The sequence below is a fragment of the Sylvia atricapilla genome, chromosome Z, assembly GCF_009819655.1.
Source record: "Sylvia atricapilla isolate bSylAtr1 chromosome Z, bSylAtr1.pri, whole genome shotgun sequence".
Lineage (NCBI taxonomy): Eukaryota > Metazoa > Chordata > Aves > Passeriformes > Sylviidae > Sylvia > Sylvia atricapilla.
This window is the reverse complement of record NC_089174.1, coordinates 68,061,196-68,129,511: the sequence shown is the minus strand read 5'-3', so window position 1 is coordinate 68,129,511 and position 68,316 is coordinate 68,061,196. Positions and strand designations below refer to the sequence as shown.

At 52.7% G+C, this 68,316-nt stretch overlaps 4 protein-coding genes across 8 annotated transcripts in view; 2 read left to right on the top strand and 2 right to left on the bottom strand.

Annotated features, from left to right (window-relative positions):
- Positions 1–2,205, bottom strand: part of TESK1 (testis associated actin remodelling kinase 1) — an 11,960-nt gene extending 9,755 nt beyond the window's left edge. The window contains exon 1 of the mRNA XM_066339921.1: positions 1,796–2,205. Coding sequence (XP_066196018.1) covers positions 1,796–2,014 — 219 coding nt within the window. The 5' untranslated portion in view covers positions 2,015–2,205. The remainder of the gene's footprint in view (positions 1–1,795) is intronic.
- A 15,135-nt stretch (positions 2,206–17,340) lies between these two features.
- On the top strand, positions 17,341–23,558 carry LOC136373860 (uncharacterized). The gene is made up of 9 exons (XM_066338874.1): positions 17,341–17,371; positions 18,603–18,851; positions 20,312–20,602; positions 20,835–20,932; positions 21,177–21,369; positions 21,978–22,071; positions 22,460–22,503; positions 22,914–22,985; positions 23,536–23,558. The coding sequence occupies exons 1-9, from the start codon at positions 17,341–17,343 to the stop codon at positions 23,556–23,558; spliced, it is 1,095 nt and encodes a 364-aa protein (XP_066194971.1).
- Positions 23,559–25,718: 2,160 nt separating this feature from the next.
- On the top strand, positions 25,719–34,902 carry LOC136374326 (receptor-type tyrosine-protein phosphatase U-like). Of its 4 annotated transcripts, none has more exons than XM_066339633.1 (11): positions 25,719–25,910; positions 27,340–27,582; positions 28,291–28,581; positions 28,928–29,025; positions 30,277–30,469; positions 30,604–30,715; positions 30,798–31,032; positions 31,254–31,293; positions 31,565–31,670; positions 31,753–31,820; positions 34,233–34,902. In XM_066339633.1, exons 1-10 carry the CDS (start codon positions 25,736–25,738, stop codon positions 31,814–31,816), a joined length of 1,557 nt encoding a protein of 518 aa, XP_066195730.1. In that variant the 5' UTR covers positions 25,719–25,735; the 3' UTR covers positions 31,817–31,820; positions 34,233–34,902. The 4 variants fall into 4 exon arrangements, with proteins under 4 accessions (XP_066195730.1, XP_066195731.1, XP_066195729.1 ...); XM_066339634.1 differs by lacking the exon at positions 34,233–34,902 and adding an exon at positions 32,609–32,744 and having other exon boundaries at positions 31,774–31,820; XM_066339632.1 differs by lacking the exon at positions 34,233–34,902 and adding an exon at positions 32,609–32,744.
- On the bottom strand, positions 33,202–66,655 carry LOC136374325 (receptor-type tyrosine-protein phosphatase kappa-like). 2 transcript variants are annotated; one of them, XM_066339629.1, is made up of 30 exons: positions 66,482–66,655; positions 58,566–58,748; positions 57,767–57,997; positions 57,086–57,328; positions 56,017–56,244; positions 55,030–55,272; positions 54,031–54,321; positions 53,588–53,685; positions 52,144–52,336; positions 51,898–52,009; positions 51,581–51,815; positions 51,320–51,359; positions 50,704–50,809; positions 50,468–50,535; positions 50,032–50,174; positions 49,809–49,896; positions 49,153–49,223; positions 48,710–48,746; positions 47,899–47,996; positions 47,611–47,727; positions 46,356–46,513; positions 46,142–46,277; positions 44,717–44,866; positions 44,446–44,545; positions 43,867–43,946; positions 43,331–43,465; positions 42,771–42,896; positions 35,409–35,566; positions 34,999–35,134; positions 33,202–34,100 (listed from the first exon to the last, which is right to left on the bottom strand). In XM_066339629.1, exons 1-30 carry the CDS (start codon positions 66,588–66,590, stop codon positions 34,026–34,028), a joined length of 4,188 nt encoding a protein of 1,395 aa, XP_066195726.1. In that variant the 5' UTR covers positions 66,591–66,655; the 3' UTR covers positions 33,202–34,025. The 2 variants fall into 2 exon arrangements, with proteins under 2 accessions (XP_066195726.1, XP_066195727.1); XM_066339630.1 differs by lacking the exon at positions 58,566–58,748.
- Positions 66,656–68,316: the final 1,661 nt, after the last annotated feature.

Below are 68,316 nucleotides of genomic sequence, written 5' to 3'. Positions count from 1 at the left end.
GCAGGGGTAGAGATCTCCAGGTCTCCTCCCTGTCCTCCTCACCCACCAAGGCTGGAATGACGCAGGACACAGCAGCCACACAGAGGAGGCAGATTCAAGTGCCCACAGCCTTGGAAAGCTACAGAAGGAACAAGGGAGGTGGGAGGAAAATGGGTTCTGGGCTGCCCTGCCTAGCTCTGTCCTCCTCGCAAGCTCTGGCAGCCAAACCCCAGTTCAGATCCCAGGCTTAACACCATCCTGCTGAGCTCTTGGATTCAACCCACTGCACGAGCACAAAGCCCCATCTGGCCCCCTCCCATCCTTGCTTCCTTGCCACCATACACACATGTCAACTACTGATCCTGATCCCCTTCCCACCCCCTCAACCTTTGTCAGTCCCCCAAATCCTACAGGCCAGCGGCCCCACAAGAACTGAAACAATTTACGGGAGAAGGAGCATTTTGTGGCTCCTGCAGAGACGGGGAAAACAAACAGTGAGGCAAGAAAAGACTGTGCCTTCGCTGAGACATGGGAGCATCCATTATTAAAGAGCCATACCCACGCCTGACATTATTAAATGCCTCCTTGTGCTCCAAGGTGCTGCTGTGCACTCCAAGCCAGAGATCAATAGCAGGAACCCAGCCAGCAGGGAGGTCATGGCTCCACTGGCAGCTCCACGAGGGAGCATGGAGGAGAGGGACCTCTCTGCACACTCTCCATGGCCCCTCACAGGACACCTCTTTTGTAGCTGAAGAGGAGACATGTCTTGGGGTCTCCCTGCGGAGCGGGGAATAGTGTGAGGGCTGGAGAGGGACCCTAGGGTACTGCCAGGATGTGAATGCCCGGTTGTGCTGCCTGTGACCCCAGTGACTGTGGTGGCAGGCAGTGGGGGTTGTGCCCAGCCCTGAGCTGTGCTTTGAGGGATATGAAATGACTAGATCACCACTTAAGGGCAGTCCTAGCCCAGTGGCTTATGGCACCTTAAGTGATGCCGAGGCTCAAAACAACACATGCACAAACCTCCCCTCTGCTGGGAGAGGTGGTGGTGACATCGAAGCACAGCCCTTGGTCCCCAGCAGCAGCGCATTGGGCTGGTAGGATAACGCCACCGTGCACCTCCGCCTCACTGCTAGAGACCCCGAGCTCCCCACCGGCACTCACACACCCCTGTTCGGGGAGTGGGCCACACATAGGCATTCCCACCCTGACAGTCCCAGAGAGAATGGAGGACAAAGGCAGCTCCGGGGGCCCAGCCAGGAGTCAGCCCCGTGCTGTTCTACGGCATCACACCCCTGCCCCACAGCCAAACACCTTCGTGGGCCTCCCGTGGGGAACCCTGCACATCACCTGCTCAGCAGGCCCGGCAACGCCGGACATCACCTTGGAGTGGCTAGGAACGCTACCCAGATTCCCTACCACAGGCACACCTTGGGCGGGCTCGGTTGCCCGGCCTTTTGACAGGCGTCCCCGGGGCTGGGCTGCCCGACACCCGACCCCTCGCGCAATCCACGGCGCAGCGCTGGGAGCGCTCAGCCTCCCCGGCTGTAAACAGAGCCGGCGCTCCCCTCCCCCTGCTCGGGGGGATGGAGGCACAACACCCCGGCCGGGACGGAGCGAGCGGTGGCGTCCCCAAGTCCCCTCCGCACGGCACCGCCTCGAACACCCCCCAGCCTCGCCCGGCTGCCGCGGCTGGAGGGGGGATCGCAGTCCTCAGCCGAGGGCGCGGCCGGGGCTGCGTTGTTGCCGCGGTCTCGGGGGACGCCCGATCCCGGCGGGATGCCCCGCGGACCGCCATCCCCGCTCCCGCCCCGCACACCTTGAAGACCTCGGAGAAGAAGCCGGCCCCGATCTTCTCGCAATAGAAGTCGTCGATGCGCGCCAGGGTGGAGACGGCGCTGCGCAGCGCCCGGTACGAGGAGGGCCGCGGCCGCCCGCAGCCCGGCCACGGCCCCGCCGCCTCCCCCTCGCCCTCCCCGGGCCGCCGCGGCAGCTTCTCCCACTCCATGTCGGTCCCGCCGAGCACCCCCAGCGCCATTCACATTCCCGCCGGAGCAGCCGCGCGGCCGGGGCGCCGCCGCTCTCCCGGCCCCCGGGGCGATGCTAGCGGCGGCGGCGGCGGCGGCGGCGCGGGGCGGGCGGCGCTCCGGGGCGCTCCACGCTCATGGCCCGGCGCCGGCGCCCCCCCGACCCCTGCCGCGGCCCGGCGCTGCGCCTCCGCCGCCCCGAGCGCTGGCACCGGCGGGGCGGGGCCGCGGCCGGGGCGGGGACAGCCCTTAACTCCTTGGGACCCGCCGCCGTCGCTGCCGAGCCCGGCAGGAGACCCCCCCCCCCCCCGCAGCCCTGCCCCGCCCGGCGGGCAGCGTCGGGCCCCGCGCGTCCCGATGTCTGCATCCACCGGCACCGGCCTCCGGTGGGCACCGAGAGGGCGTCTCCCTGCGTGCCGGTGTAGGGCCTGAGATCCCGGGACACAGCTTGGGCACACCGCACGGACACAGGGCTTTGACTGTCCCCAACCCCTGGATGCGCCTTATAGGCGTGGGAGTCTTCCTCCCCTGGGTCCTACCTAGATTCACACTAGGTGGGACCCAGGGGACTTCCTTCCTCCCCTGGGTCCTGCCTGGATTCCCCGTTTAGCTACGGGACTCTCTTTGTCTTCGTACCACCCAGTCCCTAATGGGTGGACAAAAGGCGTGGAGATCCGATCTCCCCCTACGTCCAGCCCCACCCTACACAGTGTCGTGAGACCAGTTCCCCCATACAAGTGGCTGTTGGCAGTTTGAGCCCCGTTGGTATAGGCTTGGATCTCTGCACAGGGGCTCTGATTCTCCCCGTGCACCCAGGCTGGATAGTATCCTGGGGGCAGTGGGATCTGTCCTCCGGAGGAGTAGGGAAGTGCAGCCTCTCAGTGACAGCGTGCCCAGTACCTGTTGCACCCTTTCGCCTTCCTTGTCTTCCTGAGCTCTTCCACTTCTCCCTAGTTTCCTTCTGCTTCCTGCTTACCCACCTCAGGCTTTTTGCCCTCTCAGAGGCTGATCTGTCCTGTCCTTCCTGCCCAGGGACTTTCTGCAGCTGGATCTGCCCTTACTCAGTCCCACACATTTTGCTGACACTCTCTTTGGCATCCACCTGCCTGTGCTGGCCCAGCCCTGCCCCAGCCACCTCTCTGCACGCTGCCACAATCCTGACTCTGTAGCTTCCCTCAAACAGCTTTGCTCCAGCTATTTCCCTGTGTGGTAGGACTGGCTGCACATGCTCTGCACCACTTTAGCTGCTTTTTCTGCTGGGAAAAGTGCCCACGTAGAGTATCTCCTGGTGTGGCATTTTTTTGGCCAGTGCTCGACTCCAGGTGCCACCAAGCACAGCATAAACACCTTGGGCTGTGAGCTGGGTTTTTCTCCTTGTCTCAGGAGGGAGAATAACTCTGTGGGCTAGAGCAGGGAACTGAGCCTCCCACTTATTTATAATGGGAACAGTGCTCTGCCCTCCCCTTAGGAATTCATGGCATTCCTGCTCTTCCAGGCCTACAGAGGGAGTGGGTTTGTGCAGGGCAAGTTTCCTATACGTAGGGAGGCAGAGCCTGGTGACAGGGCTTTGCCAGTCCCTGTCTCATGGGGTCTGAGACATCATTTTCCTCAACAGTACTCCTCCAGCCTGTCAGGTTGCTGGATGTCATGGGCCAGGGAAGCTTTTGCAGCCATGGGCTAGAGTGCTGTGCAACAGGCCACATTCTTAGGTTTTCTCAGCCTCACATGTCTGTCCTGCTGAAAACAGCCTAAAAAATGAAAGGAGCAGCTCCATGGATGAGAGGAGAGAACAGCATCTGCCTGTAGGGACAGGAGGCTGCAATCTGTGCCCTCCCACCCTGGTGTCCAGCTGCAGCTGCTCAGTGGGTGGCAATGGGAACCTGCCTGTGCTCAGCCCTGGCACCTGAAATGTGAGCTTGCTGATGCACCCACAGCCCAATGACCAGCTCCTCAGTCATGTGGGACACTGCTCAGAGAAGCTCAGCTGGGGCAACAGGGAGAGCCTCTCCCTTCCACCTGAGTGCAGCAGATTCCTGATGGTCAAGGCACCACAACAGAGATGGGGAGGCCTGGTGAGGCATCTTGAAGACAGAAACTCAGGACCACTGCCTGTTCAGAGCTCCTGCTGCTCACAAGTGACTGGGTTTACATCCAATTAAGTTGTAATAGATAAATTAAAGCCCTAGAGATGACTCTGACTGTGGAAATTGCTGCTGCAGGATTTGCAGTCCCTTCTCTCATCAGCACTAGTAACTCTACTGTGCTATTTCCATCACACTTTGCTCCTGCCTGCCACAGCAGGGCTGAGCTGAGACGTGGCTAAAAGTCTCCAGTGCCCCAAATCCCTCCCATGGTGCAAGCAAGTACACTGAGCAGCTGGGTGCAAAGTCAGGCTGGGCTGAGCCTGCAGCAAACCCTGAATTAAGCTCCTCAATCCCTGGTGAGGAAAAGCAGGAAGGAGGTCTCCCTGGCTGTACTCTGCTCACGTGGATCTGCAGGAGAGAGAGGAGGGGGGCTTTGTCCTCTTTGCCCTTCTCTTTCTGGGCTCGACATCCTCTCTCTCCCACAGGGAAAAAGGCTCAGGTATTAGTAAACATCTTCACCCTGCGTGCTGTGAATGGTGCATCACCCAGGCAGAGCTGGGGTGGGAGCTTTTAAACAGCCTAGGGAGGCTGCAATTTTAAAGTGCAGGGTTATCCTGTAAGGATGAGGGCACACTGCAGGTGTATGGTGGCCAGGCTCTGTGCAGAACAGTGTGGGATGCAGGGGCCCTCCACACAGAAAACCTGGTCCTTGCTGCACTCCCACCTCTATTCCACAACAACATCTGTGGCATTGGGGTTCTTGCAGGACAGCTGTGATTGGGAAGAGCCAACAGTAATCCACCCTGACGACCAAAGCTTTGCCCTGCTCAGAGCCCCAGAGCCAGAACTTTGTGTGCCCATGTGCAAGAGCCACCTATACCTGAGACTCCTTCTCTGAAAATGCTCTGGAAAATCAAGGGTGCCTGCTGCTGCCAGGGCTGCTGCTGCCAGAGCAGGCACAAGGCTAAAGTGCACAAAGGCTTTTCAGCCTGGAAGGGCTATGGAGACACAGGGGTGAGCAGGACAAAGATCACTGGCTGACTCAAATTACTCCCTTTGGTGCTTGTCTCCAGAATGTGGGTGCAGCCTCTTGGTCCCAAATATCCTCTTTCCTTCTGTGCCAGAAGATCTCTGCTCTTTTCCCACACTACCACACATCACCCTGCAGATCTCCACACCTCACCCCCATGTCCTGTATGTTCTCCAGCTGCCTGCTTATGAGATGACTGTTCCCTGAAAAACATCTCATGCTTCTGCCCTGTAGGAAATAGGAGATGAGGCACCCAGCAGGTGCCATTATGTGGTGACAGGAGGCTTGGTCAGTTTGAGGAGCCCAGGGTACATGGGAAAAGGTCTCAGCCCCAGCCTAGCAATGTCCAGCAGCACCCAGTCCAGGTGGTGCAGCTGGGATACATTTTCCAGTGCATTGTGTGCTGCTGAGCCCTCATCCAGCTGCCAGCAGGGACTGGCAAGGTCCCTGCTGTGCAGGCACATTGCTGTGCCCCCATTACCTCCCTGTCACTCCAGCTGCAAAGCCATTGAGGGGTTGTGTGCAGCATGAGGGCTGCAAATATTTGTTGTGTCATTAATATTCTTAGAGCATAGTCAGCACAGCACCTGGCAGCATTTGCTCACTGTCTCCTGTTATCTCTTGTTGATGCTTCTCATGCCTGGGTGCCAGTGCTGTGACATCCATGGAGATAGAATCCACATCCATCCCTATCTCATAGTGCTGGACAGTGATTTCAGATCCCTGTTCTGCTTCTTCTTAAGCAAACGCCAGTACTTATGCTCAGGGGGCACTGATGCCTGAACCCAGCTGAGTGCATGCCTGTTGGAAGCCCCATGGGTGCAGTGAAATTGAAAACATTGAGAACATTGATAAAAGAAAGCCAGCCATCACCTCTGAAAAGGAGGGAGAGGCAGCTCTGGCTGTGCCTGCACCACGTGTAACCCGGGGTGACGTGACACACAGCCACGTGAGCACAACTGCACAGAATCATAGACTGGTTTGTGTTGGAAAAGACCTTAAAGATCATCTTGTTCCATTCCCTTTGCCATGGGCAGGAACACCTTGCACTAAACCAGATTGCTCAATGCCCCGTCCAATCTAGCCTTCAACACCACCAGGGTTGGAACATCCACAGCTCTGGGCAATCTGCTCCAGTGCCTCATCACCCTCACACAGAATTTGTTTTCCTAATATCTAATCTAAACTTACTCTTTCTGAGTTGAAGCCACTGCCTCTTGTCCTATCCCTTCCCAGTTCCTGATGAAGTCCCTCTCTAGTTTCCCTGTAGGCCCCCTTTAAGATACTGGAAGGTTGCTATGATGTGTCCACACAAAATTCCCTTGTACGCTGAACATCCCTAGCTTTCTCAGCCTGTCTTCATAGGGGAGATGCTCTAGTCCCCTTATCAACTCCAAAGCCTCTTTCTTAACTTGCTCCAACAGTTCCAAGTCCACATTCTTGCAGTGATTAAGGACCTTCACAGATCACCAGGAGCTGGTCACTTCATGCCAGGTAGGGACAATTCTACTATCTCCAACATTACCCACCCTGCTCCTGAACCAGCCTGAACACCTTATCTCACAATACCTGGCTCTGCTCCCATCCTACAACACTGCCCAACAGATTGCAAGGCATTTCCTTGTCCCCTGGACCTGGGAAATGTGGCTCTCAGCAGCTCCATGCTCATCCCAGGAGGCTGTGTCAGCCTTTCTCCATCTCTTACATCTTGCCAAGAAATTACTAATACTCCCCACAGACTTTGCAGCACACCTGTAGGGCTTGTGGTTCTGCCAGATGTGAGCGAGAAGCACAGATGCCAAGAACCTGGTCTGGCTGCAGTGCTGGGATGAGTGGGGCCATACTAGAGTGGACTGGCCTCAGACTAGGTGGTGCCTGTGACCCACAGCATCAGTTGCAGGAGAGCAAGTGTCCTGGTTTCATCTGGGATAGAGTTAATTTTCTCTCTAGTAGCTGTTTCAGTGCTGTGATTTGGATTCAGTATGAGAATAACGTTGATAACACACTGTTTCAGTGGTTGCTCAGCAGTGCTTACCCTAACTCAGGAACTGCTTAGTTTCCATGCTCTGCCAGTGAGAGGTGCACAAGAGAATAGGAGAGTGCATGGCCAGGAGAGCTGATCCAAACTGGCCAAAAGGGATATTCCATGCCATAGAGCACCATGCCCAGGAGCTGCTGATAACTGCTGGGTACCAAGAAGTGGGTGGTGAGCAAGTGTGTTGTGCCTCATTTAATTCACTCTGGGTTTATCCTTCTCTTTTGAATTACAATTTTAATTTTTAATTTTTATTATTAACAACAACAAGAACTACAAGAACAACAACACTGTTTAAATTATTAAACTGCTCTTATCTCTACCCACAAATTTTATTTTTTCCCCCTGAATTTCCTCCCCACCGTGGCAGAGGGAGAATGAGTGAGAGTGTGTGGTACTGAGTTGCCGGCTGCAGTTAAACTGCGACATCCAGGGCAGCCAGAGCCTTCACCCGTGGTTCATCACTGCCCTTTGATCTGTATGGCTTGATGTTGCTGCAGGGAGGAACTCAGAAGCAGCACAGCAATGTTTAGGGCAAATCTGGTAAGGGCATGCATAGCTCAGCACAGTGCCTGCCAGAGACCCTACAGAGCACACCCACATGCCCAGTTCACCCCAGAGATCCTGAAACTAACAAACCACCACCTTCCTCCTTCCCCTGGCTTCCTTACCCATCTCCAAACTGACAAAAACAAAGCAAAACAAAACAAACAAACAAAAACCAACAACAACAACAACAACAACAACAACAAACCCACCTGGGAGAAAGCAATGCTGGAGAACCATTCCCCTTTGAGCAGTGAGCTTCTCTTTGGGAAGGATGCACTCCACCCCAGCCCTATTAGTGTGGGTGAGAGGGATGCTCCCAGTCCCTTCTGCTCTCCTGATGCCGGACAGAGATGGTGGAGCCCTGCTTATTCTCCCAGATGCTTGACCAAAAGGTGGGTGCTGCAAGGAGCCCTCCACCCTTGAGCCAGTTGTCACTCAGCCTACACCTGAGTGAGTAACTCCTCAGCCTGCCCATGGTCCTGTAATCATCCACACCAGTTTTTTTGTTTTGGTTTTTTTGGGGGGTTTATTTTTTTTTTGTTGTTGTTTTGGTTTGGTTTTTTGTTTTGGTTTTTTGTTTTGTTTTTTTGTTATGCTTGTTTGTTTGGGTTTTTGTTTTTTGGGGGTTTTTAGTGCAGTTTTGTTTCCTGACACAGCTATGGCTTGGGCTAAATAGGACAAGTTAAAGGGATGTCACTGCTCACATTATTCATAAGAGAAAACATGGACACAGCCACCTCCAGGTAGAGAGTTTACCTGTGTGCCTGTCCTCCTGTGTCTGTTGCCTTCCCGGTTGGTTTCCCCTCTCTGTGCCAGGGCACATTGGAGCAGTGACCATGCTGTACTCTAGATGCCTGTGGGAGCCCTTCACTGGAGGCCACCACTGCCACAGTGTAGGCAGTGATTCTGTGTCCAGGTGCTGAAGGAGCTGGAAAGCAAAGGATCAGTTCCCTATGCACTAGAAAACTGGGAGCTCCCTGTGACTGTAGGCACTTCCCAGCCCTTTCCCATGTCCTTGTGCCCTTTCCAGGCAGGGCAGGCTGAGGCAGCTCAGGCTGGAGCCCGTCATCCCAAGAGTGGGGAGGGAAGACAGCTGTGCTGTGTTTGTAGTGGAAGCTGCCATTTGCAGCCAATTCAATCACAGCTCTTTATTGCTTCCCCCAGCTTTGAAAATCTCATTATGTTTAGTGAGCTCCGTGAGCAGCCCTGCTAACCTTCCTTATGTCCTGTCTTCTTCCGTGAGTCCAGGTACCCTGGCTGCTGAAGAAGTGCATCAGCGCACTCCATGGGGCCCAGGATCAAAAACCTGAACCCCAGCATACATAGATGGATCTGGCATGGACGAGGTGTACTGGGATTTTCCATGAAGGCAAATAAAAGCAAAGGAGGGGTGTGTTTCTCTGAGTGGGGACATCTCAACACCTTGACAGCAAGAACACAGGGCTATCCATAGATAGCAGCCTTGTACTCCACCGTGGGTCAAAAACTGGGAAAGAGGGTGGGTCCTGCTTGGCTCTCTTAGTGTCAAATGTGAGGCTGATGGTCCCAGATCAACAGCACTACAAGCAGAGGATACTTGAGCCAGGACAAATGGCAGCAGGTGGGATTTATGCTGGCTCCAGCACAGGGCAGAGCTGAGACAAATGGCACAGGTCTTTGATCCTATGTGTCCTGCATGCTGGAGCCTGGTTTCATTAATATCTTTGATTACTGTGACCTCATTTCTGTCCACCTGTGTCATGAGTGGCTGGTCACCCCACCCTGCAGAGCCCTTGTTCTACAGTGGTTGATTGCACCAGCCCTGGACTGACTGATCTCAGTAATTACAAGAGACACCTGGTGCTGCAGGGTGTGGGTGAGCCAAGTGTGTCACTACCAGCCCAGTGCCTGAGATGTAAGTCACACTACGATGCATAGTAGACCCTTCCTTATGGGTCATTCAGCAGCATCTCCATGGATGCCCTGTAGCCTGGACTCTCACAAAAAGGGATCATAAAAGGCATTATGCATGCTTCTGCTGGGTGAAAGGGGCATAGTGCTCTCCATAGGAGGCTGTGGCATGAGACAGGACCTTCCTTTTTCCTCAGGTCTGCTGTGCTACTGCTCTAGGTCTGCTCAATATCTTGACCTTGGACTGATCTTGGGCTAGAACACACGTGGCTTTATGCACGTATTTATGCAACAAAGGGCAGCTGCTCTCTAAGCTCTGGGCTCTGTGCCATCCACACCACTCACACTGACTTACCAGGACACTGTGCCCTCTTCTCTCCTCTTCTCCCCACTTGCCCAGACTCTGTGGAGGGTTGTTCCGTGACAAGCTTTGGGTAGGGGCTGAGTGCTGGGGAAGACAGCACACTCCCAGGCCTTCTGCAGGGCCACCCACTGAGGAAAGGGGTGAGCAGAGGCCCAGCCAAGACCTTCGCATTCCAGTATCCTATGTGTGAAGGAAGGTGCCTTGGGGAGATATAGGATTCTGCTGATGGCACCTGCAAAGTCAGGACATGGACAGGTATCTTGGGATAGGTCAGGTAGGAACTGTGCCAGTCTGTGTCCCACTGGAAGCAGTGATGTCTCCTCCAGTGCACCATTGGTGCAGCACCAGGTAGGATGAGGGGGTCTGAAGACCACAGAATACCACATTCTGTTGTCTTCCAGCACCACTAGCTGGGCCACCTTTTCCCCTCCACCAGGCCAGTGACTTAATTTCACTGGAGAAACCACTGTTTGACTTTTTCTTCCCTTTTCATATAGTTCCTTTTCTAGTCAGTATGTTTTGAGCACTTCTCTCTTCCCAGATACCTGATTGGCATATGTGGTTTCTCAGTATCTGCTTTTCTTTACAGGCTGTACAGGCTGAGAACTGTAAAGCGGAAGTCCAAGCCCTTTGTTTAATGGGATAGAAAGAGAGTGGGACTCCGACAAAGACTCCATCAGTTCTCTATGGATGACTGGGGTGGGTGTAACATTCGAATGGGAGCAATGCAGGGAGGCTTGAGCAGTGAAGCAGGTGCAGGGTGAAAGGTTTGACAAGGAGATAGAGAGCTCGGGCAGTTGGAGAGACCACTGGCACAATATGCCACCTGTGATGGAGAGCAGATGGCGGGAAGGGGGTATAAAGCACAAGGGCAAAAAGAGCAGATTAGGAGCACTGATCTTGGTGCAGGTGAGAACTGCCTTCCCCTTTAAGCAGTTCAGGGGTAATCTAGTCTGACCTGAGATATTGCTCCAGATTTTAAAATCCCCACCTCCTCGTCTTCCCAGGGATCAACCACGTTCCGTCTCCAAGAACCAGGGTGGGATGTGTTGAAGGTGGTTCTGGGGATGGAAACAGGAATGTCTGTGCCAGATGTGGAACTGCTTGGATGCCAGAGCTGGAAACCTCATGTCTGAGCAGATCTTCCTCAAACCAAAATGCAGCATCCCACCCTCCCTGCCCAGGCTTACTCCACCCTGCTCCCAGCTGTGAACTGCTTATGTCCAATTTTATATGCTAAAAATACCTTTCTGGGCAGTCAGCAAATGTGCAGCCAAACGGGAGACACTGGCAGTCTGAGTATGATGGGGATTTGGGGTGTATTTAGGGTTGGTGTGGGTTGCAGCACCAGGCCAGGAGGGCCTGAATGGCCTGGGCAGGGGGTAGTGGGCTGGCAGATTTCCAGTGGGAGCTGCATGACGGTGGCAGTGCCAGGGCAGAATCTTGCCTAGCTTGGGTGTGTGCTTCTGGGGAGAAGGCATGTGCAAGTGAACTCAGAAAGGTGGGGAGATGCTCCCTGTGGAGAGCAGTCAGCAGGCCCTGCCCCCTCCCCTGGGAAGAGGCGATGTAGCAGTCATAGCAAAGGGATTATCCAGCCCTCAGGGCCTACCCCTGCTCTGCCCAGCACCCAGGAATGCTGTCCTGGGAACTCTGCAACATGCCCTGTCACAACTCTGCTCTCAGCACACCTATATTGGATCAGACCTGGCAGCTCCTCAAGCCACCATAAGGGCATAGATGGTAGCTTTGTGCTAGCCTTTGTAGCCTTGGGTGACCAGTTTCACAAAGAGAGTCCCTGCCCCTGCCACTGTCACCAACTGGGTGATAGCAAAGCTGCCCCAGTGCCATCCCTCTCTTGGGTCTACAAAGCTCCCTGCAGACCTCCCAGATATTTTACTGGGTCCAAGGCAGACCATGATAATTGATCATGAGCAGGCTGTCACCTGTCATGATCAGGGCTGATCCCTCTGCACTCCAGAACTACTTGGACTCCCCTTACCCCCTTTCTGCCCATAAGTCTGGGGTTCTACCCCCAGCTCTGTAGATGAGCTGTAGGGGTTTAAGATGTTCTATTCTCATTTTGGGAGGGGGGCTGGAAGGTTCCTAATTTCAGGGTGGCATGGAGCATGGACCACTGTCTCTTTGACGGGACTGCAAGATCCCTGTGCGGAAGGAGGCTTGAGCCTTGTGGAGTTGGGAAAGTCGTTGGAAGTGTGAGGAAGAGCCCACAGCAGGGTTCAAAACTGGGTTCTGTAGGAATTTTCCAGTTCTCCCTGCCAGAATATGCTCTAGGTTCTGGCACCACAGGCTGCAGCCCTGACTGAGGCAGACTCTACATCCTGGAGAGGGACCAGCACCATGTGGGGACACAGACCCCCAGGTCGCACAGGGTCATGGGCTTGTGCTGTGCAGGTAACAGACCCCTTCCTGGCTTTCCCAGGGATGGATCTGACTGGGCTACCCTCCTCAGGTCTGAGCCTGATCCAGCAGCTTTGGGTTGACATCCCAGCCTGGCTGTAGCCCACCCTGACCATCATCTGACACCAGCATCTATAGGTACAAGCCACACTGGACTCCCTTGGGGAAGGTGTGAGGTAGGGAGGTGGATAAGACCCTAATACACTAATGTTGTTTGTGAGTTCTGACACTGTAATAGACTATACTATAGGGGAACATGGTGGCTATGTTAGCATTGCTTTCCATGAAGCCTGATTATCAAAAGCCACAGCTACTTCTCCTTTTTCTTGTGGTTTTGTGGATGGTTTTGAGCCCCCAGTATTCTTCTCTATCAGAAGTAAATCTAATTGTAAATTTCAGGTGATGTGGGTTTTTCTCTCTTCAGTCCGAAAATCTGAGTCCTGGTTGGTCTTTGACAACCAAATGGACCTTCAGGAAACAGCCCATCAATCACATTTGCAATGATACTGAATTCAGTGCATATGGCTGAGTGTGCTGTCTTTCAGTATTCGGCATTTTTCTAGTGGATGCTATTTACCAAGAAAACAACAAATCTCAAAACAATGATAAATTTCTAAGGAGGGAGAAGCCAGACACATATTTCTTTTCCCCTCAGGACAGGCAAAAAGAAATAATCTCCTTAGGGGCAATAGGAAGCCTGTTGTACTACATGTGAATTTTTGAAGCTTGGCTGTTAAATTCTATTGGTTTTGCTTCTCTCACATACCAGAGAGAGTTAGTGAGAATGTCTGTGTCTAATTCTGAGATTTTATCAGGACATGACCCAGTGTCTGCTGGCTGTGGCCACTCTCCTGGGCACTTGCCCCTTGGTTGACTGCACAGGAACAAGAAAAATGTGGTTCCCAAAGGACAGGGATCTACCAAGGAAACAAGGACATGACTTACTGCTGCTGTTCCTCTTGCTGAAAGCTTTCTAGAGGACTTCACCGATTAACCTCACAACAGCTGCATGTGACACAGCTGGACTTGATGCAATGATGATCCCAAATGGACCTTAGGAAACATCTAGTTTACACAAAGTCCTAAGTTTTGCTGGTTTACTGGGATAATACAGATATATACAGCAAGCACTGCCCTGAGGATGGTGGTTCCTGGAAAAGAATCTGCCAGGGAACTCTGGGCCAATGAGTTCCAGCTGAAAAAACACCCTGGGTGACAGCACCCATTCCCAGAACACCAATAGTGTTACACCATAAGGCAATTGTGCTTGTCTGTCTAGGCAAACACAGAGGGAGAGACTCTGTAAAGCACAGACTTGAAAGTGGAATCGCCCAGGAGAGCTGCAACAGCCCAGGGAGTCAGGACTCATGGAAGCTTGAAGTTGTGCAAGAGTTTGTGAGCTGAAAAGAGCTTGGTGGTGACATCTGCAGGGACAGGAGACTGGGGGAGTGTGAGCATCCTCCAAACGCAGAGCACTTAGGGAATTCTCTCCCATACCCAAAGACCCTACCTGAGCTCAACAGAAACAGGAACAAGACTCCTCCATCCATCTCCAGGAAGATCCTCTTATCCTCATACTATCCCCATTGTTTCTGTCAAGTGCTTCCCATCCTAAAAGGCACTGATGAAGAGCAGCTCTGAGCAGGAAAGGCTTGGAGAAGAAAGAGAACACTTCCAGGTTCAGAAGCTTGTCTGATCTGGAAACTCTACTGGTGGGATTCAACAGCAAGAATGTTGCAGCTGGATCAGTTCAAGGTAATAAGAAGAGAGATTTTTGGAAGTATTTAAAAGATATGTAGAAGTGGTACTTAGAGACATATTTTAGTGGTGGGCTTATTGTGCTGGCTTAGTGGTTAGATTTGATGATCATAGAAGTGTTTCCCAACATAAATTATTCCACAATTTGAAAGAGAAAGTGATGCTTGATGAGAGCAGCCTAAGGTAGCCTTGGGCACATTAATCAGAGCTGTGTGTTCTTCAACATCCTCCCCTGAATCTGGAAGGAGAGAGACAAACACGAGAATGTTTTGGAGGTGCTTGTGGGAGCAGGGCTATGGGAGCCTGAGGTGGCCAGGGAAAAGGCTGGACTAAGACACCTGGGAGACAGCATGGAGCCTGTTTGTGGGAAGATGTGTGAGAATCAACACTGAGGCTGGTGGGATGCTCTTTTTCCAAAGAGGAAGCTTCTTGCACCACACGTGATTTCCCTGTGTGTCTGTCTCATTTCCGTGTGAGCACCTCTCCTGTGTGGGGTTGAACAGACACCTTTCCTGAGCAGCTCACACTGAGTCCTGCTCAGAGACTTCATGCCAGGATGGCCCTGCCAGGACTGGCTCTTACATTCTGTCTGGCCCTTGCTCTTCAACTACTTGCACAGGGACAGATGTGCTGTGGTCCTATAACTCCGTGGGTACATAAGGAAGGAGGTAAGAGTGGACTGTGCCTCTCTCTTACAAAAATGGTTTTGCTGCTCCTCTACCTGCATATTTGCTACATGGCCTACTGTACTCAGCCCATAGCTGAGGTTATGGGAGGGCTGAAGCTGGTGTCTGCATATGCCTGAGACACTCAGGCATCCTTCAGGTTGTGGTAGGACAAAGCTCTGTTTGGGATGGAGGGCAGGAAGCCTTGGTGTTCTGGGAAATTTCCATGAACATGGGACTTGCAGTGTTCTTCTAGGAAGAGGGTAGTGTTGCTGGGAGCAGGAGGTGGCCAGGTCTTGTTAGGCAGAAGACAGATGAATCCAGAGCAATTAGAGCAGTGATGGCCTTTCTGGGAAGTTCAAGCAGCACTCCTGTCACAGGTGATGATGGTGTTCATCAAAGATGTGGGGAGCTGTGAGTTCTGTTATCTGAGATGCCTGCTCCCATAGTCCCTGGGATTGAGGGAACTGTAGTTTGGTGGGATTGTTCACATCAAGAGGCTTCTTCTGTGCTTTCTCCATACCAGGAGGGGTAGGGACAGCTCCTGGGTCTCTGCTAGGCTCTTCCTACAAAGAATGTGGGCTTTCCTGTGGTGATTATGTGCTGTGCCCTGGGCTTGCTGGTACCTATTGAGGTCTCCGTGGGGCACAGCATGGCTAGGCCACCTGAGCTGTGAATGTTGTCTCTTTAGGGAAATGGGAGCAGAAGTGGCTAGTCAAATCATCAGATGGATCATGAGTCATACTGCCCATCACTGGTGGCCCAAGGGATGCTGCTCCTCCAGCAGTGGGCAACTCTCAGCTATCTAGGGCAGGATGGAACCTCTGGTCTGTACTCATGTCTGGGACAGACCCAAGAGGATCCTGGCTGTCACCCTTGGGCAGGATGTATGTTACTTTAGGGTGTTTAATGGCAGGAGGGGGAATGTGTGTGAGGGGGATGCCTGATGAGGCTTGGACCAAGCCAAGGGTTTCATGTCCGTCAGGTAGTTTTCTGTCAGTGAAGTGTGTGCTCTGAGGACGCTGGGAGAGACCCCACTGAGGGGGGAAATATTTCATGTCTGCACCATGTGGTCTAAAAGGATGGTGACCACTGTCGTTTGGGGTGGAGATCTGGGAAGAGGGTTGCGATGATGGCATGGAAACCCGCTGCCAGAAATGGGAAGTGGTGAGTGCAGGCTATCAGGAAGTAGGCAGTTGCAGCTCAAGATAAGTGCTTCATCCTCCTTCAGCGAAGGCCACCCCCATGCCCACTGTCTCCTCATGGACTTGTTTTGCACTGAGTGAGAACATCTAGGTGACATGTCTGCCAGGGCAGGACAAGGCACTCATTTTGGGTGAAGTGCAGAGGCTAAGCTGAGCACACTGAACAGGATGTGAGCTTTGTGGCCACTGATGTGAACTTAAGTGGTTTGAGGGACAGACTCTGGTTGAAAGCTTCTTTCACCAAGTGTGGAAAAGGCTGATTAACACACAGTCAAAGTATTTGATTTATTTACAGTTCTGCACAGAAAGGTGTGCCAGGTGGCAAATCCACACAGCTAGCACACCGAGGCAGACAAAAACAGATATACTGACACAGACACAATCTTTGGCTATTAGTGTATCTTACTGAAGTCAATGCTTGCCTGTGTTACTATGACTCATCCTTTCCCTCTTCACTGTAAAAGCACAGTGTTCCAGGAAATTGTGCTACATGGTAGGAGAGTGGTGGTCTTTTAAGAGAAGGAGGCAAATGAACTGAGAACGTGGGGTTTTTACTACAATTAAGAGCAAGGATTCATCACTAGGGTGATGAATAACATAACATAACTTGTCAAAAATTGGGTGTTTTCTAACTCACAGGTAAACATCCTGGATGAGAAGGGTGTTATTTTTTTGTTTTTCCCTTTTCAAGGACTTAGACGATTCATTTTCTCTCTGCCTCATTCCTGTAGCTGTTGCTTCCATAGCAGAATTGCTTTGTTATTTCTCTTGTTATCTGCAACTTTACTCCTGCTATTCACCATTGCTGCTGGCAGTCACTTCATGGGACCAAGCTGCAGAGTCTGGGATGGCAGCAGTGACTCTCTGGGTGTGGTGCACTCCCGCAGCCCCTGTATTTGTGGGAGAGAGCAGCATTGCCCAGACTGCTGGGTCCCTCTGGCTGGGGTGTCTCTGCAGCAGAGGGTGGGCAGGAGGGCCTGTGGATAACCCTCCTGCACTGCCCCTGAGGGTGTGAGGGGGATAAAGCATCTGGGGGATGGGGCTCATCCTGGGAGGTGCCATCTCTGCCACCCCTCTGAAGAGAAAGGGACTGGCAGCCCTCCGGATGGAATGTCCTCATCCTCAAGGATGAGGACCTCCTGGAGCCCAGGGACCCTCAGGCTCTGCCTCCTGGCCTTTGCACACAGGAAAATGTAAAGCTCCCTCTGGCTGGGACCCCAAAGTGCAGTTTAACCCAAAGAAGGACAAGTATGCTTTGAACGAAGTGGTGCAGCTCAGCTGTGCTGGGGAGTTTGTGCCATCCAGCCCAGAGATCCAATGCATTTCCAGAGGGGCCCAGATGCTGTGGAGTGAGACTGCCACCTGCAAAGGTAAGCACAGCCCTGCACCACCCTGACCCAGGGTCCTGAGCTGGTGGCAGACCCTCTGTCACCTGGTAACACACATGACAGAGCAGGAGTGGGAGACCTGAATGCTTTGGCTTTCCCCCATGTCCTGGCAGTGACAATGCTCTTTTTGTCTCAGCACCTTGCTGTAGGCACCTGCTGGGGTCTGTGTTCCAGGGGAGAAGAATCCTTCCCAGCCAGCGTCCTCTTGCCTCAGCATGGAGTAGGAATAGCTGCAGGGGTTCTGCTTTTTTGCCTGGAAAGCTTCTCTAGGGTTTGGCCTGTCTCTGGTGAGGGAGGCTGTTACTGCAGCATGGCTCACCTGCACACAAGGGAGACAAGAAAATGGGGGCTCAAACACCTCATGCAGGGGGTGGAATCCAAGGGAGGCTTGTGAGTCCTGGAGATGGGGTGATGAGGAGCCCTGTGTGCTTGGAGAGTGCCTGGGCACATGACACTCATATGTGTCAGGGTGAATAGTCAGAGTCATGAGAGATCTGTCCCAAGTCTCCTCTCATAACCTCCCAAAAGTACTCCTCACCCAATTTTACCTCTGACAGAAAGCAAATGCCAAAGGCCTGTTTGGTGGGACCCCAGACTCCAGCTGGCACCAGCCCGTGACACTTACACAGAGAAGGAAGAAGTGACTCTGACCTGCAGCAATGGTTTCCAGCCATCCTTCACCCATATCAAATGTGCAAACAGGGTTCAGCAATTGAATTATTCTGTATCTCTAAAGGGAGACACGTGGCTGGGGAGAAACGACAGTGGTGTGTGGATTCAAGTTCAGGGGAACATAGTGTGCATTGGTAAGTAGGGTGTCAGGAAGTGCTTCCTACTGAGCTCTGTGGTCAATTTCTGCCCTGTTCATCCATCCCCAAGCTTCCATCATCACTGGGATGCAATTCTGATGCCATGTTGGGGCCACTTGGATCCTAGGCATTCGATACCTGAGACCATTCCCCTGCTGAATTCTGGCACATCCTTGTCCACCATCTGCCTGGACAGGCACCAGCCCCAGCTGACACTCACTCACAAGGAAAGCCCCGTCCCACCCAGCCTTGCCAAGGCGTCCCATCGTAGCAGATGGATGTGTCACCTTCCTGCTCCTTTTGGGGGCTAGAGGGGCTGCTCGAGATTGCTGAAGCTCCACCATATACCCTGCTTCTCCTTGAAACCTCTTAGCCCAACTAAGACCTACTTTCACCTCTGCCAGAAACATGCCAAAAACCCCACTGGGGCTTCAGACTCCAGCTGGAACCAGACCAGGAGAGTTACAAGAAGAATGAAGAAGTGATGCTGAGCTGTCCCAGGGGTTTCCAGCCACCCTTCAGCCATGTCAAATGTACAGGAAAAACTCTGTCTGTTATCAATGGAAAGCCTGTATACAGAGAGGCTTGGAATGGAAAGGACAGCAGAGGCCATTGGATCAACATTCAGCCCAAGTTCAGGGTACAGTGCCGTGGTAAGGAGGCATCAGGAGCATTCCTGACTGCCCTACTCTGCCGTTCCTGGGCAGGGAAGGCAGCCTGTGGGGACACAGGAAGCTTCTGGCTCTGTGCTGCCTGGGGAAATGGCAGGTGATGTTGAAGGCAGCTCCTGTGTCTGCCCTGTGCCTGCTCTGGGGTTGCAAGGGTGCCCTGGTGGGGAGATGGCTGATGCCAGCTTTAGTCCCTGAGGGCCCTGGCAGGAGGCAGTTGTGGCACAAAGGTCCCTGCCTTGATACAAAAGTGGCCATTTTGGCAGTAACTAGCACTGCCCCGGCACAGGAAGTCAGGGACCATGCGGGGCTTCAGGATGCGTTCGCGGGGGGCTGGGTGGTGTGTGGGAGACACAGGTTTCCTCAAGGGCTTCTGGAAAGGGCATGTGCCGAATAGTCAGGGCTATAGTGTTGCACGGCTTACAAGTGCTTGTGGCACAGGTGGCAAGGGTAAAGGCGTGGCCCCCTCCTAGTGTGCTGGTCTCCCCTCCCTGTTGCATGCTGCCACTGCAGAGCCAGCTTTGAGGCCCAGACTTTATTATGCTTTCTCATGAGGAATCAGGGTGTTTTCATCCTGCCTGAGGGACAAACAGGGCACCAGAGTCTCTGGGCAGGGCTTTGTGTGCCCTAATGGGTTCCTCTCAGTCCCTGACTCCAGCTCCTCCTGGCTCTTCCCAGGAGATCTGAGGGAAGAAGGTTGCAGTCCTTTTTGTCCTCATCCTTGCCAAGAATTGATGGGGAAGGGCTGGTCTTTGGAGTGCCCTGGAGCTCACCTCTTGCCCTGATGGGCCAGGGAGGGGCATGCCCTGCTCCACCCCCTGGCATGCCCTGCAGAGCCACACTAACCAGCTAACAGCTTCCCATCTTGTTGGTGCAGAGAAATGCCAGAAGCCCCAGTGGGACTCCAGACTTATCTTTGACCAAGAACAGGGGACCTTCAACCCTAATCAAATGGTGAAGATAAGGTGCCCTGAGGGGTACCACCCTCCACTCATGGAGATCAAATGTGTGACTTTGAAGCCAAGGGAAGGTTCAGTGATTCCTCACAGTGGCTGGATAGTGAGGAATGGCACAGACGTCTGGCGCCTTATGACAGAGAATTTGACCTGTGTGGGTAAGTGATCAAGCCAGACACCCTCCTAGTGCTCTCAGTCTGTCTTCCCTAGGCATGGAGGGCAATTCTGCATGTGTGGCACAGTGTCAGTGATCTGTGCTTGGGGTGGTCAGGGCATGGCAGAGAAATCCAGAGAAAATTCTGGATGCATCCCAGGTTTACGACTGTGCTGTTGGCAATGTGGCATGTGTAGGCTGGGAGAAGGCAGAATGTCCTTGTCCACTCTGTGCTGGGAACAGGCAAGTGAGGGAATGGTGGGGTTGATGGAGTTTGGTGTCAAGGCTTGGAGGGGAAGGGAGGGAGTGATCTTTTTGGAATGTTCCCTTCACAGATGTCCTCCAGGTTGTTCCTGAGACCCTGAAGATTTCCAGCACCAGCATCAAACTGAACTGGACCTGCAGGCTCCCTGACATGTGCCAGCATATTCGGGCCAGGTGCCGGCGGGAGCACCATTCCTCTTCAAACTGTAAGGCTGAGGAGGTGAAGGGAGAGGAGATACTACAAGGCCAGGAGGGAACTTTCACCTGCTCCCCTCTGCAGCCCTTCACTGTCTACAGTGTCACCATCTCCCTGCTGCCTAGCACAATCCTGTACACACGGCTCCTCACAACAAAGGAAATGGGTATGTTTACAAGAAACGTCAGGATGACCTGAAGCTCAGCCAGAGCATCTGCTCTCTGCTGTGAGGTTCCTGGGATCAGATCTGCTTGCAGCCTGTGGGGATCTGAGGAAGGGCACTACAGCAGGGTATTCCCCTTCCTCATCACACCGTTGCTGCTGCAGATGCAAAAGCAGCCTTTGTGAGGGACAAATAATTGCTATCCATGCATGATCCTGTTCTCCTGTGCTTCCAGTGCCAGACAAACCAGAGAAGCTGTGGCTGGATCCCAGCAGGGGATCCATCAGGTGGAAGGCACTGCCCTCCTGCAAAGGGAAAATCATTGGATACCAGGTACCAGGAGTCCATGGAATGCCCATGATCCCCCTCACTTTTTCTGGAGCTCTGCGCAGGCACCCTGAGGAGAGGTGTGAGCCCTTCTTGGCCAGGGCCCACAGGCTGTACACTGGTGGTGTTCCTGGTAGGGCCAGATCCCCTCTTGTGCCAGCCAGCAGTAGCAGCCCCTCTCCACAGAGTTGCCCAGTGCAGATGCAGGATGTTGGTGCTACTGTCTAGCAGCTCCCTGTCCTTCCTCCAGCTGAACATCACCACCATGAGAGCAGAGGACAGCAGCTTCCTCGAATTCAGTCAGGTGTTGGTGAACCAGTCTGTCTCTGAGTATGTGCCACCTCATCAGATGTCTGGCAGAAAATACTTCGTGACAGTGCAGGGCCTGACAGCAGCTGGGGCTGGGGCTGCATCAGAGGTGCAATTCGAAATCTACGCCAGGGGTAATGGTTGTTCTTCCCTGTGTCTGTTTGGGAAGGCCTCTAAGGGGGTGAGTACTGATTCCAGAGGAGCTTCCAGAGCTGTGTGTGCAACCATCCTGTCCCAGCTCAGACAGGGGTGGGGAGTGTGGGCACCTGGCTCAGCACTGGGCATGGAGCTGGGTGAGTCCTTCCTTGAGGGCTTTCATTGGCAGGTCTGCAGAGGAGTTGCACCGCTTCAGCCACTGTTTGTGCCTTTGACCTGCCCCCTCTACTCTTCCACTGCAGAAGGTGACACCCATTCCTGCATTTGGGTGCACAGGTGGCTCAAGGTCAGAGAGCACAGGACTGCTGAGGCTGGGTCTGTGTCCTCCTGCTGTGTGCAGGATGGTTGAGCAGACTGCCAGACCCTCCAGCTGGGGCCATGGGACAAGGCCCTGTGCTCCAGAGCCTTCCTCTGCCCTGCCCAAGGAGATGTGCAGGCAGTGGAAGACTGTCTCTGCCGTAGTCAGGGCAGCAGGGTCTGGACACGCATTTCTACACACGTGCAGACACCCAGCAGCAAGGCTGGGGCCACTGCTGGTGCACAGCCCAGGCTGTGACACCCACTCCTCTCTGTGTGTTAGTTTCAGGGCAGCCTTGGCCTTGGTCAGCAGTCATTGTAGTGGTGGTGGTGGTGGTGGTGGTCCCCTTGGCTGCTGGGATCCTCTGGTTCGTGCTCTCCAGGTGAGTGGCAGGAGATTTTGAGTCTTGGCTCTGTCTCAAGCCATACTATGCTGTGGGTGGATGAGGACAGAGAGGGTTGCCCAGCTGCTCCCACCCTTCTCTGGGTGCAGAAGATGCAGCTGCCTGGTTGTAACACAAATGGGCTCTAGGGCTCGTGGCTGGGGCTCTAAGTGACTTCCTCAGGGCTGGGACAGGGGCCATGTGTGCAGAGAGACCCTCTCCCCTTGTTGCTGTTGCCACCACTGCTGTCCCCTGGGTTGCAGGTGGGCAGTGCCTGCCAGGGCAAAGGGAGGGTGTGCAGAACCCTTCATGCCACTGCTGCTGGGTTCAGCAGGGTCTGGCCCAGGTCAGCCTCTCCCTGATTCAGGACTGCCCTTTGCCTTCCCAGAAAAAAGAGGGCCTTGCCCAGCAAAGCTGAGGATCACTACACAGGTAAGATTCCCAGCACAGAGGGGACTGTAGGGCTGGAGCTGGGAGGGGAGCAGGTGTGTTTCAGGAGGGCCTGGTGGCATTCTGAGGCATTCCAGGCAGCCCAGCTGGCTTTGGCTGACCTGTTGGACCAACATGTCCCACATCTATTCCCAGCTGAGACCCTGCTCAGTAGCCTCTTCCAGCAGCTCCTGGCTGCTCAGGGTCTCCCTGAGGTGCCAGTGAGGGTTGGGAACTGCTCCTCCTTCTCACTCTTTCTGGTGTAGGCAGCAGCTCTTCCCAGCCCTACTGTCCTGATGGTGTGCACTCCAGGATGATCTGCAGCCCCCAGTGATGTTGCCTGCCTGAGGCTGCCCTGCTCCTCCCACAGCCCTCAGGTCCCTCAGGCTGTTTCTGTCCTCTTGTCCCCCCAGAGCTCCAGCCCTACGAGAATGTACATGAGGATAATTACTGTGTGATCGAGGCTTTTCTTGAGAAAGATGCAGGTAGGAAATGGGTTGTCCTGCCTGTGACCCTACATGGCACAGAGAGAGGGGACTGTCAGCTATGATCGTGTGTCTGAGCTCCTCATGCTGCCAAGGACATGTAGCAGCCTCTGCCCTGGGTTCTCTTGCTCCCCCCAGGCAAATGTGGCCAGGTTGGAGAGCCATTTCCCAAGCCCCTGCCTGTTCTGGAATCGTCAGGAGAGTCAGAGCAGGGAGGAAGAAGAGCAGCTGGAGTGAACATCTGAGGCTCAATGGTGATGGCACTTCCCTTCTTGAGGCTTGGTCGTCCACCACCAGAAGCAGAACAATGAATCATCTCATGGGTTATTGCTTCTCCCCAGGTTTTCTTCTTCAAGCTCCAGAATCCTGTCACAGCACAGGAACAGCTCAAGGCATGGAATGACCTGCTTGTGCCAGCAAGGATATGTCCTGGTAGTTCTCCAGTGCTCTGGCATAGCCACCTCACAGTGTCTTGGTGCCTGCAAATGTCTGCTGAGAATGGAGGAGCTCACAACTCCTCTTTCCACCCTGTGTCCTTGTGTTACTCTAGACCCTGTCTTCTGCTTGAGTTAGGCCTAGCTGTGCTGCCCTAGCCACTCTACTGCTGTGTCTGGAACAACCAATAAATGGTTCTGGTTTCAAGGGCTGCCTGGCCCACAAAAGCATCGCACCTTGTCATGGGTCTTCTTTGTTTTGTGTGGGAAAGCCTTGACCCCATAAATCTTCATGGAGGAGCTTGGAGTAGGCTTTTCCAGCCCGTCAGTTCCAAGGAAACACACCTGGGATGCTGCGTGCTCCCAGTGCAATGTTTTGGGTGGTTTTCCTCCCCACCCTATAGCTAACACTACCTCCACTATGCATAGCTGGACCTCTGTGTTGGTCTGTGTCCTCCTTTATGGGTGTTGGTGCTTGTCTCCCATTTCGTGAGGTGAATTGGCACAGGCCCTCTTGGGACATCTGTGTCCTGCAGCCTTTGGGATTCTGCTGGCTCTTGGCTGGGGCTGCTGTCCCATCAGTTCAAAGAGTCACTGTCTCCCACTGTGTGGATTGCCAGTGCCCAGTGCAGCCTTGGATGCTGAGGCGCAGTCCAAAGGCTCTCCTTGGTGGGGGGTGCACTGCTGGCAAATGGGGCGATCAACCTCTTTTCAACACACAGCTCTGTGTGTTGCCTGTAATGTTTCCATCTCCTTCTGCCCTTGGGTGCACAGGCTCTCCTGAGTTCCCTGGACTCAAGTGTGACAGGCTGGTTCTGGTTGTGCTTTTTACAGCCCTGAACACAGAACTGTCATGTTTTTTTACTTCAGTGTTACCTCTCTCCCCTGTCATACCTGCCAATACCCAGTGCAGCCTGGGGGCTGAGGGGCAGCCTGAATACTCTCCTTGTTGAGGAGTACACTGCCAGAACAGAGAGCAACCTCTCTCTTCTCCAGCTTTTTTAGCCTGGCATGACTTGCATGTGCTGGTAAAGACATGTTCTGGCACTCTTCATATGAGCTGTCTGTCCATCACTTCAGTACCTGCAACTGGCCAGTGGGACCAAAATATCTCTTTCCTGTGAACTGTTGCTGGTGTGACATGTGTGCCTGATGGAGGAGCTCTTTGTGAGTATTGGGCAGAGAGGGGAAGAGCAGTTCAACACTGTGTGGCTGCTGCTGTTTGAGAAAGGGGAATGAGCAGACTCGGGATAGTGGAGAACAGTTGCCACCTCCTTGGCTACCCTGCTTCCTACTCCATCCCCCCATACCCAATCACACCCTAGGCTGTCAGCCTCATGACACCACCACTCCAGACAATCAGTAAAGGCTTGTGGCTTGGACGGGACTACGTGCAGCCCCCAGCTCCTGCCTAACCACCTCATTGCCCTTGTCGAGTGCTGCTCCCTGTGGGTGCTGAGCTAACTGCACCTTGTTGAGGGGAGCCATGAGCAGGGCACCCTTTGCCCTGGGCAGGAGTGTGTCCTGTGCATGTGCCACAGTGAAGCTGAGGGACAAGTATGGTCTCTGTCCCTCCGCAGTTCCCCATGTCTGATCACTCAGGCTCCTAGAATCCAAGACCTCCAAAGAGGATGGGAGGTTCTAGAGGAAGAGAAAAGCAGTGGCTGCTGACAAGCAAGGGGCATGATTTGGTACTGTGAGTGTGTTCTCAAGCACGCAGCTGGCACTGTAGGGCAGCGTGGTCTGCACACTTAGGGACAGAGGAGAGTGCTGGCACGCTGAGAGGGAGCAGGAGGAGAAGGCAGCTGAGGATAGAGCAACAGGGAAGATTGAGAGAGGGTGTGGCTGAGTGTTTATTTCAGAAGGGCCACAGACTGTTTCAGACATTGAAGTACTCCTTGGAGTTCGTGTCCCCACTCCTATCTGTGCTTCTGACCAGACCTTTCTCAAAGGCCCTCCATCTCCTGTGATCATTGAGGGGAAGTGACTCATAACCACTCAAAATCCCCATGCAATGTCAGGAAGCGCTTGTATATTACCTCAGAACCAGGAGTAAGACTTCATGTTACTCCTGTCAACAGTTCTTGAATGCCCTGGTAACTAGGAGGATTTGGGGAGAAAACTCTGGGATCTTGGTGACAAGGTTCCTTCTGTTGAGTCCCAGAGCCTGGATGCTCCTGGGGTGAAAAGATATCAAAAGGCAGAAGTGCTGACAGTGATGGGAGGTTCCCTGCCCAAAGCAGAAGCCTCCTGCATCTCACACGGAGATGTGTCTTGTTTCCTTCCTGTGGTTGCAAGACTTGCAGTCAGATATAGATGCCTGGGCTCAGAAACAGTGAGTGGGGCTCAGATTTCAGTCCTGCCTGGGGACTTCAAGCTAGGATGGCCCTGCACTCACTGGCTTTGAGGTTTCTCCTGGCTCTTGCAACTCTACTGTCAGCACACGGCCAGGAAGATCTTTTCAACATCCAAATAGTGCCTCAGGGAACAGGTAAGAAATGGTTCTTCCTCCTGGAATATTCTGCTGTCTTTTCTCCTGTACATTTGCTGCCTGCACCCTTGGGTTGGAGCCCAGAGCTGCACCCAGCCCTGTGTCTGCCCCAGGGACAGGAGCTACAATGCAGTGTACACTGAGGTTCTGTGGGAGAGACAGGAATAACTGGATGTGTGGTGATGGGTCATACCTTCCAGAAAACCAGTTTGCCAGTCATTCCCTGGAGACAGGAGGCGTGAATTTGGCATCAATTCACACACTGGGATTCAGGGGAAGGGTCTTCAGGGAGGTGTCACCTTCTGTACACATCCTATCCCCAGGTATGCCTGAGGGACACTGTGCCTGCTGAGAACGGTGTAAGAGGGAGCTGGCTGCTGCTTTGCCAGACAGCTGGATTAGGGCAGGATCAGTGGCTGGGTGCCTGAGCATGGAGTGGGTCATGGCCATGTGCCAGGGGACAAAGCTGCTGGTTGTGGTGCCCAGCTGGGCATCTCTGGTCTTCTGCCATCAGGGCTGTTTGAGAGCAAAGCCTGAGCACAAGTGGCTTGTCATCAACAATTCCCCTTCTGGCAAAGTTGGTCTGCACCTTGTAAGATCCTTTGTGTGCCCCTTTGGGAGAAGGGAGATGGTATTTCAAAACCCTTCAGGCCTCACAAAGCTTCTTGCAGAGGCCTGAACAGGCATGGGCTCCTTCCAGAAGCCAGTGTTCTTCACTGTAGGAATCCTTGTCACAAAGCCTCGCCCTGCAGCATTGGACAAACTACTGGGACCAGCTACTCAGCTACTGCCTACTGGGCCTGGAGGGTGGTGAATTTAGTGAGGAGGTGATGAGAAGAAGGAAGGGTTGTGTCAGGAGAAAGGGCAGGGGCACTGGTTAAGCAGGAGATGTGAATGGAGAAGGCACTGCTCAGGCCCATGTCCTGCTGCCCAGCGGTGTGGGGCAGGAGGAGAGCAGCCAAGGTACTGAGTGAGTGAGAACAGGGAGCCCAGAAGTGTTACAGGGGCTTTGCTGATCCCTGTGGGAGGGATGAGCCATGGCTGAAGGGACACCCATGCCAGCAGGACTGGTGGTGCGATGACCCAGCAAGTGCCACCTGAGTCGGTGTGGGAGACAGGCCTGAATGAGAGGTTGGAGGGTGTGCAGGGGTTATTGTCCCTGGAATCTCTCTGCTATGGGCTTTGGAGAAAGGAATACAGTGCCCATGGACACAAGTGAGAATGGGGCAGGTTCATGGAGGAGTGATCCTTCACAATTATCATGCATAAGGAAAGCTTCTTCCCAACAAGCCTGCCCATAGGTCACATCCCAGCAGATCTATCTCCTTTCACTGGCTGGAGGTGTTGCTGGGGATTTGTCTCACACCACTCACCATTATCTCATCTCATCACCACCAGCCCAAATAACACCCTCTTTCACCTCTGCCAGAAATGTGTAGAAGGCCCCTGTGGGACCCCAGACTCCAGCTGGCACCAAACCAGTTGAATTATAAGAAGAATGAAGAAGTGATGCTGAGCTGCCCTGAAGGTTTCCAGCCATCCTTCACCCATGTCAAATGTTCGAGTGAAGTCCAGTCCTTTACTCGTGGGAAACCTGTATACAGAGAAGTCTGGACTGGAAGAAACTCCAGAGGTGTCTGGGTCCGCATCCGGTCCAGTGTGGAGTGCAGTGGTAAGGAGTGGATCAAGAGCCCTCTTGGCTGCCTTGCTCTGCCCTTCCTGAGCAGGGAAAGCAGGGTGTGGGGCACAGGAGGTTTTGGGCTCTGTGCTGCCCAGGGAAATAGGAGGTGTCAAGTCCAGCCCACAGGTCACCACTGGGAGTGCTGGTGATAAGGGTCTCCCTGAGGGCTTCTGGCAAGAGCATGTGCACAAAGGAGAAAAGCATGGGAGAGGAATTCCTGATAGAGTTTGTGGCCAATGTGTGGCATCACTCTTTGAGCAGGATCAGAGTACTTTGCTGCCTGTGTCCTCTCAGATGGTGGATCTGTGAGTACCACAGCTTCCTCCATGTGAGCTGGGCCCCTCCAGGTTCTGTGGCATGGTGGGTACAGGCTTAGCACCCTCTTCTCACAGATTAGGGCATTCATGTTCCCTCCAAGGGAGAACAGAACTGTACCCGATGGACTTTAGAGATTCTGGAACAGACACTTCAGTTTTGAATTAATGGGGACAATTACTTGAGGGGTAGTAGTCCACTCATTCCCCCACATCCCTGTCCAACTCCTCCTCCTCCCCTTCAAGAGAGCTGCAGTGACCTCATTCAGTCTCACTTTCCCTCCCAGTGGGCTGGGTGATGAGCAAGGTTGGTTGACTGCAGCATCCTTGCCTGGTTGGGAGTGGAAGGGAATAGAGTGACCTTCTGGCAATCTTTCCTTCACAGAAGTCCTCCAGGTTGACCCTGGCAGCTTTGAGATTTCCAGCACCAGCATCAAACTGAACTGGACCTGCAGGTTCCCTGATGCCTGCCAGGGCATGAGGGCCATGTGCCGGCTGTCAGCGCCTTCCTCCCCTCCCTGTGAGGCTGAGGAGCTGAATGGAGAGCAGATGTTACATGGCCAGGAGGGAACATTCACCTGCTCCCCTTTGCAGCCCTTCACTCAGTACAGTGTCACCATCGACTTGCCCCCCAACACAACCCTTCTCTCATGGTTGTTCAGGACAGAGGAAGCAGGTATGGGCACAGAAATGTCAGAGACAAGGAACTGTCCAGAGCTGTGTCACAGGTCAGCTCAGCCTGATCATTTACTCCCTGCAGGGCTGTGCCTGGGATCAGGGCTGATCGGGCCCTCTGGAGCTCTGGGGAAGGGGCTGGGAGAGCCCTGAGCAGGGCATGTCCTGTTCTCATTGTCCCACTCCAGTCCACACTGTTGTGCTCCCCCCTGCTGCAGCACATGCTGCCTTTGCAGGGGACAATCCCTTTTTGCAGCCTGTCCCATGGCCAGGAGCTGCCTGCACCCTCTCCTGGCCTCAGCCCCTGCTCATGGCCCTGTGTGTGACCGCATGGTCTGTGCTTCCAGTGCCAGACAAACCGGAGGAGCTGTGGCTGGATCCCGACAGGGGCTCTCTCAGGTGGAACTCGCTGCCCTCTTGCAAGGGGAACATCATCGGATACCAGGTACTAAGGCACCGGGGCAGACCCTCACCTCCCGGCCTTGCAGGCACACTGGGAAGTGTGGGAAAGGGGCACGTGGGATGAGTCACAGTTCCCAGCCAGTAACACAAGTGTTTTCTGTTTCATTCTCAACACTCCTCATTCTACGGAGATGTCCAGAGAGGTGTGAGTGCTCCATGTTCTCTTGGCTTACTTGCTGGGTCTGCTCTGCTTTGGGTTTGGAGGTTGGTGTGCCACACATGGCGATGTGTCTTCTGGGGTGGCATCCCAGGATTTCCTGTGCCCCTTGCATGCTTGTTTCTGGTTCCTGCCACAGAAAAACTTGTTTGAATAAGCCTCTGAAAGTCCTTCCTGAAATTCCCTCCTTCAGAGAGCTGCACCATTTTGCCGAGTTTTCCTCGATGTGTGGCTTGAAGCATCTTCTCTGTCTCTGGATTTGGGACACATTCCACAGCAAAAGCTTCCTCTCCAGCAGTGGGAGGGCGTTTGTGCGTTGGTGACATTGTTCTTAGAATGCTCTAGGTCCTCTCTGTGGGCAGAGGTCTCCATGGTGTGACAAGGACCTTGCAAGTTGTTTCTTAGCTCTTTCCAGAGAAACTGTCAGACCAATTCTTGCCAGTGCTGTGAGCCTGTTCAGCTGGTTACCTGCTCCCAGACACCAGTGTTCAAGAAAAGAATCCTTTCATTCCACTTTCAGTTGTCTTCGCTTTTGCATAAGTGCAGAGTATATTTCTGTAAAGGCAGCAAGTGAGAATGGCCAGGGATCTCATGACAAATTCAGATGACACATGGTCAAATGGAGACCCTTCATCTGTATTACTTATGGAAACTTTAGTTGTTCTCCTTTTCTCTTAGAGAAAGCCTTCAGAGTACAACTTTACACAAGAGAAAAGGGAAGCTTAGATTCTTCCGGCAGAGGATGTCACCACAGTGCTTCTGGTGTTGCAATACACCTGGGGTGATCTGTTCTCCAGGCTCAGTACATGTATCTATCTACAGCCCTTCAAACGAACAACCTCCCTCTTCCCTTTGCTCACAGAGTCTGCTGCTCACTCATCCTGAGCGTTGGCTCCAACTCCTCGTCTCCTCTTCTCTGCTTTGAGGTCCCCCGCACGGGGCTGAGGCTCCTGCCCGTTCCTCTCCGGAGCCTTCCCCAGCACAGGGACAGGCACAGGGAAGGGCAGGCTGGCAGGGACGCTGCCAGCTGCGGGCACCTTCCCACAGCTGCATTCCAGCTGTGTCTCCTGTCCGCAGCTGGACATCACGGCCAGGAACGCAGGCGACAGCAGCGTGCTGGAGACGGAGCGGCTGCGGCTCAATGACTCCGTCACTGAGCACCGGCTGCCGGAGCACAGGCCTGGCAGCAGCTACGCCGTGATGCTCCGGGGACTGACGGCTGCCGGCGCCGGGGCCGCGCTGATCAGGGAGTTTCACACCGGCAGCTCCGGTAAAGCTTTGCTGTGTCGCTCTCCCAGGAGCCCGGGCGCAGACGAGCTGGGCTCGGCAGCCGGCGTTGCCCGAGGCTGCCCCTGCCCCTCGCACGGCCCTGCCGATGCTCATTCCCCGGCTGTTCCCCTCCAGACACGCCGCGCCCCGAGGGCATCAGCTGCCGCAGCGTCCGCGACGTCGCCCCGTCCCAAGGGACGGCCGTGCTTCCCCTGCGCCCCATCGCCCGTCCCTCTGAGGCGGCCGGGTGAGCGCAGCCCCCGCAGCTCTGCAGCCCCGGGCTGGCTGTCCCCTGTGCCCGCGTCCCTCTCTGACTTTCGGCCCCGCAGGGAGCACCAGCTGATCGTGGCCACCACGCACAACGCCTCGGTGATCGAGAGCATCTGCTCGGGGCAGCCACAGCTCTTCAACGCCAGCACGTACCTGGCCGCTGTGCTCAACCTCACGGCCCCCACGGACTTCGTGCTGGGCGACGGGAGCCGCGGGCAGGGCCAGCACAACGCTGCACTGCGCCCGGGCTGCGACTACACGGCCCTGCTGCTCCTCGCCCGCCCCACGCCGCAGGTACCCATCGCGGGGGCTCTGCTCTCTGCGGATGCTGCCGCCCGGGGCTGGGCCTGGCGGCCGGTGAGGGCACACTCCTCTCCCGTGCCTTAGCGGGATGGTGTCCCTGCGGTCCCGGGCCACAGCCGGCTCACTCGGTGGCCCTGGGTGGGGGCTTTGGCCTCCAGGTAGGGCAGTGCTGCAGGAGAGGGCTGAGCTCTCCCTCCTGTCTCCTCCAACAGGCAGAGAAGTTCACCTGTGTCTGCTACAGCTTCTCTGTTGGTAAGTGTCTCCTTGCTGGTGGTGCCCAAGCCTCTCCTCCTTGTTCCCTTTTGTCAGATTGGCAGCTTTCCCGGAAATGCGCTGGCCTAGCACAAGAGGTTTTTGTTCTCACGTGGAACAGAGCAAAATCTCCACACATGGGGTGGTCCTCCCTCCCAGAAGAAACCTCAGCCACGACATAGGCGTGCACAGTTGCACATACCCTTTGCCATTCGTGGGCCACTGCCAGCAGGAAGCCAGGCTGTGGCACTCACCATCAGCTCTGTGTTAGTTGCAGGGCAGACTGCAGGCCAGTGGCATGGGATTGTGATCGGGCTGGTTGTGCTGTTGGCAGTCCTCCTTGTGGCTGCAGTCATCTTGTGGTTTGTGCTCTCCAGGTGAGTAGGAAGGGCACAGGTTCAGCAGGTACAAAAGGGACAAGTTCAGCAGGTACATACACAATATTAATTTCTTACCCAGGATTCACCTTTGCTTTTCCAGGAAAAGGAAGTATTTGCCCAACAAAACTAAGGAGGATAATTAAAAAGGTAGGAAAATGCAGACAACCATCACAGATTATAGGGCTGTGGGGCAGCTGGGATGAGAGCAGTAATCTCCCAGAAGAACCTGAGTTTCAGGAGAAGCAGCAGTTTGTACACTGCACTAATACATCTCCTGATTTGCCTTAGCCAGGGATGGTCAGGATGGCTCTGCCCACTGAGCCCTACATGGCAGCAGAGTCTAGCTCCAGGCAGTGCTCCCTGCCTGGAACAGGAACTGGAGTGAGTAAAGATGGGCATCCCAAAGGCTCAGGTCTTTGAGGGACCAATGTTTGTGTGATCCCTCCCAGGGATCTGCAGGGAGGGGTCTCAGGAAGGTCAGGCTGAGGCGCTGCTGCTCTCACCTCAGCACTGCTAGGCACCTCCAGAGCCCTGTGGTTTGGCACAGCTGGGATGAAAGGGTTGGGCTGTGCCAGGCACTGCTGTGTGCTCCAGCCTGTCTCCGACCCTTTCTCTCCACAGGAAAAGGTGGCTAGGCTGGAGATCAGTCACTTCAGGACTAGCCAGGACCATGGAGACATCCAGAGCAACGAGAACGTGGAGAAAACAGGAAGGATGACCCCAGCCCAGTGCTGATGGCTGCCACGTCCCCTGGCTCTCCTGTGGCTGTGACCAGCATGGGTACCCCATCCAATTTATCCAATTTGTTAGGGCAAGAGGAAAACAGAAGGCCAAGGAGGGTTGAGCTTTTTCATTCCTCAGCCCCTTTATCTCCCAGGTTTTGCTTACTGCTTTTATAAGCCTTTGAATCTGGCTTTCTGTAGTCCTTTTTTCAGGCTTTGCTTTCGTTTTTACTTTCCTGGAAGCAAGACTTGTGTGCCAGATTTCCCAGTCCCAAACTCACACAGGCTCAGGTTGATGGCATTCTCCTGCTGTCCTCTGAGCTCCTAACCCTTCTGTCCTCTCTGTTGATATTTAGCCAAACCCAGGGCTTTGCTTGGCCTGGCTGGACTGCTTTGTGACTCCGCCTGTTCTGTCTGGAAAATAAATAAAGGCTTATAGTTTGGAGGGGCTGCCTGTCCCACACAGCTCCTGCCTGGTCCCCTTATTGCCCCTGTGGGATCATATTCCCCTGCAGGGGCTGACTGTGCCTTGTTGAGGAGAGCCACGAGCAGAGCTGCTGTGGCCCAATATTCCCCTAGTGGTGCCTGACAGCTTTTCTGACCTCCTGAACTGAGCTAGACCACTCTAATGTGAGTTTGGAGCAGATGTGTGTTGGGAATCCACCAAGGGTGATGGCCCCAAATAGACATTTTGGCCAAGAGTGTATTCTGTGGCTATGCTGTGGTACCTCTGTGCTTTCAGCTCCTTTGTGGCCCCTGTGCCAGATCAAACCTGGAAGAAAAGTGGAAGAAAATGGTCAGGGATTACCACCACCGTGGCCTTTATTGGTGAGACACAGGACAGAGAGCCATGCAGTCAGTCCTGGTTCTGAAGTCTCCTGCCTTTGTGCAGCAAAGGCAGAACTTGTCTCTGTGATGCTGTTTGAACCATATACAGGATATTCATGTTGAGCCACTATGACCCGGGATTGCCATGGTGCAGCCGACAGGCTGATGAGAGAGTCTCTAAGGAGCTGGTAGGGCAGTGACACTTGGAGCAGCACCAGGAAGATGCATCCCCAGGAAAAATTATGCAGGGTTTGAAGGACCAGTTTGGCTCTGCAGGATCATGGGTTGTCCCACTCTTGGCTCTTGTTCACTTTGGGGTTCATGCTTCTCCCAAAGTAGGACAGATATCCTGTGCTCCTGAGAACCATGGATTTTACAGCAGTTTGAGACTTCCCTGATCAAACACAATGTAGGTGTTGGTGCTACCCCACTTTCCTTGGGGCTACCTGAGGGGACAAGGGAACCTGGACAGGACAGCTGTTCTCTTCATCCTTGGCAAGGAAGGATAGGTGAATCCAGGTGCCTCTGCGCTGGTCTGCATACTCAGGCTGTGATTCCAGATAAGTTCCTGCACAAATGCTGGGCAGAGGGTCAGGTTCACTTTTCAATGCCTGGTCAAAATTTGGAGACAGTCCAGCCTGTGTTCTCCAGCCACAGAGGGCCCTGAGAGTAGTTTTTCAGGGGAGTGAAGCATCTTGGGGTCATGAACATCCCTTTTGTTTCCTCTTGCTGTCCACTGTTACTGATGAAGAGCTGTCCAAAGAGTTAAAGTCCCATCCAGAGATAGGCTGTAGTCAGGCCCTTACTTGAAATTCCCATAGGTTTCAAATGAATTCAAGTAACTGAGGGCTAGTTCATAGCAGAGCCCATACTGTTCCTGTGGATAAAAGGATGCACATGAGACTGGTGAAAAAACACCTGCAAGGCATGTCTGCGTTGGTCTCCAACAGCTTGCTGATGCAGACATGCAGTATGCCAGACACATGTACAGTCCACTTCCTCCTCCCAGCTGGAGTCTACAGACTGCTGAGGAGTCCAAGCATGTGCTCCAGGACCTGGAAGGCTGGACTACGCTAGCACTGGAGCCAGATGGTTTTGGCAGGAGAGCCAACTTCTACAGCACAAATTGTTGAGCAGCCACATGGTCCAGGAAAGGGGCCACTCATCATGCAGGACGCTTTGGTGCCCGCTCAGTTCTGCGGAACCTGACACTGAGGAAGTGGGTATGTCCCAGGAACAGAACATGGGGTTTTCAAAGATCTCATCTGCACCTGGCCTCAGGATGATCTGAGCACAGAGTGGCTAAGGCAGCTACTGTGGCAATCCAAGATACAGCTCTTGTTTGGTGTTGCAGACAGGTAAAAGATGTTATAAAATAAAGGTCTTATAAAATTTGATTGGGCCCTGCTACTTTAGCTAAGTGCAGATAACTTTCAAGTTCTCATATGAAACAATCTTGGGTATGAAAAGTTTGTTAGCAGAGCAATCTGTTCAGAGGGAGAAAAATAAGTGCACCTGCATAAACATTAGATCTGTTCCATGAGAACCCACAAAAAAAACCCAACCTGAACCTTAGCACATACACACAAATCAATGAAGTAGTAAGAAAACTACCAACCAATGCGTGTTGCGCACAAGGTTTGTGAAAACTGTATAAAATAAATTATGTGAATAATGAATGGGTTTTTTCCTTCATGAAGAAAATGGAGTCTTGAATGACTTATTTCAACAGTTTTGGTGTTGTCATCCCAGCTGGGTTTGAAATCAGCACCTACCACATCTTTAATGAACTGTCTCCGCCTCCTCTTCAGCATCCTCACAGCCTGGGATACATCCACCATCCCCTCACTTTGGATCTGCTCACACAGGAAACTAGCAGCACAGAAGATCCCACTCCGGCTGGCTCCATCCCTGTGGAGAAGGGAAAGGGGACCTTCATTTGTGCTGGGATGAGGTGGCAGGGCTGAGCCGCAGAGGTTTCCCCCTAGACACCCACACTCTCGGAATGATCTTGGCCACAGATCCTGCACCCAACCAGCCTCCACAGGGAAGCCCTCCTCCCTTAACATAGCTGGAGTCATATCCGTACATCCACCTGAGGTGGAACTGTGGCAAATTTCACTGTCACAGCCTGAGCTGTGTCCAGCTTTGTGCCATGGCTGCTCCTCCAGGAGACATCACTCACCAGCAAGTGACAAGGATATGTCCATCTTGGCTCTGCCGATGGTGTGTCTCCACCTTCCCTAGCAACCTGATGATGGTGTCAGGGTGTGGAGGAAGACGCTGCTGCATGGGCCAGTCTGTCAGTTGATGTAACTGAATTTCCACTGCAGATTTCTTGGGCTAGTGGGGAAGAAGGATAGTGGGCTGGGCGGGGCAGAGACCTATTGGCTTCATGGAGGGAAGGAAAGGCCAGTCCTGGCTCAGCCATGCAGACTGGATCAAGGTGTCCTGGTTTGGAATAAATTAGGGAAGAACCTCCAAAAGGAGTCCCCTAAACCTAACCTCCACCACCCCTTCCCCCACCCCAGCCCTGGGTTTGGGAAGGAAAATACCTTGGAGGAAAAGTGGAAAAACCGGTTTATTGACAAAAAAAAACCACTCCCCAACACCGAATAGTGGGAAAATGGGTTACTGTGATGAGGAGGGTGCTGACGCGTCTCTGGCAGGCCCGGGACTTCTCCAACTTCTCAGGTCAGGTCAGGTCCGGAGCCGGTTCAACCCTTGGGGGGAGGGGGGGGGGACACGGGGAAAGAAGGAAGGAGGGAAAAAAAACCAAACAGAAGCAGCGGGGGAAAAAAAAACGGCGGCAGGGGCAGCCGGAGAGCAAAGCAAAGCAAAGCGAAGCGAAGAAGGCAAAGGCAGCCGAGCTAGCAAAAGCAAGAGCCGAAACAGGAAAAAAAAAGAAGGAAAGAACTGCAGGCACCCGCCCAAGAGGGCGGGATTCAGCCGTGAGACATAACAATGTATCCAAGATATGGGATGGATATATGGGATAGGAGGCAGGTCAACCCAGAACATTCCACCCCTTATCCCATATATCCATCCAATTAAAACTTTCATCTCACTTACTCAGACCTTTAACACTTACACATTTCCCTCCGTCTTACTTGCTCAGACCTTCAACACTTATACGTTTCCTTCTGTTTCATGTCTAACTGATCTAACACGCAGACAATGGTAGTAACATGCAGCACATATCAATCTTACCCCATATTCAGATCTCCCTGAGGTACACATCGCATCGTTCCATCTTTCTGCATTATCCACCATGTACAACCTGGTCCTTGAGCAGAGACAACTCCACGTATGGGTTTGCCTGTACTCGAGTCAGGGTTGATCCATACTGTCTTTCCCAACAAACCTCTAACATGGGCCACTGGGACTTTATCTCCATCTACTATATTAAGGTGCTGGGACTGAGCAGGACCCGCTCGGTTGGTGGAACCTCGAGTGTTAACTAACCAGGTGGCTTTTGCTAAATGCTGCTCCCAATTTTTTAAGGACCCTCCACCCAATGCTTTCAGGGTGGTTTTTAAAAGCCCATTATACCTCTCCACTTTACCCGCGGCTGGTGCATGGTAGGGGATATGATATACCCATTCAATGCCATGTTCCCTAGCCCAGGTTTTAATAAGATTATTTTTGAAATGAGTCCCATTGTCTGACTCAATTCTCTCGGGAGTGCCGTGCCTCCAAAGGACCTGCTTTTCAAGGCCCAGGATGGTGTTGCGGGCTGTAGCATGAGACACAGGATAGGTTTCCAACCATCCCGTGGTGGCTTCTACCATGGTCAGCACATGATGCTTGCCTTGGCGGGTTTGAGGCAGTGTGATGTAATCAATCTGCCAGGCCTCCCCATACTTGTACTTAGACCACCGCCCTCCATACCAGACAGGCTTCATCCACTTGGCTTGCTTAATGGCAACGCATATTTCACAGTCACTGATAACCTGAGAAATGCTGTCCATGGTTAAATCCACCCCTCGGTCTCGTGCCCACTTATGGGTGGCATCTCTACCTTGGTGACCTGAGGCATCATGGGCCCATTGTGCTAGGAATAACTCTCCCTTGTGCTCCCAGTCAAGATCTGTCTTCAACTCCCCTATCTTTGCAGCTTGATCTACCCGCTGATTATTTTGCTGCTCCTCATTAGCTCTACTCTTGGGGACATGGGCATCTACATGGCGAATCTTCACAGGTAGGGTTTCTAACCAGGCAGTGATATCTTTCCACTCTTCAGCAGCCCAAATTGGTTTTCCTCTATGCTGCCAGTTCGCCTCTTTCCATTTCTTCAGCCATCTCCACAGAGCATTGGCTACCATCCAAGAATCAGTGTATAGATAGAGCCTTGGCCACTTCTCTCTCTTTGCAATATCTAGGGCCAGTTGAATGGCTTTAAGTTCAGCAAATTGACTGGATCCACCCTCTCCTTCAGCGACCCCTACGACCTGTCGTGTGGGGCTCCATACAGCTGCCTTCCACCTCCGACCCATCCCTACGACACGGCAGGAACCGTCGGTGAATAAAGCGTAACGTATTTCCTCTGCTGGCAACTGGTCATATGGCGGAGCTTCCTCAACCCGGGTCACTGGTCCTTGTTCTTCATCTTCAACACTGAAACTTTCACCCTCGGGCCAGTTTGTAATTACTTCCAAAATTCCAGGGCGATTCAATTTCCCAACTTGAGCACGTTGTATAATGAGGGCAATCCACTTGCTCCAGGTAGCACTGGTGGCGTGGTGGGTGGAGGGAACCTTTCCTCTAAACATCCACCCTAGCACTGGTAGTTGGGGTACCAGGAGGAGTTGTGCTTCCATACCTATAACCTCTGAGGCGGCCTGAACCCCTTCATAGGCTGCTAGAATTTCCTTTTCTGTTGGAGTATAGCTGGCTTCCAACCCTCGGTAACTTCGACTCCAAAATCCCAGTGGTGGGCCTCGAGTCTCCCCAGGCACCTTCTGCCAAAGGCTCCAGGACAGACCGTGGCTCCCGGCTGCAGAATAGAGCACGTTCTTCACGTCCCGTCACGTCCTGACTGAGCCATGGGCTACTGCGTGAGCAATCTCCTGTTTAATCTGAGTAAAAGTGTGTTGCTGTTCAGGGCCCCACTGGAAAGTGTTTTTCTTGCGAGTTACCAGGTGGAGAGGGCTCACAATCTGGCTATACTCTGGAATATGCATCCTCCAAAAACCTATGACACCTAGGAAAGCTTGTGTCTCCTTCTTGTTAGTTGGTGGAGACATCGCTGTGATCTTATTGATGACATCAGTGGGAATCTGACGCCGTCCGTCTTCCCACTTAATTCCCAGGAACTGAATTTCTCTAGCAGGTTCTTTGACTTTGCTCTTCTTGATGGCAAAACCAGCTTTCAGGAGAATCTGGATAATCTTCTCTTATTTTTCAAACACTTCAGCTGCAGTGTTCCCCCACACAATGATATCATCGATGTACTGCAGATGTTCTGGAGCCTCACCCTCTTCCAATACAGTTTGAATCAACCCATGACAAATGGTAGGACTGTGCTTCCACCCCTGGGGCAGTCGATTCCAAGTGTACTGCACACCCCTCCAGGTGAAAGCAAACTGAGGCCTGCATTCTGCAACCAGAGGAATGGAGAAAAAGGCATTGGTGATGTCAATAGTGGCATACCACCTTGCTGCCTTGGACTCCAGCTCTTATTGGAGTTCCAGCACGTCCAGCACGGCAGCGCTCAGCAGTGGAGTCACTTCATTCAATGCCCTGTAGTCCACAGTCAACCTCCATTCTCCATCCGACTTGCGCACAGGCCGTATGGGGCTGTTAAAGGGTGAGTGGGTTTTGCAGACCACCCCTTGGCTCTCCAACTCCCGAATCATTTTGTGGATGGGAATCACTGCATCGCGAACTGTTCTATACTGCCGCCGATGCTCTATAGAAGTGGCGACTGGCACCTGCTGATCTTCCACCTTCAAGAATCCCGCAGCAGATGGGTCATCTGATAGTCCAGACAGGGTGTTCAGTTGCTTAACACCCTCTGTTTCTACAGATGCTATTCCAAATGCCCATCTGAATCCCTCTGGGTCTTTGAAATACCCATTCTGAAGAAAATCTGTGCCCAGAATACACGGGGCCTCTGGGCCTGTCACAATCAGGTGTCTCTGCCAGTCCTTTCCAGTCAGGCTCACCTCAGCCTCCCACAAAGTCAACTCTTGTACTCCCCTGTCACCCCGGCAATGGAAATTGGTTCTGCCCCCACATGTTCCAATGGCACCAAAGTACATTGTGATCCAGTGTCAACCAAAGCCTCATGTCTCTGTGGCGCCGATGTGCCAGGCCATTGAATCCACACAGTCCAAAACACACGATTCTCCCCAACCTCTACCTGGCTAGAGGCAGGGCCCCTCTAAGCCTGATTATCTTTCTTTCCTTGGACATATGTCCTAGAGGTTCCCTCTAGGGGATCAGACATATCACCATTGTCCCGGCTGCAGACAACAGGTACTGCTCTCCGTTTAGTAGGACTTCCTCTTTGAATCCTACCTTCTTTCAATTTACGTACCCATTGTGCCAGAGCAGCAGTGGGTTTTCCGTCCCACCTCCTCATGTCCTCCCCAGCTTCACGCAAGAAGACCCACAACTCGGTTCGTGGAGTGCGCCTTCTCTCCCCAACAGAGGTACGCCCGTGTTGAACACCAGGGTCTCTAATTTGAACGGCCAAGATTTGGAGGAAGTCCTCCCTAATCTCTTCCCTGAGCTTTTTGTGATTTGCCTCTAATTTATCTTCCAATTTCTGCAGTCATGTTTCCACAGCTGCAATCCTGGCGTGAGTTGGGCCATGTACTGAATCAGCATATGCTCGAAGCTTCCTTGCCATATCGAGCATGATTTCATGTGTCTCCTCCCGCTTCATTATTGCTAGAGCAGAAGCGTATTCAGATGGTCCAAGTCGTACAAGTTTTCGCCACATCACGGGTGTACATGGTACCAAGTCTGGGTTCTTAGTGTTTAGGTCATCTGAGAAGATAATCTCTGCCACTGCCATTTCTCTCAAGCATTGAATCCCTTGTTCTATGGTCTTCCACTGGGTCTGCTGCATGTAGAGATCGTCTGCACACAGGTATCTTTGTGCCACACTTCCCAGGATTCGTTCCCAGAGACTGCAAGGGGTAGCCACCCTCATCATTCCTTGGTCAATAACTGGATCATGTGACAGGGAGCCCAAATGCCTTGCTTCAGTGCCATCCAGAATTGTAGCCTCGCCTGCAGCATCCCAGAGATGGACTAACCAACTAATTATAGACTCATCTGGTCGTCGAGTGTAATCCTTTCTCAAACCTCGAAGGTCCTTCAGGGAAAAAGAATCAATAGTGGGTCCTGATCTTGTGCCAGCTGGTTGGACATTTGATCTTAGGCCAGTTGGTCCGGCTCCCAATCAGGTGTCAGTTGGTTCAACTTCTGATTTTATATGAGTTTGTCCAGCTTCTGATTGGGTGTCCTTGGGAGGCCTTGAGGGCCCTTCACCTTCATCATCATCATCCTCTACTGGTCGATCAGGGTGCTCTCTTTGCCCCGGCGACTGCCAGTGTCTTAGACTCCCTGTCTGGTTTAGCTGTTGGCCCGGAGCCCAGGATATTAGCTGCAGCCTGAGTGACTGGGGTGGTAACTAGCTTATCTCCCTGTTCCCTTTCTTCTATCTGCTGTCCTTCAGTATCTAGCAGAGTACGGTAAACATATGCCAGGGCCCAGCTCCCTGCAATAATCCTTTTCTCCTTAATATTACCACAGCACTTCTCTTTCAAATACTTTGCCACCTCAGCTGGGTTCTGAATTTGTTCAGATGGGAAGTCCCAGACTATAGGATCAGAAAATTCCTTTAAAATTTGGCCTATATTTTCCCATTTCCCACTCCACTCAAGATTCCTCTTTGTGGGCTTTACCCCTAAATCAGGAGTATCATTAGCTCTTTTAGAAATCTCAGCTTTCATTTTATATAAACTGCAGACAGTATAGAAAAGACTTACTAGATTAAATGCCAGAAAGATGGTCTCTTTAACACTCAGGGGAAACTGAACATTTTCTAGTAGAGATGTAAAAAATTCAAAGGAGAAGAGGGAAGACAGAGGCTGAAAAAACTCTCCCCCTGCTTCTCCCCTAACAAACTGAATGCACCACCATAACAACGAACTATACACTCCTGGAACAGATTTAAGCATCTTAACAGCCCTTCTATAAAGCATCACAAGCAAGCCCAACCCAATGAATATTCTGGTTAGTGCCCCACGGCCCCAAAAACTATGTATTACTAGCAATACCAGAGCTTTTTCTAAGTAAGGGAATAACCCTAGGTACCACAGAGGTATTAAAACCTAAAAAATCCCTGGGGACCAGAAATATTGGCAGGCTTTCACCCCAAATGACATTATGAATCCAGAAAAAACCATCCCAATACACCCACAAAACAATTAGAACCACCAATATTATTATTAAGGTTTTTCCACTTTCTCTGGCCTGTTTCCCGGCCAACGCACCAAGAAATGTCCTGGTTTGGAATTAATTAGGGAAGAACCTCCAAAAGGAGTCCCCTAAACCAAAACCTCCACCACCCCTTCCCTCCCCCCAGCCCTGGGTTCGGGAAGGAAAATACCTTGGAGGAAAAGTGGAAAAACCGGTTTATTGACAAAAAAAAACCACTCCCCAACACCGAATAGTGGGAAAATGGGTTACTGTGATGAGGAGGGTGCTGACGCGTCTCTGGCAGGCCCGGGACTTCTCCAGCTTCTCAGGTCAGGTCAGGTCCGGAGCCAGTTCAAACCTTGGGGGGAGGGGGGGGTGGACACGGGGAAAGAAGGAAGGAGGGAAAAAAACCCAAACAGAAGCAGCGGGGGAAAAAAAAACGGCGGCAGGGGCAGCCGGAGAGCAAAGCAAAGCAAAGCGAAGAAGGCAAAGGCAGCCGAGCTAGCAAAGCAAGAGCCGAAACAGGAAAAAAAAAGAAGGAAAGAACTGCAGGCACCCGCCCAAGAGGGCGGGATTCAGCCGTGAGACATAACAATGTATCCAAGATATGGGATGGATATATGGGATAGGAGGCAGGTCAACCCAGAACACAAGGGAACAGCTCTACAATGGGACATGTCACTCCAGTCTTAGCTCTTCTCCACCAAGTGCCCTGAGACTAGTAGATGCACAGAGTGTAAGAGAAGAGCTGAGCACCAGGTACAGCTCAGACCGACACCAGTCCTGTGTCTAGCAGCCTGCAATAGTTCTCCTTCCATGAACCACCAAGATGCACAAACTCAATCTAAAGCTGCTGTCCTCCAGTTGGAAAGGCACACAAAAACACCTCTGAGTGGAACCTCTGCCTGCAGCTTCACTTTCTTGGGATTAGCCTCTCTCCCAAGGCAAAAGACTCTGCTCCAGCTAGTGTCCTTCCAGGACCCCACCAGATCCCTCTGCCATCTCTAGTTATGACTTTGACCTTAAACTAAAGCCTATTGACAACTGGTCCTCCCAGCTCTTGCAAAGGTTCTTCTCCAAGGAGTTTGCCATCTCTGAGCAAAGGGCCCACCTGCTGCCTGTTGCTGAGGACAAGTGTCCCGGTTGTGAAGCCAGCCCCAGGCTCCTCTGAGATCAGCTGGACATGGAAACGGCCGTAGTCATCTTCGCCCTCAGTGGGCCAGAACTGCACGTATGTCTGGGGAAGGGGAGAGGTGCACGATCAGACATGGCTCCCACCTGCACGCAGGGTGCTCAGCACCTCACATGGGTGGGCTCACACCAGCCCCTTGCCCATAAGCCATGTACACATGGCTCTGCCAGACACCTGCTGGGGACCAAGCCAGAGCTGCAGCCACAAAATAATACTCCACCAGAGAGGACACCTGGGTAGGGGTAAACAAAACCTGAGGGATGCCCACTTGCAGTGAGACCAAGGACAGCCCACTACTGTGGTGCTGTGGTGCTGGGACTGCCCTCAGGATTCTCCCAGGTGGAGCCCCACAAGCTTGCAGTAGGTCCTGGGCAAGCAGGGCTTTCCTGATAAGATCCATACAAGGGCAAAGGCAGAAATCATAGTGCTCGGCCACACAGGGAACCAGAAGAGGGGAGGGTTGTACTTGGGCTGCTGACCTTGTCCAGCTCCTGGAGTTGATTCAACACAACTACCGATGTGCAAGTGTAATCCCAGACCAGAGACCAGAAATCCACCAGCGTGGTAGGGAAAGGCAGCTGGGTGATGATGATTCTGTCCTCCTCGGTGTATGTCTGCAAAAGAGATGACGATGCACGTGTGGGGTGAGAGCCCCACAGTCCCCGAGAGCCCTCCCCACAGCAGGAATGGCTCCCTATCGCTCTGCGGAGGTGGAGAAGACAGGCCACCCCAGCCCTGCTCAGAGCAGCTGAGGTTTGCGTCCCGCTGCCTCCTCAGCTCATCACACCCGGGCTCAGCTCCCAGCGGGCTGCGGGCGGCACACGGTGCCGCGCCGCCTGCACGGGCAGGGCTCCGCCGGTGGCGATCGCGGGGGCCATCTCCTGGCAGCAGCGCCAGCAGCCACTGCGCAGGAGCCCGAGGGCTGGGACACGCCAGCCCTGGCCTTGAGCAGCGGTGCGCAGGAGGGTCCCTGTCGCCCGGACAGCTCCCTCGCCCGCGGCGGCCGGAGCCTTACGCTGGCAAACACGGCGTTGATGTAAGCTGGCGAGCCGTCTGCGTTCACCGAGGACATCAGGATGGGCCGGCAGGAATCCGCTGCAGAGGCAAGTATCAGAGAGAGGGAAGTTATGGGTCGTTCTCTCCCTATAGAGAGGCAGAGGACTTTCCCTGCTACAAGTACAGTCAACATAGCTCCCTGCAGTATGCGTTGGAGAGGATTGAATAGACAGGCACCACTACACCCATGGCTGTGACAGCTCAGGGCACCCTGATGTGGGATGTCCAAAACCCCGTGGCTGGGAGCACAGCAGATCCACTCTCCTCATTGCTCCCTCATCTGAACTTCTCCACTGAGAAAGTCTCGATCAAGGACATATTTTTCCCAGGTGTTCCTCATCTACCTCCCACGGGCTCAGAAGTAATCAGCCTAATCTCTATTTATTATCTACTAACCAGAAAACAATTACTGGACCCTTGAAGAGAACCTGTCAGTGTCACGCACTGGGGAGGGAAGCAGCAGGAAAGCACCATTCCCCCTGCTGCTGTCAGGCACTGGGTTTTAGAACAGGAGACTGCCCAGCCCTGCCAGTGTTACCTGGCAGGATCCCTGGCTTGCGGTTCTTGGGCTGGTTTCTGGGTTTCTCTGCTTCTCTGCATGGCAGGAGCTGGAACAACTCAGAAAATCTCTGCAGGGCCTGTAGAGATGATTCACCCAAGTCACTCCTGCCTGCCAGCAGCTCACCTCCTTGAGCTACTCCAAAGAAATGATACCTCATTTCCATCCCACTGCTGGGGAGGGAAGTAAGGCGGCGGGTGGCATCACAGATAAGCCCTCACGGCACCAGTGCGCCGTCTCCTGGTGGTACCTTGAACTCCTTCTCTAGGACACGGTTGTAGCCCGAGGTCTCATCTTCTCGAAGGGAGCGGACAAGGGTGGCGATGCTCTCCACCGGGACCCCCGTGTTGCCGCAGAGCAAGCCTTCGAGAAGCGCCTCGTACAGGAAGCTGTACTGCTCCTGCGTGGGGACACGGGTCAGCTGCATGGTCTGGAGCCCATCCAGGAGGAATCCTGGAACTCCAGATCACCACCTGTCATCAGACTGTGCCAGAAGTGAGCCAGGTTCATCCTTCACCTTTCTGCTGTGGATCCCTGAGGCCAGACACTTATCATTGCAGGCAGCCCTACTTTGGGACACAGCCAGCAACTCCAGCAACCCAGATAAAATCATCTTCCTGAGGTTTAATGCTCCCTCTCAGACTAGACCCCTGCTCTGGGGAAGGCAGCCTGGAAAACTTGTGGACTAATTAGACCTTGTACAAGCAGCCCAACCTAGTTTTCTCCAAAGGAACCCAGCGCTATGCAGACCATGGGGACATAGCCCCTAGGCCAGGACACTGCTGCCCAGGAGATAGCAGGAGGGCAGACATCCTGAAAGCCTGAGGGACAGGGGGACTCTCATTCATTTTATTTGCTTACAAGACAGCCCTTCTGTATCAGGGTGACCGATTCATACAGATGCTGCTGATACTTTAGAGAGTCACAGGGAAACACAGATTCCAACTAGGTTTGGACACAGCATTGAAAAAAGATCTTTCAGTCTCCATCACCTAGTAGCCCTTAGTCCGTGTGGCTAGATCATTAACAGCATGGCTAATGTGGCTTTCCAAGCCACATCCCTGGGAAAGGTGGTTTTGACAGCAAAGGGTTAAAAGCAGAAGAATGGCTTTTCATTCAGAAGGAGCATGGTGGATTCTCATAAGTGGCCTTACATCTGGGAATAGCAAGGTCTGGAAAATGACAGTGTGAGAAATCCTATATAGTTTGTATGAACAGCCTACTGCTGTTTACCCTGTCTGCTTTGGGGAGAAAAATCTGTGTAGGGAGAACGTAAGTGTTTACAGAGACCTGGAAGCCATTGCCATGGACATGGATGAGCTCCCTGTTTTGGGAGAGATCAAAGACTGGAAGTTATAAAAACACAGAGGAGATCACAGCCCAGCTGGTAAACCACATGTGCACAGGCCCTTGTTAAATGGGTGAAAGGAGCAGCCCCATGGTCCCCCAGGATGGACTGAGCCTGATGGTGCTGGTGTTCCCACTTATGTGTTACCTCCTGGGATCCTCCAGCTAGCTTTGGGATCCTCCAGCTAGCGAGGTAATGAAATAAATTTACTCTTAGCATTTCAGCCACGGTTTTGTGTTTGTTCTTGCCACCTGCCTGTGTCGACTCTCACAGGTGGGAATTAGATCTGCAGCCTGAGGTGTGGAGGGAGCAAATAGCTCTCCTCACCTTGGTCTGCACCATGCTGACCCGCTGCTCCCGCAGCTGCTGCACACAGCGAAACACATCCACTTTTCCCTCAGCCCTTCCCATCTTCAAGAGGAAGTCCAGGGCGATGAAGGTACCTGTGCGCCCAATGCCTGCACTGAGGACACAGAAAAGAGTGGATCAGGGCTGCCCCTGCTGGCTGTGCCCCAGCACCCAAACACCCCCAGCCCCATACCTGCAGTGCACCAGCACGGGTCCAGCAGGTGCTTCCAACACCCTCTTGTTCACCACCTCCACCAAGCACAGGAGCTGGGACGGGTTTCTGGGCACCCCATGGTCTGGCCACAGCAGGTAGTGAAACTGCTCCACTGCTCTTGGGAGAGCATAGCCTGCCTGCAAGAAGGGAGATATGGCTGGCAACAGGGTGCTGGAAGTGATCAGGAAACTTGTGTGAAGTGATTGCATGCCAACAAGGAGGGAGCACTAGAGAAAACCACTTCAGAGGGGTACCAGCACAGAGTGCTCCCTCCAGCACCCATGCCATGCTCCACCATAGTTCCTCAGACAGTAAAGGGCAGATTCATCCATCACACAGCCAAACAATTAATTTTGTTCTCTGCTTCACCGTACTGTGAACAGTGAACAGTGAACGCAAAGCAGGAAAAGCAGCCTGTGCCCTAGAGGAAAATGATAAAAATCACAGCTTAGGTATTTCCAGAGTCATCAAAAAGCCCTGGCTTGCCCAGAAAAGATATACCCTAAGGCTGTTACTACACTAATGTGAATGTAGCCGCTTGTTACCAGGCCATTGTGCTTTTCCCTAAACATCATCTTCACTTGGCATGAACTAATGCTGCATCTTACCATCAGGTGCTCTTGGAGCTTTACCTTTCAGATATGTATTGCTCTGGGCAAGACAAGAAAGGACAGGAATATGCATAACTGCAATTTCTTTATATTATACATCTTCTCCCTCCTTGAAGCTCCTTCAGTTTCTGCCCTTTATCTGAAGTGCAACGAAATGACCTTATGTAGGTTATCTTAAACCATAAACTACCTGTCCAGGTTTAGGACTACAAATGACCAGGGAGCTTCAGTGTGGACCTTCTGCAGATTCTTTCAGGTGACAGGCAGGCACCTGTCCCATCATCCTGGACGTGCAAGATTCCATTTTTTAAACTTTATCTGCTTTTATACCCTTTATATACACCTCACCCAGGCCCTCAAGAATCTACAATATTCCCATGTGCAACGTCAGTCCAGGCTCATCTGGGATGACCGCTGGAGCTGACGAACTGCCTTTGCTTGGCTCAAAAACCTGGGACTGATGCCCTGGCATGAAATCCATTTATAGCAACGTGCTAACACCAGGGCGCCTTCTGCTGAAGATCAGGCAGGGCACCCCACAGGGTCCATGTCTGACAGCTTCCATCAGCTGCTGGAACCCAAACACATCCTGCATTCCTGCTTCAGCTCCATGCCAGGCTTACCTTCTGCAGGCAGAAGATGCGTTTGACAAGGCCTGTGGTGGTCCAGGTGTTGTTGAGTGTCACAGTGAAGTCACCGTAGACCCGCTCCTGCTCTGGCCAATACTGCTCACACTTGATCTGTCAACAGCAGTGAGACCTCTGGGAACAGGGAAACTCACAAGGAGAGCTCTGCAGGGGTGCAGAGCTGCTCCCTGCTCCCAGTGACAGCTGCACTGGGAGCACTGCAGGTGTGGAAGCCTGGGCTCTGGCAATACCAAAGCTGAGCATGGGCTGAGAGGTTTTCTCTACCTTGTTCTGCTCCATCAAACCTGTCAGCATCACAATGACTGAGGTCTTCTCCTGCCAAACCATGTGCCAGAAATCCACCACTGTCCCAGCCAAGGGGCCTTGGGAAGGAAGAGGAGAGCCCTATGCCAGTGTCCAAGCCATGGGGGTGTGTTCCTAGGCACAATTTGAACATTCCCAGGCCTTCCTCTGCCCAGACATAGAAGCACAACCAGAGGACTTGACAGGGGTGCTGGCCACATCAGCTTCATCACCATGTCAGAAATTAGGACAAGGAGAAGGGAGAGAAAATGAGCCCAGGACATGTCAGGTATTCATTCACTGCTTTTTTATGGGCTCCCTTGAGATGACTCTGAGATGCTCCCACCTTTTGGGGCCTTATTTCTGCAGCTCTGCAGGGAGCCATGACCTCCTCATTGCATGCTGCACAGAGCAGAAAAACCCATCCAGGCTTTGCATTATTGAGAGGAGACTGCATCCAAGTCCACTAGTTGCAGACATGCCAGGCATTTGCAGGATTTTCTCTGTCATGCCAGCTGCCAAAGGGAACAAACTAAGCTTGTGAGTGGAAGAACCATGTCCTCACACTGGGCAGTGCAGACAGCAGCTCCAGCTGCTGCCAAGCTACCACTGAGACCTTCCATGCCCTGCAGTACCTGTAACAACTGTTCAGGACAGGGACCCTGGAGATACAGGGGCTTGGACTGAGCCATTCACAGCTCCCTATCTATCTATAGGCTGCTACCCCAGTTCCCCATTTCCCAGATTGCTCAGTGAATGGCATCTCCCGAGGATGAGAATTGGGAGCACCTACCTTGAGCTGCAATGAAGAAGTGTGGACTTCTGTAGGTCTGCAGGGGAGAGATTCAAACAGCTCTGACCACATGAATTAAATGTTTAACAGGGAACTAAACAAAGGATCCATCCCCCAGGCACCAAAGCCCAGCAGAACTCTAGGCACAGTGTGTCCCACACCACTGCTCCAGGCCAATACAGACAGTGGGTACCCAGGGGCTGCATCTCAGTCCCTGTCGCCTCACATGAGTCCCTTTTTTGTTAGAGATGAGAACTGCACACAAACTCAGAGTACTCCAGGCAGCTCAGAGAGGATTCAGGGAAGAGATATCCCAAGACCTGCCAGCTTAAGGACAAAAAGTGCCAGACCTCAGGGCCGCCCATGTAAGCAGGACTGTCCTCACCCTGCACAGCCAGGCACCTTTCCTACCCTTCCCATGGTAACAATTCCTCACTACCTACATCCACATAGCTGGCGTTGATGTACTCATTCCCAGCATCAGAGGGCTGCAGCACCACACGACAGTGATCATCTGAAAGAGAAAGGAGAGGGACTGATGCTTTAGGGCAGTGACAAAGAGACTGTTTAAGGGGGAAGACATAATTTATTCAAGTCTGTGATTATCTATTTTCCCCTCAGCAGCACCCAGGCCTCAGGACATGTTTAGGGTTAAAGAACAGCTGATGAGACAAAGGGTGACATGGCACAGCAGGTAGTGCAATGGAGTTGTAGGGAAGATTATGAAATGGCCAAGTGTACACACCATGTGGGGCCCAGAGGAGCTTTAAAGTTTGAAAGAAATTGGATCACTCCTTCCACTTTCCCTCAGATACCTTCCTCTGGATGGGACATGGCAGTATTCAGCAATGACTAGCACCAGAAACTGGAATATGAGGTTTCATTAAGTTTGCAGGAGGATTTGAAGAGCAGAACAAGGATGCTCCAACAGGATATAAAAGTGAGACCAAAAATCCCTGTGGATTTCAGTGGCATGGAGGATGAGGTGAGTAGCTCAGTATTTCTGAAGTGCTGGAAGGGCACCTACACCAGCCCAGCATTCTGTGCTACCCTAGTCAGCTCCAAGAGCCCGAGCAAATCCCTGGGGAGCTCTGCTTACATGGGATGATGCTGTTGTAGCGGTTCTTGTTTTGATTACATAGCTCCTTCCCAGCATTGCAGGGGTGCAACAAAGTGGAGGACAATTGCTGCAAAGAAAGAAAACAAGCCCACTCAGCACTGGGATGTATTCGGGGGCTGGCCAAAGCCAACTGCATCACACACCCAGGGAATGGTAGAGGGTGGGCTGTGCAGCCAGGCAGGAAAACAAAGCTAAACCAGACCTGATATTCTCTAAAGAGCCCAGCATCATGCCTGTCGACTGATTCATCATCTGTCTGCTCTGTCTCTATTTCTTCCCTCTTAAACATCTTCAGAGCCTCCAGCAGTTCCTCCACTGGGATCTGTGTATTTGGCTTGCATATATCTGCAGAGACCACAAGGACAGGACCTCAGCATCCAAGTGGTGCTGAACTGGCCAGCCCTGGAACTCTGCAGGTGGGCCTGAGATGGCACTGCAGCAGCCAGGACTTCTCAAAACCTTAGACTGTCCCTCCCCACACAGATTCCTTCTCCTGGGAGGAGTCCCTTTCCCTGTGTCAGCCAGCTCTGATAACCTTGCTCCTGCAAGGAACTTGTAAAACCTGCAATCATCCTGCCTGTGCTTTTAACAGACAGCCTGTCCAGATAAGGCACACAGGGCCCTTGCTCATACTTCACCTTTTTGACATCCTCTCAGGGGTATAGTGCTGTTCTTCACTGAGGCTTTTGAACTGTTGTGCTTTAGCCTGCAAAACAGCGAGTCATGTGCACAGACCAGCAGAACAGAGAGACAGAGGAGAAGCTGTTTGCCATCTAACTACCGTGCCTCATGTCAGGCTCCACTTGGATACTGCCTGCAACTGCAAGCTGCTGAATGCCTCAAAGAGGGCAGGAGAGGTAAGACACATACTGACCTGAAGACTACAAAAAGTAGCAAAATCCCCAGTGCCAGGAATGCAACAGTCAGTGCTAATGCCATAACCACCAGCTTCCTGTCCAGCAGGGATGATGGCTCCTGCCCTGCAAGCAGCACAGCCCAGGCTCAGGCTCCTGCACAGCCTGAATCAAGCATTGGAACATCCCACAGGGACACGGAGAGAAAAGCAACTTCCTTTGTCTTCCATGCCAAGCTTTGCATTACAGGAAAGTGAAACTGGGGGAAAAGAAGCAGGTGCTGGCTTGGTGTGATACCCTCCATTATGGATCCCGTGTCCCTGAAGGCCTCAGGCACTGCCAGAGTCTGGTGAGGTATCTGCTTTTAGGGGTTGCACATACACCAAGGAACTTCTGGGATTAGAACTAAATATGGGGTGATGGCAGGGATGGTGTGCAATGTCCAGTGGCCACACCTAGCAACTGTCCTGAGGATGTGCAAAGCCCATCGACAACAGTATCTTCAAGATGCAGAGAACTTCTGTGAAGACCAGAGAATGGCAGTGTCCCACTACATATGCCCCAGGCCAGCTCATTTACGGGAAAGCTGCCAGGAAGGAGGAGAGGCTTGGGCACCACCAGCAAGGAGACACTTACCAACAGAGAAGCTGTAGCAGACACAGGTGAACTTCTCTGCCTGTTGGAGGAGACAGGAGGGAGAGCTCAGCCCTCTCCTGCAGCACTGCCCTACCTGGAGGCCAAAGCCCCCACCCAGGGCCACCGAGTGAGCCGGCTGTGGCCCGGGACCGCAGGGACACCATCCCGCTAAGGCACGGGAGAGGAGTGTGCCCTCACCGGCCGCCAGGCCCAGCCCCGGGCGGCAGCATCCGCAGAGAGCAGAGCCCCCGCGATGGGTACCTGCGGCGTGGGGCGGGCGAGGAGCAGCAGGGCCGTGTAGTCGCAGCCCGGGCGCAGTGCAGCGTTGTGCCGGCCCTGCCCGCGGCTCCCGTCGCCCAGCACGAAGTCCGTGGGGGCCGTGAGGTTGAGCACAGCGGCCAGGTACGTGCTGGCGTTGAAGAGCTGTGGCTGCCCCGAGCAGATGCTCTCGATCACCGAGGCGTTGTGCGTGGTGGCCACGATCAGCTGGTGCTCCCTGCGGGGCCGAAAGTCAGAGAGGGACGCGGGCACAGGGGACAGCCAGCCCGGGGCTGCAGAGCTGCGGGGGCTGCGCTCACCCGGCCGCCTCAGAGGGACGGGCGATGGGGCGCAGGGGAAGCACGGCCGTCCCTTGGGACGGGGCGACGTCGCGGACGCTGCGGCAGCTGATGCCCTCGGGGCGCGGCGTGTCTGGAGGGGAACAGCCGGGGAATGAGCATCGGCAGGGCCGTGCGAGGGGCAGGGGCAGCCTCGGGCAACGCCGGCTGCCGAGCCCAGCTCGTCTGCGCCCGGGCTCCTGGGAGAGCGACACAGCAAAGCTTTACCGGAGCTGCCGGTGTGAAACTCCCTGATCAGCGCGGCCCCGGCGCCGGCAGCCGTCAGTCCCCGGAGCATCACGGCGTAGCTGCTGCCAGGCCTGTGCTCCGGCAGCCGGTGCTCAGTGACGGAGTCATTGAGCCGCAGCCGCTCCGTCTCCAGCACGCTGCTGTCGCCTGCGTTCCTGGCCGTGATGTCCAGCTGCGGACAGGAGACACAGCTGGAATGCAGCTGTGGGAAGGTGCCCGCAGCTGGCAGCGTCCCTGCCAGCCTGCCCTTCCCTGTGCCTGTCCCTGTGCTGGGGAAGGCTCCGGAGAGGAACGGGCAGGAGCCTCAGCCCCGTGCGGGGGACCTCAAAGCAGAGAAGAGGAGACGAGGAGTTGGAGCCAACGCTCAGGATGAGTGAGCAGCAGACTCTGTGAGCAAAGGGAAGAGGGAGGTTGTTCGTTTGAAGGGCTGTAGATAGATACATGTACTGAGCCTGGAGAACAGATCACCCCAGGTGTATTGCAACACCAGAAGCACTGTGGTGACATCCTCTGCCGGAAGAATCTAAGCTTCCCTTTTCTCTTGTGTAAAGTTGTACTCTGAAGGCTTTCTCTAAGAGAAAAGGAGAACAACTAAAGTTTCCATAAGTAATACAGATGAAGGGTCTCCATTTGACCATGTGTCATCTGAATTTGTCATGAGATCCCTGGCCATTCTCACTTGCTGCCTTTACAGAAATATACTCTGCACTTATGCAAAAGCGAAGACAACTGAAAGTGGAATGAAAGGATTCTTTTCTTGAACACTGGTGTCTGGGAGCAGGTAACCAGCTGAACAGGCTCACAGCACTGTCAAGAATTGGTCTGACAGTTTCTCTGGAAAGAGCTAAGAAACAACTTGCAAGGTCCCTGTCACACCATGGAGACCTCTGCCCACAGAGAGGACCTAGAGCATTCTAAGAACAATGTCACCAACGCACAAACGCCCTCCCACTGCTGGAGAGGAAGCTTTTGCTGTGGAATGTGTCCCAAATCCAGAGACAGAGAAGATGCTTCAAGCCACACATCGAGGAAAACTCGGCAAAATGGTGCAGCTCTCTGAAGGAGGGAATTTCAGGAAGGACTTTCAGAGGCTTATTCAAACAAGTTTTTCTGTGGCAGGAACCAGAAACAAGCATGCAAGGGGCACAGGAAATCCTGGGATGCCACCCCAGAAGACACATCGCCATGTGTGGCACACCAACCTCCAAACCCAAAGCAGAGCAGACCCAGCAAGTAAGCCAAGAGAACATGGAGCACTCACACCTCTCTGGACATCTCCGTAGAATGAGGAGTGTTGAGAATGAAACAGAAAACACTTGTGTTACTGGCTGGGAACTGTGACTCATCCCACGTGCCCCTTTCCCACACTTCCCAGTGTGCCTGCAAGGCCGGGAGGTGAGGGTCTGCCCCGGTGCCTTAGTACCTGGTATCCGATGATGTTCCCCTTGCAAGAGGGCAGCGAGTTCCACCTGAGAGAGCCCCTGTCGGGATCCAGCCACAGCTCCTCCGGTTTGTCTGGCACTGGAAGCACAGACCATGCGGTCACACACAGGGCCATGAGCAGGGGCTGAGGCCAGGAGAGGGTGCAGGCAGCTCCTGGCCATGGGACAGGCTGCAAAAAGGGATTGTCCCCTGCAAAGGCAGCATGTGCTGCAGCAGGGGGGAGCACAACAGTGTGGACTGGAGTGGGACAATGAGAACAGGACATGCCCTGCTCAGGGCTCTCCCAGCCCCTTCCCCAGAGCTCCAGAGGGCCCGATCAGCCCTGATCCAGGCACAGCCCTGCAGGGAGTAAATGATCAGGCTGAGCTGACCTGTGACACAGCTCTGGACAGTTCCTTGTCTCTGACATTTCTGTGCCCATACCTGCTTCCTCTGTCCTGAACAACCATGAGAAAAGGGTTGTGTTGGGGGGCAAGTCGATGGTGACACTGTACTGAGTGAAGGGCTGCAAAGGGGAGCAGGTGAATGTTCCCTCCTGGCCATGTAACATCTGCTCTCCATTCAGCTCCTCAGCCTCACAGGGAGGGGAGGAAGGCGCTGACAGCCGGCACATGGCCCTCATGCCCTGGCAGGCATCAGGGAACCTGCAGGTCCAGTTCAGTTTGATGCTGGTGCTGGAAATCTCAAAGCTGCCAGGGTCAACCTGGAGGACTTCTGTGAAGGAAAGATTGCCAGAAGGTCACTCTATTCCCTTCCACTCCCAACCAGGCAAGGATGCTGCAGTCAACCAACCTTGCTCATCACCCAGCCCACTGGGAGGGAAAGTGAGACTGAATGAGGTCACTGCAGCTCTCTTGAAGGGGAGGAGGAGGAGTTGGACAGGGATGTGGGGGAATGAGTGGACTACTACCCCTCAAGTAATTGTCCCCATTAATTCAAAACTGAAGTGTCTGTTCCAGAATCTCTAAAGTCCATCGGGTACAGTTCTGTTCTCCCTTGGAGGGAACATGAATGCCCTAATCTGTGAGAAGAGGGTGCTAAGCCTGTACCCACCATGCCACAGAACCTGGAGGGGCCCAGCTCACATGGAGGAAGCTGTGGTACTCACAGATCCACCATCTGAGAGGACACAGGCAGCAAAGTACTCTGATCCTGCTCAAAGAGTGATGCCACACATTGGCCACAAACTCTATCAGGAATTCCTCTCCCATGCTTTTCTCCTTTGTGCACATGCTCTTGCCAGAAGCCCTCAGGGAGACCCTTATCACCAGCACTCCCAGTGGTGACCTGTGGGCTGGACTTGACACCTCCTATTTCCCTGGGCAGCACAGAGCCCAAAACCTCCTGTGCCCCACACCCTGCTTTCCCTGCTCAGGAAGGGCAGAGCAAGGCAGCCAAGAGGGCTCTTGATCCACTCCTTACCACTGCACTCCACACTGGACCGGATGCGGACCCAGACACCTCTGGAGTTTCTTCCAGTCCAGACTTCTCTGTATACAGGTTTCCCACGAGTAAAGGACTGGACTTCACTCGAACATTTGACATGGGTGAAGGATGGCTGGAAACCTTCAGGGCAGCTCAGCATCACTTCTTCATTCTTCTTATAATTCAACTGGTTTGGTGCCAGCTGGAGTCTGGGGTCCCACAGGGGCCTTCTACACATTTCTGGCAGAGGTGAAAGAGGGTGTTATTTGGGCTGGTGGTGATGAGATGAGATAATGGTGAGTGGTGTGAGACAAATCCCCAGCAACACCTCCAGCCAGTGAAAGGAGAGAGATCTGCTGGGATGTGACCTATGGGCAGGCTTGTTGGGAAGGAGCTTTCCTTATGCATGATAATTGTGAAGGATCACTCCTCCATGAACCTGCCCCATTCTCACTTGTGTCCAGGGGCACTGTATTCCTTTCTCCAAAGCCCATAGCAGAGAGATTCCAGGGACAATAACCCCTGCACACCCTCCAACCTCTCATTCAGGCCTGTCTCCCAGACAGACTCAAAGTGGAGGAGTTTGGGGTCATTGTGCACTAGGAAACTGGATGTGAACAATTGGATGAACTTCTCCCGTGATAACTGTTCAGTCAAACATCAGAACATTTTGGGGAGAAAAGAGGGAAGCCAGAAGAGTGTATCCCCCACCTGGACTACATCACAGGTCACAGGAAGCAGCCAAAAAAATAGTGTCTCCCTCAAACCCTCTGAGTGTGTGCCTGCAGTCATCCTTTGCTGCCATGGGAAAGAACAAGAGGAGGCATTTCCTCCTGGCCTGGAAGCAGGAGATGCTTCCACAGCTACAACTCTCACAGTGCTGGGCCCAAGAAAAACCCTGGCCTTCCCTTGTTCTCCCCCCTCAGAGATGTTCTCAGGATACCTCCCTGCAAAGGATTACTCTGCTCCTGATCCTTTCCTTACCGATGCACTCCACTCTGGACTGAATGGGGAGCCAGTCACTGCTGGAGTTTCTTCCATACCAAAATTCTTCATACACAGTTGTCACATGGAATTCACTGTGACATTTGATTTCAGTGAAGGATGGCTGGAAACCTTCAGGGCAGCTCAGATTCACTTTCTCGTCCTTCTCATAGTTCTCCTGGTCTGGTGCCAGTTGGAGTCTGGAGTCCCACGGGGGCCTTTGGCACCCTTCCATCAGAGGTGAAAGAGGGTGTTAGATGGGCTGGGAGGTGATGAGATGATGAAGTGGGTGGGTGGTGGGAGACAAATCCCCAGCAACTTCTCCAGCCTCTGAAGGGAGGGAAGGTGACACATCCATCTGCTGGGATGTGACCTGAGGACAAGCCTTGTTGGGAGGGGCTTTCCACGTGCTTGTAAAGTGTGAAGGATCACTCATCCATAGACCTGCCCCTATCCACCCACCTCTGTCTGTGGACACTCCTATCCACCTCCTACAGCCCAAAGCAGGGAAGTTCCCTGCCCATCTCTCCTGAGCACTGCCAAGTACTGCCATGCCCCCACTGAGCACAGCTCTGTCTCTGCCTGGGACAGCTCTGCAACCCCATCCCCTGATGGATGGCATTGCTTCTCCCCTGTGTCCTTTCCATACAGCCTCCTGTTCCAGTCAGGGTGCCAAGGGCTGAGCCAGCTCTGCACCATCAGGGCTCCCTTCATTCTCCTATGCTCCAGCTTCTGCAGGTGCAGGAGATGTCCCCAGGTCCCTTATCCATGTGCCAGCATTCCATTGTGGCACCTGGAGGCACAACAAAGATTATGGAACCTCCATGGGCACCTGGGTGGCAGCCTTGGATCCTGCCAGCCTCGGATCCTGCCTGGTCACCCAGCTGGGAGCCCCTGACTTGGCTTGCTCAGAAATCACTGCAGGAGATTTCAGTTTGCCCAGCTGGTTCTACCTGGTCTGTTGTGTCCTGGCTGGGTTGTCCTCTCCAGCAGTTTGCTTGGGCAACACAGCCCCAAGGAGAGTGAAGGTAGAGGGGAGACATGGGAGAGCTGCTGCAGCCTCACTTACCCGTACACAGGACATCTCTCTTAATGCGCATCCAGGCACCTGTGCTGTTCCTGCCCCACCAGGCGTCCACATAGACTCCTGTTTTAGAACTCATTACCTGAAATTCCTTTGTACATTTGACCTCGGGGAAGGAGAGCCCAAGACCTTTGGGGCAGGTCAGTGTCAGTTCTCTATTCTGTGGGTATTCAGTTTCGTTCTCTGAAAACTGAAGTCTTGCATCCCATTGAGGTTTTGGGCATTTTGCTGTCAGGGAGAAAATGTGAGAGTCCTTCTCAGTGAGGAATGCTCAGGCAGGAGAGGGATCAGAGCTTTTCCATGATGAACTGTGGTTAATGTCAGCATTCAACACCCTGAGGAGACTCAAGAGCAGAAAAAGAGTTTATGCCTGGGCAAAGAGGTGATACAGGACACCGGGACAGAGGTGAACAGAGGGGAAGGATCTGTCACCCTCCAACTTCCCTATGACATAGAACTTGGGAATAGATTGGGAAGAGATGCAGGAGCTGAGAAAACCTGTCCCACGTTGAAGGCTTCTAATCCTTTCCATCTTGGAGACTGCTCCCAACTCAGCCTGATTCTGAGCTCTGTCCAAGGTGTCTCAGAAATAAGGCAGGATGTCCATGTCCCACTCCACAGCACAAAGTGCATGTACCAGGAGAGACCTGCTGGTTCCCAACTTACCCATGGTGCAGGTCAGGTTCCCTGCAAACCTGTGCCATGTTCCCGAAATGTTCAACATCTCCCAAGCAACCTTCCGGGACTTTGAAGAAGTCCCCTTTGCACATCTGATCGTAGCAAGGGGAGGAGTGTCGTTCATAAAGCATCTCAGTGCCACCTCTTCACTGACCCAGTAAGATGTCTGGTTTGGGCTAAACTGGAGCTGTGGGTCCCACTGGGGCTGCTTGCATCTTTCTGCACAGAGGAGAGCAGAAGGAGCACTTGTAAGCAGGATGGAAAGAGGTCTGCTGGGATATCTCTTGCTCTGATCTTGACAGGGCCCATCTCCTTTGGTGACCACATTCAAACTCTGATCCCTCTCTTGCAGCCTAGAACAGAGTTATTGGTGGCAGCAGACCATCCCAAGAGCAGTCTCATCCATGTCTACTACAGTGTTGCAGGCTTCCCAACTCAGACTCCTTTTGGATAAGGCTGGTCAGGGACTGAATTCCTCCACAGACTTCATGCAGAATTCCATCCCCACCCACCACCTTGGCCATATACCCAGTCACTGTTTGGGGGCACAGGGCCTACAGTGTAACGACCCTTGTTCCTGCCTTTGAACCCCTCCCAGGAGCACAGACCCCAGCAGGTGCCTACAGCAAGGTGCTGAGACAAAAAGAGCATTGTCACTGCCAGGACATGGGGGAAAGCCAAAGCATTCAGGTCTCCCACTCCTGCTCTGTTATGTGTGTTACCAGGTGACAGAGGGTCTGCCACCAGCTCACGACCCTGGGTCAGGGTGGTGCAGGGCTGTGCTTACTTTTGCAGGTGGCAGTCTCACTCCACAGCATCTGGGCCCCTCTGGAAATGCATTGGATCTCTGGGCTGGATGGCACAAACTCCCCAGCACAGCTGAGCTGCACCACTTTGTTCAAAGCATACTTGTCCTTCTTTGGGTTAAACTGCACTTTGGGGTCCCAGCCAGAGGGAGCTTTACATTTTCCTGTGTGCAAAGGCCAGGAGGCAGAGCCTGAGGGTCCCTGGGCTCCAGCAGGTCCTCATCCTTGAGGATGAGGACATTCCATCCAGAGGGCTGCCAGTCCCTTTCTCTTCAGAGGGGTGGCAGAGATGGCACCTCCCAGGATGAGCCCCATCCCCTAGATGCTTTATCCCCCTCACACCCTCAGGGGCAGTGCAGGAGGGTTATCCACAGGCCCTCCTGCCCACCCTCTGCTGCAGAGACACCCCAGCCAGAGGGACCCAGCAGTCTGGGCAATGCTGCTCTCTCCCACAAATACAGGGGCTGCGGGAGTGCACCAGACTCTGCTGGCACCACTCATTGGCATTCCTGTCATTCTGCTGGACACAATCTGCTCAGACCCACAAGCAGACTTGTTTCCAGCAAAATCCCACTCAAATTGCCACTTTGCTTTTCATCTGGATGTTACACTTGTTATTTCCTCTTTTCCATCCCTCTCTCAAAATATCTGCTGGCTCCTAGGAGCAGCTACCTCCCGTCCCATATCCCTCCCATCCTCATCCAAGGTGAGTGACATCCCCTCATCTGAGTTGCCAGAAGGGGCTTGACAGAGACTGCAGGAAGGTATTTCACCAGCTGCACTCTTGGTTGTGTCTTGCAATATGTAGATTGGACAATTGATTGAAGTAAATCTTCGTATTAGTTTTCATTAAATTCTAGATAGCAGTGCTGCTGGCTCTCTGCGTGGCCCTAATTTGGGCCCTACCCTCTGATCAGATCCTATTTTTCACATAAGAATTGTAACTCTCTGTAACTGTTCCTCCGCCATACAAATCTAGCTGTGGCTACCCAAACTTTGTCCAAAGTTACCAGGGTGCAGTCAGGCAGGAGCAGAGAGTTTGCACTCCTTCTTACAACACTCAAGTTTCATCAGGACTCCTCAGGAAACCAGGAGTGCTTTGCATACCTCATGCAGTAGTGGACCACAACAGCTGTAGCACCCCAGACAGAGTGAAGCTCCTGACAAATAAGTGGAAAAAAATACCCCCAGACTGGCAAATTGGGCAACAAGTATTTCAGGCAGGTGGGAGCTATTCATGAAAGCATTTCCCATGTTTTAATTTGCATTTCAGGTCCTTGAATTTTGCCTGTATGAAAATTATTCATTGATGGGTATTCTTTGATCCTGGAGTCAACATGGAAAAATAGTTGTTTGAAAAGAGTAATGTGAGGCCTGGCCTGAAGCAAGAAGCAGTCTGAGGGGATGGAAAGTCTCCAGTGGAGGCAGCCTTAGGAGCTGAGGAGGCTCACAAGCATGGCTGGCCTCTCCCACATTGCCCCACTGTTGACTTCAAGAGTGAGACAAGGGGGTGTCACTATTTTTCCTTTTGTAACTCTTCCACACCTGGTAGCTGTGAGAGCTCCCACAGCACATAAAACCCACTCGCAGCACCACACATGGCAAACTGCTGGGGAGGAAACCAGGAGGAAAAGAGAAATTATCTTTGCAGGCACTCTGCTGACACAGGTGCAGATTTCAAGAGGTATCTGGGACCGTGTCTTTCCACAAACATGGATGCTCTGCTGGCAAAGGGTGATTGCAGCTGCATGACAGAGCTCTGCCTTGCTTCCAGCTCTCTCTGAGTCTTTTCATAGAGGAAAGCTTTAACTGCTGGAACAACTGTGAATGAACCTCTCTAGACTTACCAGGCTTCCTTGCAGAGGCCGAGGGTAACTCTGTGCTTGAAAAAGCCACATTTCATTGCTTCTGCTTTAGAAACACAGTACAAGGCAGACTTACTGTAGCACAAATGAGAGCTAGGCTTTTTTTAAAGTTTGTGATTTTTCCTTTTACTAAAAGGTGTTACTTCTGCACAATTGAAATTAGGCATATTTAGCACTATGCTAATTATTTTTTACAGGCACTTAAAATTCAGTCTTTCTTAAAAGCATAAAACGGCTTGGGCTGGAAGGTTCCCAAAGAAGATCGCTTAGTTCCAGCCCTCCTGTCATGCACAGGGGCACCTTCCACTACACCAGGTTGTCCAAAGCAATCCACAGTCTGGCCTTGAACGCTTTCATGGATGGGTCATCCACAGCTTCTCTGGGCATCCTGTGTCAGTGGGTGTCAAAATACTGACTGTAACACTTTGAGTGTGAGCATCCAGCTAGCTCTTCCCCCAATGAGTGGTCCATCCACCAAATCAACACCTTCACAGTTTGGAGACAAAGAATTTATGCAGAGAAGTGTTAAATGCCTTGCACATGTGCAGGTGGATGATGCCAGTCACTCCTCCTTTATCCACAAACACTGTTACTCCACCACAGAAGGCAAACAATTACTCAGATATGATCTGCTTTTTGTGAAGCTATTACAAATCATTTCCATGTGCCTTAGAATATTTTCCAGTAGGAACTGCTCCATGATCTTGCCCAGCACCAAAGGGAGACTGACTGGCCTGTAGTTCTCTGGGTGTCCCTCATTTCCCCTTTTGACAAAGGGGGTTGTGCTTCTCCTTTTACAGTCAGTGGGAGCTTTATTGAAAGTCGCCTGCTACAACTTCCCAGCTATGATGGATAGTACCTTTGCCTCTTCCTCCACCCTCAGGACCCACACATGCATCTCATCAGGTCCCATGGATTAGTGCACCTTCAGGAACCTCAGATGGCCTCAAACCTTGTCTTTTCCTACAGCAGGATGGTCTTCATTCTGCTAGTCCCTGCTTTTGCCTCCTGCAACTCAGCTAACTTTTGCTTGGTTATGGGCACAAGAAAATAGATGTGTAAGACTGCTGGGCTGGAAGTGGGTGTGAAGGGATTGCATAAACTGAGCTGGCACAACAGCCACGCATGTCTGACTAGGCTGTCCACCTTCACCAGGACTCCAGCGAATCATTTCTCTTTAGACCTGGGCACTTATCAAACTTAATCCTTTGCCAGGAACAACAGCCTCTTCTATATTGTCTCTGTTTCAGGTGAAAAGGCCTCCACAGATATGCAGATTTGATCCAGGATTTCTTCAGTGTTCCTGTCAGTTTCTGCAGAGCTGGAATGGTGGGGTGCTGCTGGGATGCAGCACGAATTCCAGCACAGCCTCAGGCAAGGGTAGACACGTGAAATGTGCTTCTGCAAAGACCACGTGTGCCAGCAGTGTCTCAGTGGCCGCATCTGCCCTTCAGACACAAAGACTACACAGGACAGCAGTCCTGCAGGCAAACCCTCTTGCTCCCTCTTTGCTTCTTCTCTGCTGCAGGGCCCCTTGCAAGTACCAGGGGGATTCCCATCCTCTGCTACTCATCCTTTCCTTCCCAAGCTCTCTGAGTGGTTTAATGGCATGTGCTTGCTGAGAGGAGCTAAGAAAAGCAACCACTGTTTCCACAGAGAAAACCACTCTTTTTCCAGTTGCATTGGAGAGTTGCACTGCAAGCCACTGAGAACACAAATGTGGGTCTTACAGCATATCTCTGAATTTAGAATGGAGGTGATAATTTGGGCCCACTTTTTAAATTCCTCACAGGCTCCCTTTGGCCTGCCAGATGTGCCCCTGTTGTGCTCAGGGGCAGACAGAAGTTGATACAGCACCCAGATCCAAGCTGGGCATGAGCTGAGCAGAGCCCAAGGGCTGGGTGGGAGAGATCAGAAAATGCAGGCAGAGTCCACAGCTCATTCCCATACTCAAAGAATCCAGTGACTGGAGAGTATCACTACAGGGGAATGCACCAGCATCAGAAATTATCCTGGAAGTTAACAGTTAACAGTCTGACAGAGGGATGGGTATGGCAAAAAAAGCTTGCTTGTCTTGCAGAGGGGCAGTGTACATGAGCAGGGCAGCCTGAGGGACTGCCAAAGCCTATTTACTCCTGTACACAGAGCACCCTGCCAGCAGCGCCCAAACATCACAGCCCCTCCAGGGCTTGCCTCCTGCCCACATTCCTGCAGCTGCAGAGGAGCTGAACCCCTTGTCACAGCACTGACACCATCTGCATCTGTGCATCTACAGCTGCTCAGTCCCTCCTGGTGGCATTTCTGATAATAGTTTGTGGGTAAATCCTAGAAAGCTCTGCTTCTCTGCAAAATGGGGAAGAGAAGACACTTTCAGTCCATGCCTGTTTTCATCTCAAGAACATTGCCGATAACAATCCAACATGGCTTCATCTCTCCAATATGTCCAAGTGTGTCAGGCATGTGATTAGCACTTGAGGCTCATTGGGAGAAACTAATCTATGGCTGCTGGGTGCAGTCAAGATGCACAAGCTGGGAGGGACACTTCTGTCCTCATCCTCCTTACACTCCTTTCCAAATCATTCCATAAAAATTGCCTTGGGAAAAGGGCACCTTGAAGCAGAGAAGCCTGTGCTCTAATCCAGGGTGGCTTTTTGTGTGCTTTGGAGGTGTCTATGGGAAGCTGTCAAAGGACCTCCACTGGAAAGATGGAACTCCCCACTTGTGCAAAGCAGTTGGATGTATTTGAGGGGCTGGCAGACTGATGATGAAAGGTGAGTTCTCAGACAGAAAGAGGAAAGAAACATTCAGGTTCCAACCTTGTAGGGATTAACAGCAAGTGTGAGAGTAATGGAACAGTTCTCAGGCACTGTTTTTTACCCTGCACACTGTTTTTTAGCCAGTGGTATGCAGAGAACCACCCACAGACTCCCCGCCCCAGCTAAAAGAAGGAGGCTGAGTCAAGTGAAATTTCAGCAAGGAAAGTATGGTGTAGATGTGACCAAATAGGCACCTTTTTGTAATGTGCAATGTGTAATGTGCTCACTGTGAAATGGGAAATACTGAATGCCTAAGACAGGAGTGTTAACAAAAAATTTGTCTATTTGCCTCCTAAAGGCAGATATTTACTGTTTTGGGTTTTTTCCTAGTTGATGCTATTAAATTAATACCCTCCTCCCTGATATTGTTTATTTCCCATGACTGTAGAAAGGCTTTTTCAGAAATACCTGGACTGCCTCTCCCTGCTGCAAGGAGTTATGAGCCTGGCAGGCTAAACAAAGCCTCAGAATGGGCCAGAAGAGGAGAGACAGGAGAAAGGAGAAACAGCTATGCTATGCTGATAATTCAGGTCAGGCTCCTGGGTTCAGCCCTTTGCTAAACAACAAAAGGTGTCCTTCCCTACACTATACTATCTCACACACAAAGAATAAAGGACAAGATGAAATCTAAGAAACAGTAGGTGAAGTTCAACTGTTTTGTCAGGGCAGCTCAGCAGCTGAGAGAGGTGACAGCAAAGTGCACTGCAGTCTTGCTGTGCTGGATGCCATGTGCTTGCTGAAAGGAGCTAAGAAAAGCAATCACTCTTTCCACCAGTGGAGAGTTGTACTGCAAGGCACTGAGAACACAAACATGAATCTTAGAGTATCTCTGTACTTCTTACTAGCAACCAAAGCTGCTGAGCAAGTCTTTAAGAGTGATGGAGCACAGAGGCCTCGGGGGAGCTCTGCTTGGGAGTCATGTCAGGGAAAGGGGTGGGGCAAAGAAAGTCACTGAACCAAGCATTGTGAGAAGAGCTGGGAAATGGTGGCACTTTACTTGTACTGGTCCACCAGATGCTAAAGGACATCTGACATGTGTCTAAGAACAGAAGGCAAAATTCATGTTTCCTGAATCTGTGCTCTGGTTATAGGAAGTGGAAGCATGATGGAGCACACAGTTCACCACCCCTAGAATGCCAAGCCCCAGGCAATCCACTGCAGTCTCTCTTAGCACTCATGTTTCCCATAGGATCTACTCTATGCACTGTTTGGAATTTAGCTGACGTAAAACCTTCTAGATTTGCTATGGCTTAGTTTTAGCTACCACCCTCCCACCCCCTGGTCATTGCAGCTGTGCTCTTTGTTAAAACTTCTTGCCACTAGATCACTACACAGTATCAAGCAAAGCTGATGTAAAAGGGATCATGGCCAGATTGAATCCCAGACCCTTCCTTTTCACAGAAAACATGCCCTAGAAGCTTCTTCACCTGCCTTCCTGGTGCACTGGGACTGTAAAGGGAGGAGAGTTTTGTACAGGTATTGCATTTCAGGGAGGAAAAACACCCTGTGAGAGCAGCACAGCAAGACAATGAGGTGACAATAGTACACAGTGTCCCCTGTGATGGGGTGAGCAGAGCAGCAGGGCCAACCACACACACAAACCACATCCTGTGCCTCTGGCTGCACTGCTGTTCTCTCCACTGTTCTCTGTGGCACTGTGCACAACAGGTTGTACCCTGTACCTGCCAGGGGTGTAGGATACACTCAGGGATCCCACCCTATTGTTCCCTCTGTCTGTCCAACAGCTTTACCCTGCCCCACTGCTCTGTCAGCCCATTCCACCCTAGCAGGGATGAAAGAGACACTCCTGTCTCACTCAGGCCATCTTCCTTTCCCTGTCCCTCTGCAAGAGAAGGACCCTGATCCATCAGGTTGGACCTGAGGAGAGGTGCCAGGATAGGAAGAGGCCACATGCTGAGGATTGCAGGCAGGGCTGCTCACACTGCTGGGTGCGGCCACCACATGTTTTTGTCTTGGTTCCTCTTTTCACAAGCACCAAGTTGCTAACTCAGCAATATCATCTCTGCCACAGGCAGCCCCAGACTCCTCTGGGGATGGCTGGGTGACTGAGATCTGAAGGGTGTGACAAGAGTCTGCAGGCCTACAGGTCCCTGTTGCATCCCATTGTACATGACACCTGGTCTTTGTGTCCACCTTGGAAACAAACAGGAAAGACACACAACTCTTGGACATGGTTGCACATGCTGGCCTGGGAGAACATCTCCAGCAGGAATCTGGACAATGGGAAGACACTCTGGGCAGCACAATATCTTCTGTTGTGATTTTAGCCCTTGGTTTTTGTGTGACAGTGTGCTGTGCTTACATTCTGCAACCACACAGACACATTTTCCCTGGAAACAGGCTCCCGTGACACCTGTCACATAGTACAGACCCTGATGTCACATCACATCAGCAATTAAAGTTTATGATCCCATTCCCTGTACTCTGTCACAGCCACTAGATCAGCTGTTTTCTCTAGCCTGCATCCACCCAAGTACACCACCACAGTGGCCTGGGATGATATAATTAGATGCTAGTTTAATGATTTTTATCACCTAGCTCCAAGAAAATTAGTTTAGAGAAGTACTCCAATTGAGACAGATACAGAACAATGCAAGATAACAGTTTCTGGGCCCATAGCTCAATTGCCAGACAGTGCAGCCTTCTGGGAGGACACACAACATGTGGCTCTGCTAATCTCCACTAACTCTGCTGGCATCAAAGTGTGCAGCCAGTGTAGGAGGAGCCCAGCAGACCCCTGGGAGTGCCCTGATCCTTCCAGCACCAAGGAAGTCCATTAAAGAGCAATCCTGGAATAACTCCTGTCCCCAGGCTCTCCTGGGCACCCAGGGGCTCAGCTCATGGCTCCCAAGGTCTTTATTGGGCACCAGCGTTCATCTCCTCTGTGGTGAGGACAGGGCACCCTAACATTTTGAAAGGACAGGGACACCTATTTCCAGCTCCATGGAGGAATACTACAGACTACGTAGAGACTTTCCCAGCACCCCAGACTTTGCTGTTCTCCATCCCCAAACAGAATTCTGCCTAACCATGACCCAGCTGGTGGGCTTGGGCCCAAGTGTGGATGTCAGACCTCTCTAATATATCCTACATGCCATGCTGTTGTATCCTACATGCCATGAAGTTGCCCAGCAGCTCTGCAAAAGAAGCACAGTAAAACCTTACCTTGGGAGCAGAGGAGGCAGCATTGCTTACCTTTTCCCTGTTGTTTTCCATGCTTGTTGCGATAGGGCTTAACAGGAGTTTGTGCTACCAGCAGAAGTAGCAGGAGAGGTAGCAGGAGAAACATCCATCGCAGGGCCATGTTTGCCTCTGCTCCCAGGGCAGGATTGAAGTCTCAGCTATGCCAGCTGCCGCACTGCACGCCTGTCTGATTGTGAGTGGTGCAAGCACGGAAAGGAAATAGGCACGCAGAGAAATCGCATATGGTGCAAAAGGCTTCCTCATTGGAGAGGGAAACTCCGTCAGTGTCAGCACTGCCTTCTTTCTCTTTCAGGTCCATGACCCTTTTGCAATCTTGCTGTCTCTAATTTCTTGTCTAAACCCGGTTTTTTAGGTCTTCTGTCAGGACCAGCTATTAACCACAGCTGAGTTGCCTCCTCTCTCAGCACAGATCTCAGAAGGACTTGTGAGGTGTTCTGGTTCATGGCTGGGCTTTAGCAGGAAGATGTGGCTTCCATACTCACCCAGAAAGTCAAGCAGTGACTACATCAGGACAATCTTCACCTTGTTACTGCCTTGATAAGGACTGTGACAAAATGAACTTCTGAAGGGCACAGATGATCTTAATTACCTGGCAGTGTGTGCAATGGGTGGGAAAGCCCAGGTTTTGGCAGGAGTGGTTGGGTGCCCAGGACTGGGCTGACTGCAGATGCTTGGGCAGAAGGCGACAAGAGCCCTGGAGGTCTCTAGCTCAACTGCTGTGGCACATGGTGTTGTCAAATCTTGGTGGCAACAGGAATGCCATGAAGGGATGGGAGGCCAACATGGGCAGTGGGACATAAAAGGGACTGCTGGTGAGGCTGTCTGTGCAGTGGGAGGCTGATGGCACTGGCCACAGCAGCACACCCAACCATCAGAGGAACTCCAGGGCAGGAGCTGATGAATTTGTGTTTCCCCAGCCACCCTCTGTGTGTGCCTGATCTGCATCCCAAGTGAAACACACAACTAGAAGGAAAACAAGCCCTCGAGTCTTCTCTGAGGCTTCACAGACAGGCTGCAGTCCCTTGTGATGGCTCTCCCCTGTTGCGCTCCTCAGCAAGGACTGATGCTCACACACCTGGGGTCACGCTCTGCTTTCTGCTGATATGCACACCCTGCAACAGCAGCAGCATTGAGCAGGCCTGTGCAGGGTGGCCATCTCCAAACATATTCCTCCCAGCCACCCCTAAAAACTAACCCTGAGTAAATAATGGTAGAATTCTTGTTTTCTTCTTTTTCTGCCAATATAGGAGCTGTCTGGGGGCAGACACTCCTGCAGTCTTTTACCTCTTGGGGACACAGCAGGAGACTGACACAGAGCAGAGCCCAGACACATTCCCTCCAAAGCTCAGAAAATAGTCTCCCTTGTCTATGTTTCACCTCTTCCTGCAATGGAGCTGGCAGGGCCAGGACTCCCCACCTCCCTGAACCTGCCTTTTTATTTCCTTTGCTCAAATATGAAGCTCACCCATAGAGAGTTCACTGTACTCAAACATATTTGCCCTGGAAAAGGTGTTCTGGAGCTACAAGTGCATAGACAGGACCCTGGCATGGCAGCAGGGTACAGCCTGGGAGGTGCTTGGGAGATACATGTGCTCTGTCTGAGATACATGGGACGTTCGGGGAGTGGAGGGAAGCAACAGTTGCTTTGCCTCCAGAAACAGCAGCAACTCAGAGGTCACCTCTCCTGCCCCTTCATGTGTCTGGGCCTTTCAAGAAAAAAGTTTAAGAACTGCAAAAGCAAACACTGTCAGTAGGAATAAGTTCTTCAGTTTGGAGGATCTTTGCAAAAGGAGCAGCAGAATTCAATGAATTTAAAAAGTCTAAAA

Coding starts and splice junctions, on each gene's coding strand:
- LOC136373860 (XM_066338874.1), top strand. CDS start 17,341: ATGCTGTGGAGTGAGACTGCCACCTGCAAAG. Junction 17,372..18,602: donor TGAGACTGCCACCTGCAAAG/GTAAGCACAGCC, acceptor CACCTCTGCCAG/AAACATGCCAAAAACCCCAC. Junction 22,504..22,913: donor AGCTGAGGATCACTACACAG/GTAAGATTCCCA, acceptor TTGTCCCCCCAG/AGCTCCAGCCCTACGAGAAT.
- LOC136374326 (XM_066339631.1), top strand. CDS start 25,736: ATGCCTGGGCTCAGAAACAGTGAGTGGGGCTCAGATTTCAGTCCTGCC. Junction 31,033..31,253: donor TCGCCCGCCCCACGCCGCAG/GTACCCATCGCG, acceptor CTCCTCCAACAG/GCAGAGAAGTTCACCTGTGT. Junction 31,294..31,773: donor CTGCTACAGCTTCTCTGTTG/GTAAGTGTCTCC, acceptor TTGCTTTTCCAG/GAAAAGGAAGTATTTGCCCA.
- LOC136374325 (XM_066339629.1), bottom strand. CDS start 66,590: ATGGCCCTGCGATGGATGTTTCTCCTGCTACCTCTCCTGCTACTTCTG. Junction 57,329..57,766: donor GAACCTGACCTGCACCATGG/GTAAGTTGGGAA, acceptor TCTCCCTGACAG/CAAAATGCCCAAAACCTCAA. Junction 54,322..55,029: donor GTCCAGTGTGGAGTGCAGTG/GTAAGGAGTGGA, acceptor TTTCCTTCACAG/AAGTCCTCCAGGTTGACCCT.